Source organism: Euprymna scolopes, chromosome 26 (genome assembly GCF_053919585.1).
Source record: "Euprymna scolopes isolate OS-2025 chromosome 26, ASM5391958v1, whole genome shotgun sequence".
In the NCBI taxonomy this organism is placed as follows: domain Eukaryota; kingdom Metazoa; phylum Mollusca; class Cephalopoda; order Sepiida; family Sepiolidae; genus Euprymna; species Euprymna scolopes.
The window spans coordinates 4,746,667-4,818,755 of NC_136507.1; the positions used below are offsets into that span (position 1 = coordinate 4,746,667).

Consider the following 72,089-nt stretch of genomic DNA (forward strand, 5'->3'; position numbering starts at 1 on the left):
TGGCTTGGATTCTCTACTCACACAGATGCAGCGGGCAGCACAACACATAGTTTTGCTATATCTCACTCCCTATCACAAATGGTTACGTTTCCAACCCGTTTCCCTGACTAGCAAGAACAACAAGCATCATTTCTAGATCTGTTTCTGACTACAGTTCCCGAGGATTGTACAACAAATGCTGACAGCCCACTCGGGAATGCTGACCATGCATCGCCCTAAATTCTAGACCCAAAACTGAAGAGCCAGTGCTCAAAACAACCAGATATTATAAAAAGGCTGACTACAAAGCCATCAGAGATCTTATCAGAGATGCCCCATGGGGAAATATTTTTTCTCTTCCTGCTGAACAGTGTGCAAATGAGACCACTGAATGGTTCAAAACAGCAATGGAAGCACATGTTCCCATGCGGAAATTTTATAGCAAGCCCCACTCTCCCCAATGGTTTACTTCGACTTGCGAAACTGCCATTGCTCAAAGGCAGCATGCATACCACAGATTTAACCGACATAAGTCCAGTTCAAACAAACAGAAGTATATAGAAGCTAGAAGTAATGTTAAGAAAGAAATAGCGACAGCTAAGAGAGAATTTACTGAAACCACTAAAAAACGCATCGAAGCACAAAAATTAGGAAATCGTGACTTCTGGAAAATCTACAACAGTGTAGTAAATAATGGGCAATCAACAATTCCCCCGCTAACCAACAATCACGAGGTTGTTTGCTCAGCAACCGACAAGGCTAATATGCTTGCCAGCCGGTTTGCCTCAAACTCACACTGGACCCTGCTAACAACCCCCTCCCTGACTTTCCTTTGCGGACAGACGCCACGCTAGACGATCTAAAAATTACCCCTGCCCAGGTACACGCTATCATAAAAAAACCTTGACACTTCAAAGGTATGTGGACCTGATCTCATCCCAGCTGTGCTATTAAAAAAGTGCTCAGCCGAAGTAGCTCCAGTTCTCTCCAAACTCTACAACAAATGCCTTAATGAATCATGCTTTCCGGGCTGTTGGAAAACTGCTTCTGTGGTACCAATATTCAAGAATTCTGGCGAAAGAACTGACCCATCAAATTATCGCCCCATAAGCCTCCTCCCACTTTTTGCCAAAATATTTGAGACCATAATTAATCATGCTCTAGTCCGGCACCTTACAGATGCTAAACTTCTGACTGACAAACAATATAGATTTAGACAAGCCCGTTCCACAGCTGACATCCTCACTGTAATCTCTGAACGTATATACCATTCACTGGAAAAAGCGGGGGAGGGTAGAGCGGTAGCTCTTGATATATCTAAGGCTTTTGACAGGGTATGGCACAAGGGTCTCCTCAGGAAAATTAAATCATACGGTATCACTGGTAGAATACTTAACATAATTAAATCCTTCTTAGATAAGAGAAAAATCCAGGTTGTCCTCGACTGTCGTACATCTAAACAGTGTGATATAGATGTGGGAGTGCCTCAGGGGTCTACCTTTGGACCTCTATTGTTCCTAATATTTATTAATGACCTCCCCGACAAAACTGCCTCTGAGATGGGTATATATGCTGATGACACTACACTCTATAACAGGCATGATAGGAAAACAAATGAACACATATCTAAAGAAATGGCAAAAACACTAGAAAGAGGTAGGCTCTATCTACCGTGCTAGAAAACTACTAACACCTGAAAGTATCCTGTACCTCTATAAGGCCACCATTCGCCCATGTATGGAGTATTGTTGTCACATTTGAGCTGGTGCATCTGCTACTAGTTTCTCGCTCCTAGACAAGGTTCAAAAGAGAGTCGCCAATCTGATAGGCCCTGAACTGGTATCTAAGCTTCAGCCTCTGTCCCATCGACGAAACGTTGCATCCCTCTGTCTGTTCTGCAAGTATTTTAATGGTGAATGCTCTGACGAACTGCAGACACTTGTGCCACCACGACGTAGACACCCTCGACAAACTCGACAGGCAGCTAAATCCCACCTCCACACAGTAGAGATCCCTAGATGTAAAAGATCTTTCTACTCCAGTAGTTTCTTCCCAGAACCACTAGACTCTGGAATTCCATTCCAGGTTCCTGCCTCCCTAACTGTACTGACATGCAGAAGTTCAAGTGTAACGTGAACCGACATCTTGCTGCCCAAATCCCAACATAGTGCCCCAGTAGTTGCTGCCCCTGATAGTAGCCCCCTACACCAAAGTGGCAATGTGCCTTGTTTGGGGTGAAAATGTAAAAAAAAAAGTTGCAACTTTTTGCCTATGATAATTATTAGGTTGGTGTAAAAACAATATCGTTTTCTCACATGTTACTTTTATATACAATTTCTGAATTCATTGATATATACGGACATATCATATATCATTTTGCAGCGTGTTTTTCGCTCTATCTAATCATATTATTCATTATCATTCTCAATCTCTTCATTCACTTTTTACAGACCGATTAGGATAATTAAAGAAAATACCTCTCTCTTTTGGACTAATATATAATTCATTTATTTGAAAAAAAAAAAAATCATTTTTTTTCCTATTATATATATGAATTTATGATTCAATTTGGTTATAATAAAATAAACAGAACAAATGCACTGTATATATTTAAGAAGTTGTTAAATAAATTTAATTGCACCTAAAATCTTATAGCAATGATCTATAAAAAAGAAAAAATTTCATTCCAAACTAATTTTTATGACCAGTGTTGTACATTTTAACAAACTTTTTATTTCCTTTTCATTTGTGCTATTATTAACGAAATTAAATTTAAAAAAATCTTCCATAAAGCATGAGAAACTGAAACAACAGTTGAAAAAAAAAAATTTACTTTGGAAATTAAAAAAAAGGAAACATTTAAATGAAACTGAAAATTAAAAGGAGAGAAAAAAATCGAGTCATCTAACAGGTATAGATTTACTTAGTACATTTAAAAAGAAAAATATAAACAGTATATTTTTACGATGAAGTCTTTATGATTGGTTGTGCAAGAATAGAAAACTGTTGGGGAAGAGGAAAGTCTACCATTTGCAGAAATTATTAAGTTGTAAAAAAGATTTTGTGAAAGACAATTTGCTTTCATTTCGTGATAACTAGTGGGGCTGCCCAAGTGTTTGGAGGTGTTGAGCACCAAGAAGAAAAAAAAGTGGTAGTAGACATGTAGGTTCGAACCTGTGATGTGAAGGCAGAAAAGAAAGTGAAAGAAAACCTGACATCTTACTGCTATGCCATGACGCACCCGGAAATTTAATGTAGTCAATCCAAAATTTAATGTAGTCAATCCAAAACAAAAGATGACTTGCAAAAATGGCGTTGCTTTTAAACCTCTCACGAAAGCAAATTAGACAGAAGGTCGTTTTAAATGTGGGGGGAAAATCAGCTCCCTCAAGAGGGCACTCTGGCAGTATCCAAATAAATAGTAATTGTCTCAGTATGAAGGGTTTCCCCTACACTGACCAAGGACGAATTACAGAACAGATACTACAATGACCAGGCGTTTGCATTCGATTAGTTTCGTTTTATTTATATGAAAAAAGACAAACAGCCGACATGACAGGATGGCGGGAATTTTTTAAAACTCGATCAAAAAAATTTTTTTAAAATGTGGCCATTTGCAAATCTGAGATCTTATGATCTAGGAAGTATGAGAAAACTCCTCCCAGAATCTAACCAATGCAAGAACCCCGACGAAAAAAGCCTTTCACGGACACACACAAACACGCTCACTCATTTTGCCTTTTATGGGATGAAGGTTACTGATTGATCTGGTTCCATAATTTATATTGACTTTTAATATATAAAGTTATTTAGTAAACTGCAAATCATTAGCACAAGATGAACGAACAACTAATTCAAGTGTGACAAAAAACATGATATTTATTTTAAGATTAGTTATTTTTAGGTGAGAAATTTTTTTACTACACCTGAATTCTTACCCCAAGGTTAATACCCAAAAATTCAAATATTTTAAGAAATAGAATGTTGGTTTATATTCTGTAAAATATTCTTAAAAAAGAAAAAAAATGTAAGAACTTGCTTGATCTAATTTTATCATCATGTTCAGTTTATTGTCCGTTTTACGTGCTGGCATGCATTGTATGACTAAGAAATTTGTTTTTGCTCTTTTTACTCTTTTTCACTTCAAACAAGGCATATTGCTACTTGGATGCAAGGGCTACTACTTGAGATTATGTCTACAGGGGACTATGTGGGGAGTTGAGTACCAAGATGTCTGTTCGCATTACATTTAAATTTCTGCATGTTAGTTCAGCCAGAGAGGTAGGAAACAGAGGGAATTCCAAGGTCTAGCAGTCCAAGGGAAGAAATTATTAGAGTAGAAAGCTTTCTGGCATCTAAGGACCTCAACAGTGAAAGGGTGGGATTTTGCTGTTTGTTGGATTAGTCGGGTGTACGTACATTGAGGGGGGGGGGAAAGTGCTATAAGTTCATCAGAATCCATTTCATTAAACTAGCAAAACAAGCACATGTGACATTGCAACAATGAAACAAAGGTTGAACTTCAAAACTAACCTATCTCTGACCAAGTCTTTATTTACACTTCTTTCCTTTTGGATGTATTTTATCTCTTCTTCCCATGTTTTCCTTGGACTTGCTACCTCAACTTTTCTACATCAACTAACCCAACAACTCTCATCCATTCTTTTAATGAGTTCATACCATCAAAGATTTTCTCCTGCACATATCTTCCTATACTGTCCAAATTTAATCTTTCTCTGAAGTTATCAGATCTAAACTTGTTTTTCAGACTCCCATTATACATTTAATGCATTATTTTTATTTCATTTCTCGCCATGCATGCTTTCCTTGGTCGACTAGTGAATGATAATGGCAGAAGTTTCCTGAATTACTCACCAACATCCATATCTACAATGGACAAAGAGTTAATCAGCTCAACATAAAATTGACGAAAATATAAAAACTTCAAATTAATAATCAACATTCTCACTTGTTATACTTTGTCTCTATCAATTTTTTTCATCTGTTTCATGTATGGTTAACATTAATTTTAAGAGATTCTAAAAATGCTACTCCACACTATTTTAAAACAAGTTATTGCATAATGACAATAGTAAATCAAAGTTCAATTGTAGACACAAAATGTGGGTGAGGGGAGTCATCGTTTTAGAAAAGTTAACATGAACGACATAACAAATTCAGAAAAGTGAAAAGGGAGATAACTGTCTATAAAAAAGTACAAAATAGAAAACCTTCCACCTTAACTTGAGATGTTTTTAATTTTTTTTACAAAATAATACAAAATTAAAAAAAAAAATTCATATTTTATTTTTTATTACCTACATTATTACCTATTATCATAAACAGAGTTATATCCCATGATTTTTTAAAGCTATATTTTCAGTATTTTGCATCCCTGGTTCAACAAAACCATCAAATAAAATGGTTCTAAGCAAATTGTTGCAAAATGAGGAAAACATATTTTTTTTTTGTGTTATTTTTCAAAAGTTATTATTAATATGAGACAAAACTTGATGAAAATAAGAATTAAATAAATCAATACATCCATTAAAAATTCAAACAAGAAATTATAACAGAAAATACTTATCTATTGATTTTCAAGTATAGATATTTTCATCAGAAGATAAACATTAATAAAAGTGTATCAGTGATTAGCATGTTTTTTGTTTATTTATTGCTCTAGCTAATATATTAGGCACCGCCAAAACTAGGGAGGGGCAGGTCAGTACTTTTTGACGGACCGTCTTTTTAAAAATCTACCAAAAATCAGGTAATTATCCGATCAATACGAAATTTTCAGCGATTATTAGGAGAAGAATGAACTTTATAACAGTGTACTTATTTTTCATAAACGATATTTATATATATATTTTTTTTGCTTACAAAACCCCCCCTTGTTTTGAAATGGGAACAAATATGCTTAAAATAATCATCTGAAACCGAACAAAACATATTGTGTTGTCGTAAGGGACAGAATTATAGATTAAAAAAAAAAAAAAAAAAAATTGTTTGCATACCTTATTTTGACGTCTGAATATCAGAACTTCGATTGTGTTTAATTATCCCACTTTTGAGTTTTGAAGTGTGAAATTCGGTGAATATGTTAAGTAAAATAATTAATTTAAGTTAAGCAAAACAAAAAAAAATTTTTTTTAATATTTATACGAAAAAAGCCATTTTAAAATTTTTGATAAATAAATTAACAATTTTTTTTAGCGAGCCGAATAATGCATGACCATTATTAAACAGGGCATGCTTTGAAGAATCGATACAAAAAAAAAAATTCGATAAATATTGTGCCCTTTGTGTTAAAAATAGCATCATTTTTTTCGATCCCGTTTGAAAACGTTTGCCGTCTTTCGACTACGGTGGACCAAACGCGCTGAAATAATTTTTTTTTTATTCTGCTTTAAATTGCCCCCTCCCATTTTGGGGAGCCTGGCCACCACACACATACACATTAAAAACAAAACTCATACAAATGGTCACCCATCTAGTACTGGCCAGCCTCAGCTTAATAATACATTGAAATTTTCGTCACTGAAAAATAAGTTTTTTTGGCCTGTTTGGTCTTCCATAGTTTTCTTCTTATCAAATGCAAACGTAAACAGTGTCGATCTAGACTCTAGATCGACGCCAAATAACTGGTTACATATATGAATAAGTGGAATTATTTGAAATTCAGGTACTTATATTATAATATTTTTGCATATTCTCTTAGAAAACATCCTAAATCTTAGTTAGACAATAAATAAATAAATTAATTCAAAAACCTTTTTTTTAAAACATTTATGTACGTTTTTTGTGCAAGACAAAAAATGTCAATTGTTAACTTTTTGGGAAAATTTAACATTTAAAATTTAATTAAAAATAGTAGAAAAAGTTTTACATTATTCTGTTTTCTATATGATAAAATTCAGGGTTTTATCTTTCTGGAAAAAAAAAGTTACTCAGAAATAATGGATTTTAATAAATGTAATTTCGTTTTAAAAAACAACAACAACTTGATTTTGCGGCCATTTTTGGCGGTGCCTATAATATATTAATAGGTTCTAATATAAATATTGTTTCTGTAATTTTAATATATATATATATATATATATATATGTAGTTTTGAGTTGGAAACAAAGTGCTTTTCATGGTAAATTCAGTTTGGAACCTCAGTGTAGTTACAGAGAAATATCAGCAGTTACGTGGAAAAACTGAAATCAGCATTAAATTCACTCAGAAAAAAAGTATATAAGTTCACACGTGAAAAAAACTTCCTGTACAAGGGAGAAAACTCTAGCAAAGTTTTATGCACAGGGTGTGGACATTTTTTGCATTCTTTGTTTTTACTTTTCTGAGTACTTAACATAAAAGCATATTTATTAATATATATATATATATATATATATATATATATATATATATACACACACACACAAACAAGCTTTGAGGCACAATAGAAACTGAGGCTTCACAAACAAACTTAATCCAACTTAAAATATTTGTGCAAAAATGTCCCAACTGATGACAATAAATTTAACAAAGAAACGCAAAAGAAAAAGAAAAAAAAAAACAGAACTCTTCTGTAATGGAGAGATAATCAAAAGCCTAGTTTTTGCTTTCAGCAAATGCTGCCTCTTTCTTTGTTTTCAGCTACGATCAGGTAGAACATCTTATTCCATAAGGGAGAATTTATTAATCTCTATCTCTTTCTAATAAAATAGAAACGATTTTTCCTGTATAGTTTATAAAACTATAGAAAAACAACGATGCAATTTCTGTGCAAATCCTTCTGTGGCACTATATCTTAGTTGTGGTGGTTGTTAACCCCCCCCCCTCCCTAGCATAGTCAGGAGGTGATTTGGCCGTAAGCGGAGGAATACAAAGAAATAAGCAACCAGAATGCAATCCAACAATTCGCTTCCTTTTGTCTGGACAGCCATGAGGTGAGCACATACTTTTTTCTCTCCATAAATGAGAGGAGGGGCGCGCCCCTTCCTCAGCATTAGTTAAGGTTAATTAGTTTTAATTGTGAACATTAATTATCACTTGTAAATTGTTTTTGTAAAAATATTTTCTTGTAAAAAAATAAATAGTTAATTATATTTTTCATCTATTATGATTGTATCATGCGTCGTTTTTTTGTGTCTGCTTTAAATGTCTACATTAATAAATGAAGCGGACCTGGAGAAGAAGAGTCCAACCATGTTGAACCCTCAAGGAACAAGACGTCATTCTGAGAGAAGAACGAGACAGCCATATCCAACATTCGAGGTATGCCTTTAATCTTATCTAGACAGAACTTCCTATGTGAACCATTCCCAAGACATTTAGTATAACACGTGGGTCGGTCACACGCCAATGACCGGCCTATAGGTTTACACTTCACACTCACCTCTTCCAGCTACTAATGCAGCTTGTTTTCACACAAGTCTACCTGCGCTTTGTTACTGTTTAATAAATATTATAAATTATTCTCTTTGAATCGTTCTTTCAAATATGTAATCCCATATAAGTAGTAGCAAACATTTCACCCTCTTTAAATTTACTCCCTATAACACCCGAAATCACTGGGTCTTTTTCTCATTGCCATACCAGTTTCACATGCCACCAAAGAATTGTCTTCTTAAAAGCAATCACTTTTATACATATTACATGCTTGAATAACCAAAAACCCCCTTTTCATTCTTAGTTTAACAGAATGATGGGTATTTCTGAACACGGCGAAAAAACATTCGTAGTATTGACTTTGCTTACATTTAACCAAACAAAAACAATATTAAACTTTTCCTCCTCATTTACTTTTTTTTTTTATATAAAACCATAGTTTACATAAATCATTGAGCTTAACTATCAGAAACAAATGTACACAATGATAAACGCAAGATATTTCCACACTCCTTATGGTTTCTGCCGTTCAGGAGCATGGAGGCCCTGAATAGCAGAAACTTCCGTTTAATTAGAGCTAATGTTAAAACAAGATTCCTTATTGCTTTTGGATCTCCATCCTACATCGATTACTAATCTTACAACTATCATTATCATTATTATTTACTATTAATACTTCAAACTATAACAGTTTTATTTAATTCAGACATATTCAAATGCACATTTTTGTATGTAAACATTATAGTATCGTTCGCATTTTTATTATTATTATATATATATACTAGTAAAAGTACCTGTCATTGACTGTGTTCAAAAACAGCCGACAGAAAATGGACTCTGATTTATGAAAGTATGATAGGTTATGAAAAGGAAGGGTTGAAAAGAGATAGCTTCGAATTTGGGGGTATCAAAACCAAAGCAAAATATGATGAAAGTAAAAATAAAATAGATAAACCTCATAATTTATTATACCATACCTGTTCACACTGAAACATTTATCACAATATTTTGTGGATCTATATTAAAAAACCTTGTTAAACTTTGTGACATATTTCCATTCTATGGAGGTCAGGCGCAAACGAACACCCCATAATTTTATTATACCATATTTCTTCAAACTGAAACATAATTATCAAAGTATACTTACGCAGATAGATATGAAAAGTCTTTATTAAAGTTTGTGCCTATTTCCATTCTATCGAGACCAGGTGCAAATGCAGACCCCACAATTTTATTATACCATCCCTATTTAAGTTAAAACATACTTATCAAACTATTCTCATGTACATATATATCAAAAACACTTGTAAACGTTTATTTTTTAAATTTTTTATTTCCCTACTTTGTGGACCAGGCGCGAACGCAGACCCCACAATTTTAATGAACCACCGTTCTGCCAGATCAAACATACCCATTCCTGTGTTTCGATACATCTTCTATCATTATACGCAATCAGTTTTTTTAAAATAGTCAACCATATAGGAGCCTATTCATAACCAGACACACACACACATACATTCAGCTTTATATTATAGATATGTATATGCATATATGTGTGTATATATATATATAAAATTGTAGTCATTCAATAAATTAAAAAATTTATGACGTGAAATGGTTGAATTTTAAATCAAAAGATTTTTTATTATTATTCTATGTAAGACAAAGAATACATTTAAAATATTATAAGACACGCACACAGACGTTCAGCTTTATATTACGTATATTTTTTTATTAAAAATTAACAACATACCACATACTTCAGCAGAATAGTTAGTATTGCTATGGATAGGGTTTCTGTACCTTCATCTAAAAATTTAATAAAAAGATACTATAGGATGTTTCATTGGGGGGATTTATACACATTTAGTTATATTTATTTTAAAGGTATTTATTTTCACATAACAATTAAATAATACAAAAAATAACAACCATAATAGGTCCTATTAGTAATACTATTACTAATAATTACTACTAATAAACAAAGAAAAACAATTATTCAAACGCCTTTTTACAAAAAAAAAAAGAAAACATTAAATTAAACTTGGAAATCATGTCTGCATATAACATGGTTCGCATTTTATATATATATATATATATATATATATATATAAAATATATTTGCAGTCATCGACATACAGTCCTGTTTCGTTGTATCACAACTCATCAGTGCCGCTAGACTAGCACCTATCCGAAGCTGAGGATCGAACCTAGAATCGTCGTGATGACAGTCGGCAGTTCTACCCCTTCACCACGGAAGCGGTGCCCACAACTAATCTGTTTGAATGCCTATTTAAATAAACATCCGTCCGCTACTTGTAAAGTGCTCAAACGATTGTTTGTAAACAAACCACGAGCTTCACATTTTTCATATATATATATATATATATATATATATATATATATATATTAGGGATGGAACAGTTCCAATCCCATGCTAAATTTTTTTTTTTTTTTTTTTTTTTACATTTTCACCCCAAACAAGGCACATTGCCACTTTAATGTAGGGGGCTACTATCAGGGGAAACATCTACTGGGGTACTATGTAGGGATTAGGGCAGCGAGATGTTGGTTCACGTTGCACTTGAACTTATGCATGTCAGTACAGTTGGGGAAGCAGTGACCTGGAATGGAATTCCGAAGTCTAGCAGTTCTGGGGAAGAAACTACTGGAGTAGAAAGATCTTTTACATCTAGGGATCTCTACAGTGTGGGGGTGGGATTTTGTAGCTTGTCGGGTCTGTCGAGGGTGTTCACGTCGTGGGGGCACAAGTGCTTGCAGTTCTTCAGAGCATTCACCATTATAATACTTGTAGAACAGGCAGAGGGATGCAACGTTTCGACGATGGGACAGAGGCTGAAGTTTTGATGCCAGTTTAGGGCCTATCAGATTTGTGACTCTCTTTTGAACCCTGTCAAGGAGCGAGAGACTAGTAGCCGATGCACCGGCCCAAATGTGACAGCAATACTCCATACATGGGCGACTCCAAATTCTAATACAATTACTGATTCTTTATAAATTTCTAAATAACATAATAAATGTGCACTTTTTTTTCAAATGTAAAAACATACTTGTGGGATCATGTACATGTATATTTGTTACTGGAAGTTTAAAATCAATAAATATTTATTTTACTATCAGCAGTGAAAGATTATATTTTAAAATTTAGATAATTAAAGAAATCGTTTTGACATTGGAAAACATGCAAAGTTTTTCTTGATTCCAATATCCCAAAATGTTCTGATTTTTCTGATGCCCGATTCCAATTAATCTCCCTAACACTAATATATACATACATCTATATCGTGTATATGTTAAATAATACTTCTCTTTCTATATATATAAATTATATAAAATAGGGATTGTGTGTGTGTGTGTATATATATATATATATATATATATATATATACACACACACACTATAGATTAATAACATTAACAGGTACTTCTGCAGATTACAAACCAGGTGTTATTGTTAGTTTTGTTGATGGGGTTAAGAGCGATTTTAGTATTGTCGATATTGCTACAGACAGGGCTTCTGTAGTATTACTTAACAATCTAATGAAAAGATACCAGATACTTTGGCAGACTTTAATAAAAACTTACCATAAACAACAAGATTATTAGTGTGGTGACAGTCGATGCTGACACTATAATTTTATTATTGCCTTTTTTTTGGGGGGGGACTTTAGTATTGTTATTATTTTTATTAATAGTACTATTTTAATTTTCTACATTCTTCGTATTTTCTGTTTCGCTGGAATCTGAGTGGCTGCCTCTGCAAGTTCCAGTTCCATTCACACGTCTGGTTAGTGCTTCTTCTACTTCATCCTCCTGAACCCTTGTTGATTATTTAGTGTGGTGTCAATCGAGTGAAAATATAACTTTATTATTATTATTGTTGTTGTTGAATTTAGTATTGTTATTATTGCTAATATTTTCAATAATAGTACTATTTTGCTTTTCTAGATTTTTAATATTTTTATTATTTTGATCTATTCTTCTTAATATTATTAGTTTTTTGTTCTAATATCGCTATTCGGATTATTTCTACTATTGGCTGTATCACTGTTACAATAACTATTATGCTTATTGTCTTGTTATTGATATTAGTATTAATATTATTGTTTCATTTCTATTTTCATTTCCTTAGTTAATGTTATTACTAAGACTTACCATTTATAGTTCTATTCTCAGTATTACTATTATCACTATTATCCATTAGTACCTTAAGTAGTAACAGTATTACCATTTTTGTTATTATTGATCTTCATATTAATATTGCTAACATCACTATCATGTATTGTTATTAATCATTAATTCTAGTTTGGACTTAGGCATTGAATTTTTGTTACTTACTATGAATTCCCGGGCAATGCTGGGACGCAGGTAAGCTAGTTGTAAAATGAAAAAAAAAATTGGAAATTATAGAAACCGCACAAGTAGATTTATTAAAAATGGATTAAATCTAATAAGAAAATAAAATTACTAAAAAAGATGAGTCAATCCAATATGGCTAAAATAACTTGCTTTCAAAACCGCACAGTTATGTCCCTTACTATGTCCATCACAAAAAAACTTTTTAATCTAAAACCAAGTGCAAAACCTTAAAAGGCAAACCAGTCAAAAGGAGATCTGAATGGATATTACTTTGGAATTGAGAGTACACACACACACATATGTATATATAAGACAGAGGCAGTTTGAATTACTTTCTAGACACAACCCTTGAATGTCTTCGGTCTCTGTACAAGAGTTCATTAGGACAACCTGACATTCACATTACAAGTAAACAATGATCAAATATTCTTCGGTAACAGAGTATTCAAAGGCCAAATTAGATTCCCTCATTATGGTTATACACTAGTTTATATAAGGAATGGTGCACATTCTAATAATGTTATTTCAAGTAACGGCAAGTAGCTGGATACTCCACCAGACCTGATGAATTCTTGTCTTGGAATCCAGCAAAATTCAAAAAAAGGCCACAATAAAAATGAACTGGACATTTTCAACTTTGTACAATGTTCATTTCAAATATCTTTAGGCAACGCCTTTTTGTCTTTATACATTGGCTTTGCATGAAATTGTACACTTGAATAAAAAACAAAAAAGTTTTCTTTTTAATGGTTGAGTATGCTGTCCATATTGATGTTCAGTTAAACTTCTTTTAATTCACAAATATTTTTTGTCAAACTTTTTTGTAGTCTGTAAAAAAATTAAAAACCTCAAAGTTCAAATTTTATTTGAATGCCTTTAGTTTTGAAAGCCATGGATAGTAATTTGGTGTCTATTAAAATTAGCATTACAGCGTATGCTGTATTTTCGTGGACATCGGCAATGTTACATATCTAATGTGCTTCAACAAGTCATATCTTTTTTATTTGTTGGTCAATTTTTAAAAGAATTACATTGATGGAAAGAGAATAGAATAAGCATTCCAATGATGATAATTTATTTTTCTTTTCTGCTCGAAGTTAAAAATGAAAATACAGTAAAAAAAAAAAAAAAAAATGACAACAACAAAAAGGGAACTTTTTTTCAATGTTTACATTTTATACGTTTCTCTCTTTTTTTTTCATTTTTCTTAAACTTTTTCTTCTAGGGGATGGGACATCCAACCAGATGTCTGACATTTACCCCTATTTTAGTGAGTCCAACCACGTTATATGTTATGTTTGGATACACATGTGCGGGATTAAATTTGATTGGATATGGCTGAAATTTTACAGGCTATATAAACAAAGAAGTTCATCTCTACTGGTCTTTGATTTTCATGACAACAGGAAGCAAAGTTACGACCGAGCAAAGTTGACAAAGAATATTTCAAAATTGATAAGATAAATCGGCATATATCATTCATTTTCATATATAGATAATAGTTTCAGAATTATTTTCATATATAATATGTAAATATTTGATAATTATTGTGCAGAAATTTCTTTAAAATGTTATCTTTTATAGAAATTCAAATCTGCTTACAGAAAAACGGCTCGCTAAGCACTAATGCGCCGAGCTGACTAAAGTATTCTCTTAAAAATAGAAAACTGTTTTTCTGCTTTCGTCTTACTAGATTAGTCATTTTTTTTATTCTGAGTTTATCAATTTAAAAAAATTATTTTCAAGTTTTTCAAATTGGATTTCCAATGCTATTTTGTTGTTTTTAACGCTTTTAGTACACATGCACTAAAAGCGTTAAAAAACAACAAAATGTACTAAGTGCTTGCGTTTAACTTCTTACTTGTACTTGACGTAGAATGGTGTTTTTTTAGTGGTAAAAAAAAATAAAAGGTATTTGTACACTTATGCTACCATGCTGAAATAATAACGTTATTGGTTAGAAACTCATTCTTAACATGGGGGAGGAAGGATGTTTTTTGTTAACTATTCTGTACTTTCACCTAACAATTAAAAAAGATATTGTGAAATTTCAATCTATTTTTAACTCATTGTCAAGACGATTTTTTCGAATCTGTAAAACAAACCCGTTTTTTCTTAACTGAGGATATCTAAATAATAATGATTAGGCGGTTCGATAAAAAATTTCATTGTGACGCATTTTGTAAATTTTTACCTTGTTTCCAACTTAACATTTTTCTTTAAAATGACTACCTTTTATGGTTTTCGGGTATACTGAAAACGAATATTGCATTTAACTTTTCTGCAAATAAGTAGCTTTCCGGATATCAAGCAATGTCATTTCTTATGTTATTGCTGGTGACCATCTATGTATGTGCGTTTGTGCATAGTTTCTCGAGGTTGCATTTGTTTTCAACATAACCTAAAACCTATAGAAGTAATCATTTTAAATGTTAAGGTGGAAACAAGGTAAAAAATGACCGTTTTATTTCTTTGTTTACATAATTGAATTTTCAGTAAAACAATAGAAATGACAAAAACTACCATCAACTGTTGAATATATAGTTGTTGCTTATCAGGTCCCTGGTACTGTGAAAGTTACATCGAGGATTCATGTAGAGTACAATTTATGGTTGCATCTCAGAAAATAGGGGTATATTTTGGGCCAGATAGAGAGAATTTACAAAATTGAAAATGGGACTGGTTCCAAAATGCATAAGTTCTGGTCGCCTATGGGAATTTCCATCTTTTACAGGAATACAAAATCTATATGAAAAATTTTCTTTGATTTATTTCTGAGATTAATTTATATCTTCTACTCAATTTTGTTTTTCTTTGAGGGGTGTAGTAAATACCGTTCTTGAATATTCTTTAGGCATTCAATGGCTACACCTAAGATTAAGCTCTCCTTTGGTGAGGAGGCAGGAAAATGCCTATTCTCAATAAAGTTATATTTAAATACCACTATAATACTTAGCTTTGTTCATAAATCGACACCCACTGTATGATACCATGCGCCAGTTTAAAAAAAATTGAAATTTGTACATCTGAATTTATAATTCATGGCTTATGGTAGAGAGATACATCAGATTTGACTGCATAATCAGAAAAAACACACAATTTTATATACGAGTGCCAAGTTTCATGAGAATAGCTAAAAAATAAATAAATGGTGGTGAAATTACCGAATTCTTAAAATTTAGCCTACTTTTTCTAAAGAAAAATGTCCACGGAAAAGCATAAATTTTGGCACTTAAAATTCTCATAACTTTTGAACTACTGATGATATTTGCATAATTCAAACGGTTTTAAGCATCTTTTACATAGCTCTTTACATGCAAGTTGATAAAATAACAATTATCTAAAAAGAAAAAAAATCAACTATTAAAATGCATTTCATATTATTTAGTGTTTAGTGTGTTTGGTTGAAATGTTTGGTACTGATAGCATTTTAGGAGTCCTGCTTTAAATGCATCCTTCAAAAGTAAAGTTTCAATAATAATAAAAAAATGGTTTAAAATAATGAAATTCGATTAGATGGTAAACAATTTTTTTTTTTTTTTTTGCAATTTTATGAATATTTATACTTTTGATCAGTTTTTTCTTTCACCATGGATTCCAAGGAAAATCAAAATATAATTACCATCTTTATTAAGATGGTAATTATATTTTGATTCCTTTTTTGATTATGAAAATAGTTTTCCTTGGAATCCACGGTGAAAAGATAAGAACAAAGGGAATAAAAAGATCGAGAATTTAACTGAGGTGACATTGGAGAGAAAATCACATGATCAACAATTTCACATTATAATAGCATGAGGGTTACTGGCTGAACACAATGACTACATTTGTGTTCTGAACATGATAGTGACACCTTGGAACATCCCAGCTGGTAGGCCATACGTGGCCACAAGACTCAGCACCCTGCCAGGCTAGGCTTCACCTGATATCTGCCCCCCAGCTTGGTTCACCGCAACTGCCTCGACTTCTTCGTGTTAAAACTGTAACAAGAGCAAGTCAAAGGCCAGAATTATCAGCGTCTTTGAGGATCAAAGTCAGGAAACAGTAATGAAGGCCTGTGGCTGCCATAAGACTATCAAAGGCAAAAGGTGAGTGAAATCAACACGAGTCATGAAGATAAATGGACTCAAGTTTGATGAATAAATTACAAAACATGAAACTATTAGTTTTCCTAGGCAGTAAACTTGCAAACATTGCCAATGCAGTGTAATTAGGGATGCTTTTTAGCAACTCTTCTGTGCCTTTTATTCAGATAAATGAATAATTGTAAAGCATGTTTAATAGATCGCATGTTTGCACTGCATGTGATTGAAAAATATCTAAGAAAAGAGATATAACAAAAAAAATCTCCGATTTTAGAATTTGCCATCCAGAATTTGATTTCTTCTAAATTGTTTCTTCAAATACAATATCTTGGTGTGATTACAATTCACTCAGGATCTTCTAAAATTAACGACTATAGGTACAGTAGTTTTATTATTTAAAAAAAAAAAAAAATGCTTACTCTTTTTCAAGTGGATGCTGGTTAGCCATGATTTCAAGTAGTTTAAGAATAAGATAAGGAGGGGAAGTCAGTTTGATTTTCTAGAATTTGATAGTTAAGGTTTGTGTATCTGTCTAAAAAGTATGGGCTCTTCAGCTCTTAGCGAATGGATTGTTTTTCTTGGACTTGTTTTTAGTTGAGCTTTCTCATTTGTTGTTCAGTAGAAGAAAACAAACATCATTTTAACATCCCAAAGAATTTGGGAAGAGAATTCTTGTTATAATATTGACTGAGACCATCTCATTGACACTTGGACCGATGTTGGAATCGAACATGGTGGACAGTGATTTTCTCCATGAAATTCAATCATTAATGTTAATATCAATGCTTGAGGTCATCTTTGGAGTCATTCCAGCTCTTCCTTGTTTTTTTTTTGTCTACTACCGAGGCACCATTTATCAAGGCTGAAAAGCATCTCAAGGATAAACGTCAATGAGTTTGTCATAAATAAAATTTTCTACTCCATTTATGTTTTTTGCACATTGATCATGGCAGTACAAATCAATTTTCTCTCTGAAACTTTATAATTAAAACTCGTTTTGATGTGCCATTGATTGGAGGTCATCTCGGAGTCATTCCAAGTTTTTGCCTTTCCTTTGCTTACCTTCCACCGAGTTGTGTACATCTATTCATCTAACCAGAGCTTTGTTGAAGATATCCATACACAATAAGCAGCTGCAGCACACAGTTGATTCCACTCTGGGCAATTTCAGTAGGGAAGAAGTCAAAACTGCCATGAAAATGCATGCTACAAATCCACTGAACCCTAGCATGTTATTCCTCTATATTCTTAGAAGAAACAAATTAGTGAGAGTCCAACATTCACTTGCATATAACATGACAATATGGACATTTATTATATAAAAACTGTTATCAAAGATGATGAATAATATAACAAAACAATATATTTCTTACTTTCTATGGTTTTGGTAAAAAGAAATCCGTTACTCATCAAAGTATTCAAGTTAGAAAATGTTTGGATATTGCAAACTGAATAGCAAAAAATCTGGTATTGCCATAAAACTGTTCTACCAATGTTAATGAAATATGGGTTAAAAAGGGTAATGAAAGTATTTTGATGCATCAATGGGTTAAAGAGCTTGTGGGTATTTTACAGTTGTCTAATCTAAACATGATAGAAGACCCCAATTCTCAAACACCTTGGTGAAGAGGCCATTTTACAAAGATGAAAATATAAAATCATGGTTTGATAAACTTCTGCTTATTTATTGGAATTTACATCATACAGTTTATATTATCAGTATCCAGGTGCAACAGATTTTCCAGGATCCTTGTTGGATTAATCATTTTGCCATTCCATCCAATTTTACCATAATTCATTAATACATAATTCACTAATTATACATGTAGCATATCTCTATACAACCAGAGACTGTTATGGTCTCTGTACCTAACAATGATCTAATTTCAAAATATCAAGAACAACAAGTGAATTCCTCTACACTGTCATCTATTTGATCAATCTTTTTCCAGTCACGTCTACAATGAAAAATTGACAATATTTTTTCTAGAATGAATCAGTTACTAAAGTTAGCTTTACAAAATCTATTGCTTTCATATTAAATGGATATGGACAGGGGTTGATATGCCATGAAACAGTTAATCAAACAATGACCAGATAAAAAAAACTATAAATTAAAGAAACTCATCTTGAGTATTATGCTCTTAACATTTCAGGTGCATCTTGCCAAACTTGGGAACCTGTACTGAATTTCAAACTTTAATCCACAGCTATAGTTTGTTCTCATTGTGCTTAGAGTACCCTGCATTGAGGATTGAATCTTCATCCTCTAGAAGATTGATATGTAGCATTTTATTTGTTGTGTCATGAGTCTACAATTTCTACGGATTAAATTCAGTTTGAAATTCTGTACAACTTTGAGAATTTGACATGTTGCACCTTAAGATCAGAAGTTACATCAGCTGAAATGTTATGAGAATAACATTGAAAATGTGAATTGTATTACAAATAATCAGAAAAAAATTCTAAAGCATAAACTAGTATTTAGCAAATATGCCACCAGATCATCTGTTGTTTGATTTAGAGTGCAGCAACGCTATTGCACTGTCTGCTTTAAATATTTAAAACTGAAAGACAACTGTGTACCAGCTTTTATTCATGGTTTTTCATTTCAATCTTGATTAGTCATTGCAGATTTCAGAGGCATTACTGATCCCGGCTTTATACAGAAGAACCATTTTTATTTAAATTGAGACAGATTAATGAGTTTAAGTGAGGAAAATAGCAAACCTGAATTATAAAATTGTTAAAAAAGACATTTTAAGAGAAATTAATTGAAACTTTAAGCCGAAAAATGTGTAAATAAATTGAATATTTTATCCTGTGTATCTTTATGCTTTAAAATGACGAATGAAATGTAAGATGCTAATAAGAGGTTGTTTAGATAAAAGGACACACAGATGCATCCATTTAAGAAAATTGCATCGAACTAAATGAAACATCTATTATTAAAAAATTAATAAAATAATAGTTGCTTACTTGAGAAACACTTTTTTTGTGTGTTGGACAGGGGAGGAGGGTTGTAGATGGACAAATGAATCAAAAATCTTGACTTTGGCCTGGAGATTTTAATTCTAGCCAGAAATGACTAACTGCCAATTTAAAGGTTTCAAAATCACGAAAAAATTTCCACAGCTATTTCAACCATTTAAAAATAAAAATCTCACAAATTCGATGTAAACTTTGGCATTCACAAGTGATCTTGAAGCCTGGCATATTGAAAGTAATAATTCTGGCCAAAATTAAAGTGTACAGACCAAAATTTAGTATGATGGTGTTACTAGACAAAAACTTTTGAGAGAATTACTAATGTAAAGAAGATCGAAAAATGTTGTTGATAATGTGGTTGGAATAAATATGAATTAATATATTTTAAAATTTTAAATCTTAACATAAAAGCTTATAAAAATAAATGTGCTATGTATTTTTCAATAGTAGATTAACTATAAATAAGGGGGTATTTCTGTCCGTAAATGAAATCACAAAAAATCCATATACAAAAATAAAAAACCATTCATAAGTACAATATTATAAAGAATACGAGCATAGCAACTTTTAGTTTTTAGGTTTGTTTTACAAACCTGTAGATTTCTGAGTTTGTGCCAAACATAGCAAAGCATTTTACTTTATTTTCAAAATTAAAAGATAACATTTACATACAGTCTACAGAGGTCCTTACTTGCCTCTCTACAACGACAGTGCTAAATACCAAATCAGGTTTTAATGTGAGGAAAATTCAGCTCCTCAAAAATTGCCATTTTGAGTAGAATAACAATTGCCTCAGTCTAGAGGGATTTATCCTTTGTTAATAGAAAAGATGAAGTATATCATCAGAAGAGATTATACTACTAGCCAAAAAGACAAGGTAGTTTTTGTATAATGAGATTATATATATACTATACTAAGTTAATGTTTGCTTTCCAATATACATCATACAAAATATATAGTAAACTATTCCTCAGTTTTAGGATGGAATTATGATTACAATCCATATAAATGTAATTAATCATAAGTTGCAATTAATTCACCAATCTCTTACTAAGCTTGTTTCTGTTTATTCAGTGGAAGGTAGTAAAAAAGGAGAGACTAAAAAAACTGGAATATATTGTTATAAAAAGTTAATATCACAAGTAATGTTTCTATTCAAGCCAAAGGTGTAGAGAGAGAAATATACACATCAAGCTGAAAGAAACTAATTTGCGATTTTGTCTTTTTTTTAAAATATTTAACTGGCTTTTCAAGACCCTTTTTTACTCGAACAATCTGAGCCCAATGGATGACCCTATTGAAGCATTTGTTTTAGATATTAATTTTAAGTTTTCTACTACTAAACAAAAGAAAAAATATGAGAAAGTTATGAACAAGTCTTGAATAAAAATGTTTATTCATCTGTCAGGTTTATATTAAAATAAAATCCACACATATGCAAAGTGCACATATGATGTAATAATGATTTATACAAACTGCTCGTCTATGTAGAAGACTCTTCTGTTTGAAAATATTTCTACTAAAAATATATGATGGTAAACAGTGATTAAATACAGACCAACAAAGTTTCTCTCGAAGAACCAAGGCAGACGGTGATGTGTACTGTTAACTCATGTTTAAATATTCACAAAGTCCTGTCGTTAAAAGCAAGAAAATATGAAAGGATTTTTTTGAATATCGGCGTTATGGGATAACAATTTATCCACACACTAACAGTGATTGAAAATACATGCGGAGACAGGAAGCTGTAAAAGGATACTTTGACAACAAATGTTTATAGACAAAAATGGATACTATTTTCATATTTACAAGCACCATTCACAAATGATGAGTAAAGAATGGGAGGGTGAGGGGGGACACAGATTGGTTAAAAAAAGTTTGAGAAATCCTCTTCAAATTAAATAGATTTGATTTCAAAAGAAAACATCTAATATTTATAATTATTATTTCATAGTTTCTCTTTCTGCTTTATAAAATTTAAACTAATTACTATTTATTATTATTTGAATTTGTCAGACTACGATTCTTACGTTTTGCTCAAAGTAAGCTTCAACCTTATATTTGCATATTTTTAAAAATCTTTATTTCAAACCATACAGGTGTTACAGTTAAAGAAAAAGATGTTTAAATTCCAAAGCATTACCAACCGAGATGAAAACATTTGTCTAAATCATACAAATTATCCTCGTTTTTATTTAATTTAAAAAAGTAACATTTTCTTTTTTCAATTAATTTTGCCTTCAAACTTGTTAGAAATTACAAAAACAAAAAAATGTTAATGGTAGATTTTTCAAAATGTTACTCAAAATTACCTTTCACTTCTTACTTTCTTATGCCTTCTAGTAGAACGGGGGGGGGCATTTTGGGTAACAGTTCTTTCTAAAATATGATAAGAGGGATCAATTCATGCCAAATTTATAAAGCAAATTGAACTAAAAGATGTTTTGTTTTTTTAAGCAATTTCCAAAGTGTTTAAAGGTAAAATTAGTTCAAATCACTAAACTAAAAATAAAATTATATGAAATAGAGATGAGTGAAAAAGAAAAACAAAATTGCTTGACGATTAATCAGTGACGTAACACTTCTCTTCACAAAAAATACTGAAAACAGAGTAAAAAGAAAAATAGATAAAAATAAATAAAAATAATATATTTACTTTTTAGTCAAAGATACAATCCAAACCCTCAACTACAAATAAAAGAAAAGAATGGTAGCTATTTTTGGAACAAATAAAAATGATTAAAAAATTTAAATATTCAAAAAAGATAAAAAAATGTTTTTCTTAATGATCTGGATGGAATAAATACAGATAAATGAAAAGTTATAGGGAAAAGTGTTGGTATTCTAAATTTTAACAGACTTATTAACTCGTATTATTTTTGTTAAATTTTGAAACACTTTATCTAATAGGTTTCAACTTTAATGAGGAGGAGGGGGGGGGTAACGAGTAAAAGTCATGACAAGGAAATAATTTGATTGGCTGATAATTGAATCAACCAATCAATCTTTCACTTTGAATAATGCATTGAAGTGTTTTGATAAAGGAGAAAACACAAGAAAAGCCAGAGAAAAATTTATTTATATAACTTGCTTCTGTTCAAAATTAGATCTGTATACTTACAACAATATGTGAATGTATTCTGTACTCTTCTGAGTGTTTATATATATATATCAGTATTGTAATATAAAGACGTAGCATTTAGCTCTTCTAAGTCATTGGTAGTCATTTCAAGACAATAGCAAAGAAAATGAAGGGGACCAACAAATAAACTAGTGTTTTCTTACCCAGCATTTTTTTTTTTTTTTTTTTTTTTTTTTACATTTTATCAGCCATAATCTGAAATGAAACCAAATCATATACTTGGGGAAACGGACATTAGAAACAACTTTTCTTTTCCTGCATGATTAAGAATTCTGTTGAATAGAATTTATATTTCTTCCTTACATTTAAAATGGCTTTTTTTTCATTTTCAGTTTTTGTTCGTTCTCAAAGTGATATTAAAAAGAAAGAAAAACTTTTCTTTTTTAATAATATAAAAAAAAATGTACACTGATAAAAATTTTATATTTCTATTTAAACTTCTTGCTTCATTAGGTTCGTTTTGTTTTGTTCAACCAGTCAACAATCAAGATGGTCACACACGTTTTCAGATGAAATGATTCATATGTAAATAAGAGAGAGAGTGTGTGTGGGGGGGGGAGTATGTGACAGAGTAAAGTTTGGTGGTGAATGGGGATAGAAAAGAAAATAAGTAGGTGAGAAAAAGAACAGGTTATTAGCAGGTGCACCAGTCTCTTGACCCACCACCTCCTCTCACCACTGAATTTCTATATTTCATTTTTCACCAGTAGAAAACAAAAACGGAGCTGATGATGATGATGAGGATGATGATGATGAGGATGAGGATGATGATGAGGATGATGATGATGAGGCAACCATAGAAGAAGTTTGCTGAGGCGTCACTGTGTGTGTGGTCTTGGGTACAACTGGAGGTCGGGTTACTCGGCGTGATGCTGACGGGAATGATAAATTGGATGTAGATACGAGGCCGCGATTGGGTAAACGCCGGAGAGTAGTTTTATGCTGATGGTCCCAGTAAGTTTTTGGCTTGTTCATCAACTTTGAGGGTGGGACTATAGAAGATCCAAACAGTGACGTTGAGGTGGAGGTGGACGTGGAGGAGTAGGAAGGTGAAGGATGAGGAACACTTAAAAAGTCTTTGGTAGAAATGTGGGAATGCTGTGGGGCTTTGCTCGGAGAAACAGAATCAATTTTGCCAGTGTCATCTTCAGGTGCTAACACAAAAAGTTCATTATTCTCATTAAGCATAAACGTCATTACAGAGTCTGATAATGTGGAGATGTCGGATGCAGAAATTCGGGGCATTTGGAGATCTTCCTTCTCCTTACCACTAATGCTTTTCTTCGCAAGTGGCATCTCCATTTCTAGAATTGGTGGTTCAGAGAAAATTTCAGGCACCGGTTGATCAGCAGAGATGTGCAATTTGTTTTCCGTTTGAGATATTAATCTTGAACTCGGACCCGGTTCTTTTGGTTTCTCATTTTTCATAGAAGTGCTCAGTATATTAGAGGCAGATGAAGTTGGGGCGGTAGACGAGGTAGTTGTGGAAGTAACACTATCATTGCTACTAGGAATCATACTGCTTTTATTTTCCATTCTTCCCTCAGCATCCACTTCTTCATCATCATCCCATGTGAAGGGTTGTGCATCAGGATCCTTAAGAGGTTTACGAACCCACGATATGTGTTCCTTGTCAGGGTCGACAGCAGGTTCAAATGACTCATTTGTAGGAGTTGGGTCACTAAGTGTGGGTGAAGAAAGATTCTTGATCGTCATAGTTGATTCCCTCTTGTCAATCTTCAAGCCAGGTGAAAACACAGACTTTTGAAGGTCAGGTAAGGCCTTTAAGATGGCCGGAGCCTGGCTTGCATCAGCAGAAATCCGAAGTCTCTTTAGAGATGGTGACCCTTGCTGTTGATTTACCATTTTGGCAATCTGATTGGGATCACTAACTACTTTTAACATACCATCTTGTTCAGTCAATACTAGTGTTTTGACACCTCCAGCGCCACCACCACTACTAGGGCCACCAGTGGTAACTAATGAAGATGATTCAGCAACTCGTTTCGGGACAGTTCGTTGTTGAGGCCCGAATTCAGTGGTCAGCGGATTTTCAGAAGCACTTACATTGATAATATAATATTCAGGATGTTTACTGTGGACGTCCTTATGAGTGGTCAGGTGATACTTTGTGTCTGACCAATAGTAGCTCGAATAATTGCAAAGTTTGCATTTGAAGCGATCAAGGCCAAGATGTTTTGCTGCGTGGCGCTTCAGATGCTGCACATATGAAAATGATTGGCCGCATTCCAAGCATCGAAGGGATTCAAAATCAGAAATCTCCTCAATCTTACGATTGTGGTTGCACAACTGGACATGCCGCTCAAAATGCTGCCGGAACGAGTAATACCGATTACAAGAGTAACACTGAAAATTACCAATTTTTGATACGTCAGATGATTTAAACATTTTGCTTGGGACTGTACAAAACTTCTCCAAGTTGGTGACAGTAGACTTGATACATTCTGATGGCTTACCCGGCGTTTTTGATACCCAAAACGTCTCAAGCTTGATAGGCTGGACCGTACTAGAGGGAAAGTAATTCGGATCGGCATTTTTGTTTGAGGCACTGGGTGTTCCACTTGGCATAAGAGCCGTGTTTATTTGGGTTGACTGATCACCTTCTGATGTAGTAAATTTCGATGGGCTCGCCATCTGCTCCTTACATACATCACCACCTGCAAGAGTTGATGTAGCAACAGAGTTATCACTGATAGATTGTTTTTTACCAACAGTTTTGAAAGCAACAATTTTAGTGAATGTCTTAGGTCGTCCTCTCGGTTTCTTTCTGCTTTTATTTTTAACTGTGGTTTCTGTTCGTTTCCGACATGACTTGACATGAAGTTTGATCGCACTTTTTTTAGTGAATGTCTTGAAACAGAATGAGCACTTAAACAGCATGCATTTCTTTTTGAACCTTTTGTGTTTCACTTCAATAACCGAAGTTTTGCGCAGTTTCGCCTGCATCCTTTGCAACTGGCATCGTTTCAAGCCATGTTCCGATCGCAAGTGTCCAATTAAACCAGAAAAGTAACGGAGTATTTTAGGTTTTTTCTTACAGTAGGGACACTTATAATTCTTTTCTGGCATCTCATTGTCTTTGCTTCGTTCAGAACATTTGACCGCTTCTATTACAGGGAACGTAGCCGACATATCTTTTTCATCAACCCAGCAGTTCTTCATCAGATTTCGCCACATAGGGAGCAACTGTTTATCTTTCAGGAAATGAGGATCTCTCAAGTGTAGAATGAGTTCAGAAAATGTTTCCAGGCGAGTTTCTTTTTGACAAATTGGACAGACAAAGTGTCCTTTCGAGTTGGCCAAGTGCGTCGACATGTGTTGAGCCAGCTTGCTCATGTTGTTCAGCTCTAGACTACAATCGGGACAACGGAGACGATTTCTCAGCTCATACCTTTCTGGATCATCCAAATCTTTATTATCTAGATCAACATCATTTATGCTTTTGTCCTTATTATCCTGTTCAACAGAAACGTTTTCCACCTGATGACTTTTAAGTTCAGTGGTTTCCCCTGCTGTCACTTCTGATAGTTGCGGCAATCCTAAATCACTTGCTGCAGAGGCCTCTGCACTAGAAACAGGCATGGAATTTTCTGCAGTTGTTTTGGTTTCATCAGAGGTTTGCTTCGGAACATCGTCATGACTTTTACCTTTGTACCGCTGATAAGCATCAAGAACACCTGCTATTAAAGGATTTAATGTATCAGAAGCATCGCTTTTCCTATTCTGAACCGTAATGCCTTCAGACGGACTAAGTTTTTCTGGTGTAAGCACAGGTGGTTCATCAGCTTTATTCTCAGCAGATACAGATTCCGTTTTTATAAGCATTGGTTCTGTACCATGATCAGCCTGGAGTTCTTTTATGGCTGTTGATGTAGTAGTAGCAGCAGTGGTAGTAAGAGACGTACATTCAGAAGTGGTGGAAACAATAACATCGAGAGAAGCAGAAGTTGTGGCATCAACAATGGAACGAGCAGTAGATGTATCGGTGGGTGCAAGTGTTGAAACAGGAGTAAGAGCAGGAGGTGCAAGAGCAGATCGAACTGGAGCAGTAGATGCAATGGGAAGAGCCAGAGAAGTGGGGGCAGAAACGGTAATAGTAGACAGACTAGGAGTAACGGTAGTGGTAGTAGTGTCAGGTGAAGCGGGAGTTAGTTTTTCTACCTTTGTTTCTATAGCAGACCTATTACTATTAGTGTGATCAATTTTTTGTTTCTTGAAGGGTGGTGGAGCAGTAGCTTTCCCATCACTGTCCACTTTCTTGGTACGAGAAGTAGTCTCTTGAGAGATAATGCTATCGACTTTCTTTGGAATAGATGAACTATCTAGTTTTTTAGAAGCTACAAAACTTTCTTCTTTTTGCTGATTGGAACTGTCGTCTTTTTTTACTTTGTCTCCCTTTTTAAACGGGACTGAACTGTCTTTCTTTTGATTACTGCTTGCTTTGTTTCCTTTTTTGAAAGGAATAGAACTGTCTTCTTTCTTGGGAAGATCTGAACTGTCGCCTTTCTTTGAAAGATTAGCACTGTCTCTTTTCCTGGAAAGTTCAGAATTGTCTCTTTTCCTGGAAAGTTCAGAATTGTCTCTTTTCCTGGAAAGTTCAGAATTGTCTCTTTTCCTGGAAAGTTCAGAATTGTCTCTTTTCCTGGCGAGATCAGCACCGTCTCCTTTCTTGGCGAGATCAGCACCGTCTCCTTTCTTGGCGAGATCAGCACCGTCTCCTTTCTTGGCGAGATCACCTCCGTCTCCTTTCTTGGCGAGATCAGCTCTGTCTCCTTTCTTGGCGAGATCAGCTCCGTCTCCTTTCTTGGCGAGATCAGCTCCGTCTCCTTTCTTGGCGAGATCAGCTCCGTCTCCTTTCTTGGCGAGATCAGCTGCGTCTCCTTTCTTGGCGAGATCAGCTCCGTCTCCTTTCTTGGCGAGATCAGCTCCGTCTCCTTTCTTGGCGAGATCAGCTCCGTCTCCTTTCTTGGCGAGATCAGCTCCGTCTCCTTTCTTGGCGAGATCAGCTCCGTCTCCTTTCTTGGCGAGATCAGCTGTGTCTCCTTTCTTGGCGAGATCAGCACCGTCTCCTTTCTTGGCGAGATCAGCACCGTCTCCTTTCTTGGCGAGATCAGCACCGTCTCCTTTCTTATTTTTAGCTCCAATTCTAAAAGGAATAGAACTTTCTTTCTTCTGATTTTCTTTCTTTATACTTTCATCTTTTTTATGATCAGAACTATCGTTTTTCTTCAAAGAGGAATCACCTTTCCTATCACGTTTGGAACTAACAGGGCTTTCATCTTTTCTCAGACTTTTACTTGAAGGTTCCTCCTGTGTCATACAAGAAGCATCCTTCTTGGGAGACGAAACGGCGCCGACCTTCTTGGGAGCCGTGGAGGCGTCGGACTTCTTGGGAGCCGTGGAGGCGTCGGACTTCTTGGGAGCCGTGGCGGCGTCGGACTTCTTGGGAGCCGTGGAGGCGTCGGACTTCTTGGGAGCCGTGGAGGCGTCGGACTTCTTGGGAGTCGTGGAGGCGTCGGACTTCTTGGGAGCCGTGGAGGCGTCGGACTTCTTGGGAGCCGTGGAGGCGTTGGACTTCTTGGGAGCCGTGGAGGCGTCGGTCTTCTTGGGAGTCGTGGAGGCGTCGGCCTTCTTGGGAGTCGTGGAGGCATCGGCCTTCTTGGGAGTCGTGGAGGCGTCGGCCTTCTTGGGAGTCGTGGAGGCGTCGGCCTTCTTGGGAGTCGTGGAGGTGTTGGCTTTCTTGGGAGTCGTGGAGGTGTTGGCTTTCTTGGGAGTCGTGGAGGTGTCGGCTTTCTTGGGAGCCGTGGAGGTGTCGGCCTTCTTGGGAGCCGAGGAGGCGTCGGCCTTTTTGGGAGTCGTGGAGGCGTCGGCCTTTTTGGGAGTCGTGGAGGCGTCGACCTTTTTGGGAGTTGTGGAGGTGTCAGCCATCTTGGGAGTTGTGGAGGCGTCAACCTTCTTGGGAGTTGTGGAGGCGTCAGCCTTCTTGGGAGTCGTGGAGGCGTCGACCTTCTTGGGAGTCGTGGAGGTGTCGGCCTTGGGAATTGTGGAGGCGTCGACCTTCTTGGAAGTCGTGGAGGTGTTGGACTTTTTGGGAGCAGTGGAGCCGTCGGGCTTCTTCGGCGTCGTGGAGATATCAGCCTTCTTTGGCGTTGTGGAAACATCAGCCTTCTTCGAAGTCACAGAAACATTCTTCTTGGGAGTCAAAGATGCTTCATTCTTCTTCTGAGTTGAAGTATCAACTTTTTTCTGACTGGTACCATCCTTTTGAGATGATAAACTTTCTCCAGTCTTTTGTTCTGAGTTTTCTTCTTTCTTTGATTGATTACTGCATTTATTTTGAACAAGGATCTCTCCTTTTTTAGATGTACTTATATCTTTTTTCATTATCTGAGGTTCCTCTTTTATAGAAATGGAACTCTCTGTTTTACGCAGACTGCGTAACTTCATAGCATCAGTATTTCCATCAGATGTTGAGGGAGTCATTCTAACAGTTGTGGCAGGTGTTTTACTTTGGTTAATATCCAACAAACTTTCGGTTTCTTCAGATTTGATAGCTGACAATTGCTTTGTCGTATCGACATTTTGAGAAATGGCCTCAGCAGTAGGAAGTTCTGGCTTTTCTGTGCTTGTTGCATAATCATTTCTATCAGTTCTATCCTCGCTGCTATTATTGACCGCTAAAGGAAGTGTAAAGCTGACGACATACTGAAGGCAGTGCAACTTTTTGTGATTGAGGAAACTTGTCATGACACGGAACAGATTTCGGCAAATTTTGCATTCCAAGATGATATCACACTCATGGTGTAAGCGGTGTTTGTCTTCTGGCTCTCCTGACTCAAGCGCAGAAAGCATATTATCCAGTTCTGTAGGAGGGGGTGACGACTTTGTCACCCCACCAGGTACTACCTGGCTTGCGTCACTCATCGTTAATACCTGAAAAAAATAAAAATAATATTTGTATTGACTTTTAAATGAATTTCATTTTTAAAAAACAAACTTACAAACTTTTCTGTATCTTGAGTGAATTGCACTCGGAATGGAAGCGGGCTTGAATTGACGTGCCTAGTCAACCAGCGTGAACTTGTTGGAAAGAGTTGGCCCGACTGACTCGGGATGAACGCTACAACCATAATCACAACCAATAGAGCAAATAAAAAGAATTCAAAAATTGTAATTTTAATAAGAGATGTTAAATTATAGATTCAAGCAAGTCATGTGATGTGTAACATCCTCTTAAAATGTCACTCTCAAAATAAACAATAAAATTCACAATACTTTCTGAAATACAAACATATTTGGTGCAATTCCTGACATGTCATTAATAGTTTCAGTCATTAATGTCCAACAGTATTTATTTGAATGGTGTTCAATAAGTACGTCAGGTTACAATGCATAGCCTTTATTGGCACTGCCTTGATTTGAGCTGTGATGATCAATCAGGAATTATTTAGGGATTGTTTTGATAGACGCTATCCTTGAGATAACTGCACAAATAAAAAAACAAACTTTTAAATCAAGGGTGGGTGTGGAGGTGGGATGAATGAAGCATATCATTCAATAGTGATTAAACAAAGACTGTTGGACATACATGATTGAAAAGTTGGTGGACAAGTCAGGAGTAAACTGAAGTTTGTTTTAATGTAGACATAACAGACAGCCAAAAATACTAATTTCACAAATAAATGTAACAGACCAAATGAAATGCTATTTCAAAACTAAATATGACAGATCCCCAAGAATATGTATTTTAAACCACAGAATGGCAGAACAAATAAAATGCTATTTTAAACTTCAATGTGATAAGCCTCCAAAAATACAAATTTCAAAATCCAAGCATAACAAGGCAAAGAAAATCATACATTTTAAAAAATAACTTTAAACTCCTGAAGTCAATCCAACACAAATGTTATGGAAATATTTGCAATAAAAAAAAAAAAAATCATAAGACATTCTTCATTCAAGTGGTGTCCTACCTGGTACCGGCATTTACTGCTATGGTTCTTTATCTATTTCTCTCCCTCGAGGCATTTATAAATTCATTGTTGCTTATCATTTTTGATGTTGCCCAGGTGTTCAGACTTTAAGTGTATGTTTCTCGTTGTCCTCTGCTTCTTCTACCCACAATCTTTTCCATCAAACTAATCTGTTCTATTCCGCCTTTTCTGTAGACATGGCCAGATGAACCTCATTTGTCTTTTTCATGCTGTTCTTATTAGAGACCTTTCTGTGTTTGCCACTTCTAATACCTCTTGATTTGTTTTCTTTTCTGTCACACACTTCAAAAATAGTTTCAGTAGAATTATAATATTCAGAATAAAGTATTCTCTAACAAAAGGAAAACATGGTCGACAATATCAAGAAATGAATATGATAATTGAAAGGTTCTTATCATATGTCTCCAAATGTTGCTGCTAAGGAGGTTACTGATTGGTTTCTTATTGGAATTGACACGTTCATTCCTCATCGTAAGTTTCAATCCAAACCTCATTCTCCTCCCTGGTTGTGCTTCTGCCATTGCCCATCGTAATCATTAATCCATATCATTGGGATGATTCTGAGGCTTCTAGACAATCCTACAGAAAAGTTAGCAATGTCTGCTGCAAGTGAGAAATCTCTGAGGTTAAGCCTAGCTATTCTCAAAGGATTTGTGACTTTATCTAATCTGAAAAGGTTAGCTCTCGTGATTATTGGAGATTCTATAATAGTGTTATTGATAGTGACAAATCTGCTATTCCTCCTTTATAAAGGTCTTTGGGTTATTTACGGTGCAACTGGGTCAGAAAGATAGTCTGAGCTGGTAACACTGGTAGTAGCTAGTTATTTTGCAAACAATATTAGAATTTTTGGTTATGAGACTAAGAACAATATCTTTATTTAGAACAATATCTTTATTTATGACAATATCTTTATTTATGACAATATCTTTATTTAGAACAATATCTTTATTTAGAATCATATCTTTATTTAGAACAATATCTTTATTGTGAACAATATCTTTATTTAGAACAATATCTTTATGATTAATAAAAAATAATACTGATCAGAATTAAAAAAAAAAAGATAACTATTATAGATTTCGTGCTAAGAACAAAAAGAAAAAAATTAATTTTTATTCATCAAAGATATTTCAATATGTCTCAGTGGACAAGAAAAAGACAAGACCTACTGATACGCAAAACTCAACTACAATATGTTCATTGGACAAGAAGAAGACAAGAATCTAATTATCTACAAGAAAAAAAAAAAAATGGAAAATCTGAAAAGAACATTTAGCCAAATCAGTATATCATATGAACTTTGTTATCTTCAAATTCCTATGTGATGTGCTATGAAAAAAGTACATCTTTGATTTTTTTTTTTTTTTTTTGCATTTCATATCCAGAACCCTTTCGCTTCAGTTAAATCCGGTTTTCTTTTTCTTTTGTTTACATATGTTTGTCTTAAAAATTAATGCACTTATAAATTATTCCGTATTGTCCGTTTTTTTTGTTGATTCTCTTATGCTTCCAATCTTTTTGAGGGAATTCTGAAAGAGGATTCAGCTTAGCCTTTTTATTTTCTAAATCTGTGGTTTGCTTATATGTCGCAAGTTTCTAACAAACTTCATAGAAATAGTTTAAATAGAATTATAATATTCTCTAAAAGCATGCCCAACAATATCATGAAATGAATGAGATAAAATTGAAAGGTATACAAAGAAAAACTAAACTATTAAAAAGAGGAATTTCAATTATAAGAACAAGGTGAAATCCTTAGATTCAAGTATTTTACCAGAGCTATTTTAGAAATAGTTTAGACATATGTTTTCAAATTTTTCATAAATTGAAAATTGATTTAATTTCAAAGCATTAGGTTTAAAGGAATTTCAAACCAAAACAAAAATAATAATAAAATACAACATTAAAGATTTCAGAGGATATATATGCAGTAACCGGATGCCGGGCAGAGTTAGGGCAATGCCAAAAAAAAAAAAAGAAAGCATTTTAATATTCAACTACGAACTCTGGGAGGCATCACAGACATTTAGTAAATAGATGTGAAAACAAATTTGAACATTTCAAAAGATTTGATAAGAGAATAGACCTAAGTGGACTCTAAAATATTTACTTTGGTTTTTAACATAATTACAAAAAATAAATAAAATAAATTACACTCAAAGTTAATGCTAAATCTGGGAATGGGATTCCAAGCTGGTAGTATTGTATGTCTAATAAATAGTTTATTTCATTTTATTGTCAACAAAAAAAATTTAAAAGAATGATTTTTTGAAATAAAGCTACAATTTTTGATTCGATACACCAAAACGTTATGATTTTTTCGATAAATCATTCCAACACTGAGACTTAGAAAATAATGAAATTTCTAAATTCAGAATAGTTTTTTTTTTGTTTTTTTTTTATTAAATTCACTAAGAAAGATTATAAAACAAAATCTATCACAAAATTAGATTTTTTATTTCTAATAGAGTAATACACTTTTGGGAACAAATAGATTCAGATTAAAAATCATTCAAATGTAAATCATTTTCAACAAAAATTAGAATTCAGAAAATAAATCTACAAGATTTTTGTGCTCTGTAATTTTTAGGGTTATCTGACGAAATATTATATATTTGGTGACATTGTTTTCTTTGAAAATTAACACACGATTATTGATCAAAACAAAAGATAATCTCTTCCAAACAAATGGCTAAATAATAAATTACATACTGGATACCTGTGGTACACCCCTGAATGTGCTATAGCTATTGCACATAGAAATCACTATTTTAATTGCTTTAAGTGAAACAGATGTTCAGAAACTAAAGCCGTTTATAGGACTGCTAGCAACCCCTACAAAAAGGTTATAGAAAACGTGAGGGAAACTTTTGTGTTAATGTAAAGTTTAAAATAACTTCCCATGAGTTTTGGTGCATAACAAACAGGGTTCTAAAAGGATATGTAACTTCTATCTCAACCATCATCAACAGACATGAGGTGATTACATCAGCATCTGATAAAGTCAAACTTTTCGCATCTGTGTGATAAAGGTCACCTACTTCCTTCTCATGACTGAACAACATCCATATATCTGAGATGTTTCCAGACTTGTCAAGAACCTTGATTCCAGCAAAGCAACTGGCCTTGACGACAATCATTGTGTTCAAAAAGCTGCAAATGGAACTAGCTCCTATACTAACAATAAGTTGTTTAAATATTGCCTTAAAAACAGATGCTTCTCAACACCTTGGAAAACCTTGACAGTCTGCTCAGCATTTAAAAATACTGAGGATCAGTCCTTTGCATCTCAGTACAGAGCAATCAGCCTCCTGTGCTCCATGAGTAAGTTGCTTGAGTTGTTGATAAAGAAGTTGTCAACCATCTAAGCAAAAACAACCTAGTCAGCAACATGCAATAGGCTCATTCCATGGAAAGTGGTCCAAAAATCAGAGAATTTTAAATCCAATATTTTCTAGCATTGTTATGTTTTCTGAAAGACAACACCCTAAACTACAAAAAAAAAAAAAATTAAAAATTTCAATTCTGATCTTTTCTGTGTTGTCTGTGCTGAGGCTATAAACATAGGCTATTTATTGAAGTCAGAAAATGAAAGAATTGCCTATTTTTCAGGCGTTCATTTTTACTAATAAATAACATAGAATTATGTTTAATTATATTTTTCATAATTGAGACGTATACAGATTTCAAATTGAGGCCCGGAGTTTCTGTTGTTAACCATTTTTATATTAAATTTTCATAAAGTTAGCTCTATGTCCATGTAATACACGTGACACTTAATCGACTTTTTTTTTTCGTTCAATAAAACCCCTGAGGAAAAAATCCTTTCTGGTTATAAGCTAGTATATTACTACAAACAAAATAATAGCAAAACAAACAAATCTAGCTATTTTTTTTCTTCTTGAAAGAACACTTTGAATTTGTGTAACACACGTGACGTCAAGTGTGTTACATGCAAAAATATCAGTTCAAAATCTTCAATAATCAATGGATTTAAAGATAATAAATAACATACTCATACAATGCTATAAAATATTTATTTATTGAGAAATTTTAGGTTGAAAATAAAGCACATCCTGATTTCTTCCAATATCTATCATTGGTGGACTTGGTTTTCCGATCACATTTTCAGGCCGATATACAATTATATCAGCTTTTTTTGGCCAGTAACATTGGCCTTTTCTGGAATACTTCATTACTGATACTTCTATATCAATATCTATAATTGATAAAATTCACTAGGAAATAAACTTTCTATTCAATTTTTTGTTCCAAGTGAACATAAAAATTTTTTTTTTTCCACGCTAAAATAGGACATTACTGAACACACACACATGCATATATACATACACGCCATATACATTTTCTAAATTTAATATATATATACCATGAAATTTGAAAAAAAAACATGACTTTTCATTCAAATGTTAGAACATCATAAAGTTGAGGTTTTCTAGTACAAAAATAAATCAAGATAGAAACTTCCTTCAAAAGGTATACAATACACATTTTCTTTTTATAATTACACACTTGTCATGTTTTCTAAATAATTAAAAATAAAAATAAAAAATGTGTAATTCATTGCTGTAAATCATTTTGTAAACAGTCATCTGTTATGAATTTACATTACGGTTGCTGCCAGGGACACTTGCATGAAAAGTACTTAATTCATTTCAAATTTTATAACAAAAGTAATACATTGTTTCATTTGCCGATAATTTCAAACAGCAACATTTGGTAATCAGTACTTTTCAGCTTTGTTGATGGAAATGTTTTTAAATAGGTCCTTGTCTAAATGTTAAAAATAAAATTATCGAAGAAAAAATAAATAATTAAAATATTTAATTTTTTTTTTCCTCACAAGTTAAAATATTCAAAGGTTGAGAAAATAAATTTTTTATCAACCGTATGGAAAACTAAGTTGGCCTTGTCGATTTTTTACACTAAGTCACCAACGTGATTATTGGTGCTTGCTGCTGGAAAAATGAACGATGTCCGAAAGATTTCTACTCACAAATTCTTTATATATATATATATATATATATATATATATATATATATATATATATATATATATATATATATATATATATGCGTTCAAACAGTTTTCAAAAAAACTACTTGATATATTTTTATGATGCATACTTGAAAAGTTTTTTACACTAACCCATGCATGTTTGAAATTTTTTCAATAAAAATTGTTCATGCTATAAAGCCTGAACTTTAAGGGACGGTACGGTCCAAACCAAATGACCAATTCGCTTAGGACAAAAACTAAGATTAAGAAAATACTTTATTCTAATTGGTTGCCAAATTTGAGTATTTTCCCCACTTCACAGAACTTTGGAAATCAACGAGATTTTACAAGAGTAACGCACATGACACTAAGGTGTAACACACGTGGCAACAAAGACCTTAATTCCCAGGGGTTCAATGAATAAAAATTTACTAAAAGACTATTATAATAATTAGAAGACGCGATAAAAATTTAGAAAAATACATATTTATAAAAAAAATAAAGGCACAATTCAGAGTTTATACATTGTTTAACAATGTTTAAAATATTTTTCCCATCTGAATGTAATGCATGTGACGCTAGAAACAAGACTATTATAAAAAATGGTCATAGGTATGGGTTTTTTTTATGTACTACATGAAAGAATAATGCCTTAAGACTAAACAAGCCAAAAAGAAAAGAGAGTAAAGTATTATAAGGGCGATTTTAAATAAATATTATCGTTGAAAACCCTTCCGAACTGTAACACATGTGACATGGCCCAATATGGTTTCTGTTCTGAGATATGAACAGTTGATGTGCTAATGGTAATATCGCTCAGGATCAGTGAATCTCTTTAAATATTTAAGGCATTTGACATAAAGGTCTACTTCATAGGAGTTCCAGCTACAGAATAGCTGGAAACATCTACTCAATCATAAAATCCTTTCTCTAAAAGGTTTATTAAAGTAGTTGTCGATGGGCAGAAATCCGAAGCTCACAGTGGTGTGCCTCAGCAATCTATCCTGGGCCTAACTCTTTTACTAATCTTCATAAACAATCTCCCAAACCACATTCTTTGCTTATTCACAGACATGCAGGCGATACTACCATTTATAACACTTAGACTGTCAAAGATCAGGATCATTCTGATACTTTCTCTTCCGACCTGGTGCAATGGTGTAAGAAATGGCTAGTTACCTTTAATGCATCCAAACCAACATTTCTATCTTTTTACCACCAACACTTGGTGGTAAAAATACTTATATCCCCACTCGGCACTAGTTAAAATGAATGATGCCTGTCTTGAAGAAAAACTGCTTCAACAAACTTCTGAGACTGACCTTTAGCCTCGACTTAAACTGGAAGATCCATTGGCAAAATCACTGGAAAAATGGTGGCATCATTTTCCGCTCCAGAAAGTATCTCACTCTTGATGAAATCCTCTACCTGTACTCTGTTGCCACATCTGGAGTGGAGCTCCTGAGTACCCTTTCCCACCTTGACAGGGTACAAAACCGTTTTCAGAATTTAGTGGGCAAGGATCATTTCACCTCCCTACTTGCTCTTTCTCACAGAAGAGCTAATGTAAGTCTGTATCTGCTTCATCATTACTTTTATGATAGGTGCTCAGCTGAGCTCCAATCCATGGCCCTTCCAGTAAAATGTTCGCAACAAATACTCACCTAGCTACAACAACCATCAACAACTTCTCTTACACCTTATCAGTGCCTAACCCTAAACAAAAATTCCATGAGCAGAGTTTCTTTCCCAGAACTGTCTATCTGTGGAACGTAATATTTGCTTCCTAGCTGACTATTAGGGTTATCCTCTAATCTAATATAAATAAATTTCTCTTGAACTGTCCTCTTAAATAATGTATGCTCTATCCAAGTTCCATCATAAATGATCATGTTATCTCAACACTTAACCTTTATCCTAGAGTGGCATCCAGGCCTTGATAAGTGATGACCTTCTAAGTGCAAAATATATATATATATATATATATATATATATATATATATATATATATATCCATGTCATCCTAAAATAAGGTAATTTTCTGGAATAAAATTAGATTTTTAGTGAATTCATTTTTTTCTTTAAGTACGTATGACCTCTATGATCGCACCTAGAATTTATCAGACACTTACATGGATTAGTCAGTGTGGTTGTTGTCTTTTTGAGGATCATATGGATTGATCAATCTTTATTTTTTAAAGGTCACGTGAGCTAATTGATATAAACTCAAATACTAAGTGCTGTTACTTCCTTTTCCATGTCCACTGCTACAATTGATGTTGCTTAGGAGTTAACTGCATCATAAGTGCCAGAAGGCTTCCTGTTATAACTGAGAGGAGCAAATAACTAATTTTATATATTCATGCTGTCTCTCATCCTTATTATTTGTCCAAGTAAAATCGTTAAATTAATATGCACAGTTGTTCTCTTTCTTCAAAAACAGTCACTCAAATTCAACTTTCTGAACTTATCTTTGAGTATGATATCCTATTTTTCCTTGTGTAAAACCTAAGTATGGGTCTACAAAAAGTGTAATGGTTTTATAAAGAGGCTGATACTTCACCTGGATTATGTTTGCTGCAGATGTTACCTGCCCAATCAATGGTTGAAACAGTGGAACACATGGATTTAGTTGGACACTGCACTTGATGTTAAAACTACCTTCTGCTACCAGGATAACATGTATGCTGGTGGTTGTTGTTAATGTCCTCTCACTGCTCACTGTTATGTTGCTTGGAGAAAGTTCAGGAAGCTACTTGCTGCCAATCCTTACATGTAGGCAAATTTCTTTTAGGATTCTGAACAAAGTGTTTACTCTACCAACTTCCAATGCCAGGAGATATGCCTAAAACACTTCTGAGTTTCACCAACTTTGGTGTAATGACCGTGCCATGATTACGTATATGTGTAGCAACTAAAGGAAAGAACCCTATTAAACCATGCTTGATTAGAAACGGAATGTTGGTGGAATTTTGGATGCCTTATGCACTCGATATTTCAAAGTGGACTACCACTTGCATCAACTCCATTTGCCTGAAAAAAGATCAGGCTTGAGTATGTGATACATGCAAACTCTTTAAATCAGACTACACAAGACATTGTCAGGTGTTATCCACCTTAGAGTCTGAGACACTTGTAACACCTTAACTACCAAAGCATAACGTGGATGATGAGCTTTTATTACATCCATTGCACCACTAGCAATGGCTTTTACTGATTTATTGTCAATTTGGCAATATTAAGTGCTGCTAGAAAACATTCAATACAGGTATATAAATTAGTACCAATCAAGCTAACAAACTAGTATCCTGTTACGGAAGCCATCCATTCTGCTTAAGATTAAGACCACTTATACTTAAAAATGAATTTTTAGATTACTTTTATAATTATAATCGGATATCTTTTAATATATAAAATAAAGGCAGTTTCTTCTCAGTTTTGTTGAAATGCATAATGAAAACAATGTTTCGATATCAACAATATGTTCTTAAAAAACATTTCCAATCGTTTTTATTGATTACATATTTAATCTCACAGATATTATATTTTTGACTAGCAGGGCCCGTGTACCGGCATTATCCAATGGAAATATGCACCCCCTCCATGTAAAAAAGAAAAAACAAAACAAACATTTGTCAGTGGGAGCCACTGCCCACCCACTAAATTAGTGGGTACTAGCGCCCGTGGTCAAAATGAATGTACCATGCTGAAGTAACAATAAACCCATTCTTAACATGGAGATTTGATTATGTGATGGGCGTAGCCTATGCTTTCATCTAATGTGTCAAATTAGATAGCAGATGCTAGTCTGTAATCTACAATGAAAATAAAAGAATGAACTAAAAATTAATTATAACCCAGTGCATTTAAAAAAACACTGCAGCAGACCTGAACAATGATTTCCGTAGACTTAAAATTTTTCCTTTACACTTTGTCGTAATATTTTCTGGTGATTATCAGAGTACAGGCTTGATTTTCAGATTAAAAAAGAAATTTAAGGTAGTATATTGTCATAGTTGAGGATCAATTTCTAATGATAATAGAACACACCTTTTTTTGCCACATCAGTTGTTAATGCTGCCCCTAGTTGTTAAATGTTTCCCTTTACTGTTGGTAAGATGTATACAATTTTTTCCAAGGTATTTTGGTAATGTGAAAACTAAGTGTGTATATATATATATATATATATATATATAAGGCAAAATGTGTATGCACATTTTATGTATGTCCAGCAAAGGCTTTTTTGAGGGGGTTCTCAGGGTAGGGGGGAGTTATTATGTCTTAGAACTGTTTATATACCGTCTAGATCATAATATGTATGATTTGCGAATGTATGTCGCGTCTAGATTTATTTACATCGACTTTTACATAATTCTTGCTATTTCGGCTGGCCTCGTGTGAGTTGGGCTTTTTCGTATAAAAGTGAAACTAATCTGAAGTGGAGGCAGTTGTTCCTGGTCCTCGTGTCGGGAACGTTCAGAGAGCAATCAGCTTTTGATCAATGTGGGCCCCTCATATCAGACAATTACTATTCAGTTGGACACTCCCCTTTTTTTATAGGAATCGGGGTTTCCCCCCAACATCTTGGGGAAACAAAACCCAAAAAACTGCCTTGCAGTGAAGCTTAACTACGGTATTTCTATTGGACTTCATTAAATTTAAATTCATGCACTTGTCAATTTGTGTAAACAAACACAGAAAAGCTACCTCGCAGCAAAAGTTAACTGCAGTACTTCTATTTGACCTCATTTTTTAATGCTTAAATAAATTCAAACGTTTTTCTGTTATTCTCATTTGATGGCCGAGTGGGTAAACATATCATTTTTTTTTCACTTTATTTTTTCCACCTTCGCCTCAAGGCTCCTGGTTTGATCCTACCTGCCTACCAAATTTTTTTTTTAATTACCCCTCCCTCAGCACACATGCCTACAAACACCCAGGCAATGCCGGGTAGCCCCACTAGTCTATAAATATAAAAGGCAAAATGTGTTTGTGTGGTAAAGTTATGCCTGTAATTGATGATAATCACCAGAAAATAAAGTACAAAAAACTGAAAAGGTAAAATCTAAATGTTAGGGTCAGCATTGTTCAGGTCCGTCAAACTATGTTCGGGTGTATCTGAACAATTGGACCCCCCTCCCCATTATCAAAGTTCACCATGTCTTTTTTCAACTATTTGTGCATAGTATTAACGGTTAGATGCTCGACTACCAGGAAAGGCTGTACATTTAAAGATTCGGAAAGGAGGTTTCCGTTTCACATGCAACGTCATAGTAAATATGAAAAAAAGCTATATATTTAAAGATTTGGAAGGGGAAATTTTTTGTATAAATGTTCTTTTATAATATGGTAGCTTAAGTGTCCAAGTGATAATAATCTGCAGAATTAGTTGAAAAAGATGAAAAGGTAAAAATATGTAAGGTTTGGTTGTTTTTGTTTTACGGCATATCAACCCTTTTCAGGTTATTTGATGCCGAATCCAAAGATTTTGAAGAACAATTTTTTTAATAGAATATATTTGTTGTTTTCAAGTCAGTTTCTATTTAACCCATAGTTGGGACCCTAACAGGTACTACCACTCCGGGTCAGAGTGGACCTGGGAGCAATTAAAGAGTGGCTCCACATTCCCCAAAGCCCGCCAGCTGGGGCCTCACCACTGGATATAGTTTATGGTCATATCCAGGACCAATATATAAGGAAGATCAATTGTTAGGGTGCACTCACAGAATGTGTTGTAGAAAAAACAAAAACAGATGGGGTGTCTAGTGTGAAATGTTTTCAATGGGATAAAAACGCTAGTGACAGGTTTAAATCAAGGGAAGCTCTTTTGTTGTGGTTTTTGACGATGACAAAGGAGAGTGTTGTAGTGGATAGTGTGCTTTAAAGGTTCTAAAAGACAGCATAATATTAAAATTTGCGAAAGACAGTATGTAAACTGGAGTAAAAAAAAATAAAGGGAATGGAATTCCAGTCTGTATTACGAAGTGTGTTCAATTGTAAAAATACTCAATTGCAAGGGCTGTGTAATTTTTTGTTGTTTTGATGACGAAGGAGATTCTTATAGTGGATAACATGTTTTAAACTTTGTAAAAGAAAGCAAGTAAACTGGTTATTGAACGTTCGTTTAATGATTTTCTCTCTTGTATTTTTTGATCTTACATGACTGAAATGACATGCATGAAATGAACTTGACATCAGAGCAAAATAATGTCTCTTAGTGACGCCATATTTTAATGTTAGTAACCATTAGCTTAAAAAGTGAAGAACTGGATTCCAGAATATGAGAATTATCAGAGCTCAACCAATAAGAATGGACAGACTTTGGCAAGGGAGGCTTTATTATTTATGAATCGGCAATTGGAAAGATTACGTTAGATGTATGTATGTATGTATGTATGAGCCAGTTATGGTCGGTGTAATCACAGAATCTGTGAAACGCGTAGAATTCCTCCTGGTGACTACTGGTAGCAGTGGTAGGACTAAATATTTAGGGACTCCTTTCTCTAACAATGTCGCAATTGTGATGGTGTTTCTCATAGGATGTAATGTATTTTATTACCACGACTGAATGTGTCTGAAATGATGTTCGAAAGCTATATAAGATAGTGGCTATTAGACTAGCTGTATTGAATTTGTATGTGACCTCTCTTGTTGCAAACCTACGATACTTTTGTCCAGAGGGGAATTCCTGTGGCTACTTTATTAATATAGAGATTAGTGATATTTAGAGCGAAATCATTTCTTTTGAATAAAATGTACTAATACCTCACACATGAACTGGAAACAAATTTAGTAACAGATGATTTTTTGCAATGCACCAATATAAAATTATATTTCAAACATTCGTTCCAAAAATGTGATGCACGAGGTGCCTTCAATAAGTTTTCAGACTCTTTTTGTGCAGGCTGTCATAGACTTTTGCAAATTTAGTATGTTATTGCTATACCTCTAATGAAATGACTGATCAATTTTCATGACTTTAGGTTCAAATGGGCAGTTACAGCAGGAATTGGAATACACCCTACTAAAGCCCAATTGTAAACAGCTGGTGAATTTCAAAAATGTAATCTGAAAGTGATGATACTTTAGAAATACAAAATGCAATAAAATTCTGTTTTAAATTTGGAAAAAATGCCACAGAAATGTATGGAATGCTTTTAGACCATCTTGCATGAATTGAGCATCATATTTTGAGTGGCATAAGAGATTCAAGGAAGGCAGGGAGTCTGAGGGTTGATGAGAACTGTACACACAATTACTCATGAGGTATTGAAGATGCGGAAGATTTGCAGAAAGTTTGTCCCAAGGTGCAGTTCACCACTCCATCCTTGTCACAGACTATTTGATCAAGACACCAAGACAGTTCTTGCTCCTTGTGACTTTTGCTTATTTCCTAAGCTCAAGGAAAACCTTAGAGGCTGCCATTATTAGACAATTGTTGAGATGAATATTATATGAGAGTCATTGACACGCTCACACAAGAAGACTACCATGGGGCCTTCCAGTTGTTGCAATAGTACAAGTACATTGCAGCCAGACAAGATTTCTTTGAGGGGGATTATAGTAGTACACATTAGAGTTTCATGTACTATCAATAAAAGTGCCTATACGAAAAAAAGTCTGGAAACATATTCAAGGCACTTCGTAATTAGCAAATACACCCACATTAGATGCACAGTAGGAACGGCCAAAACAGGAGGGAGTAAGTATTTTTTGATGGAGTCTCTCTTTAAAAATCTACCAAAAATCCACTAATTATCCAATCAATACGAAATTTTCACCAAGTGAGGAATGAACTTTATTATGGTGAACTTTTTTTTTTTATAATTGATATAAGTTATAAAATATATATGGCGATTAAGCTACACAGAATATTCTGCGTTTCATCCACGCTAGGATTCCTCAGGCTTATACGAGAATTTTGTGGTTGTCTCGCGTTTTTATATACACGCCTTCTATTGAGTTTTTAGTTAGCCAATCGGCTTTCTAGTTTCCACGTTACCCTTCCTAATCAGCCAATGAGCAGGCACTTACACTTGACCCGTTCCTTTGTGTGTGCTGTTTTAGCAAGGAACGTCGATATCTAGTGAACTGACCTATTTTAAATCTAGAAAGCCGATTGGCTAACTAAAAACTCAATAGAAGGTGTGTATATAAAAATGCGAGACAACCACAAAATTCTCGCATAAGCCTGAGGAATCCCAGCGTGGATGAAACGTGGAATATTCTGTGTAGCTTAATCGCCATATATATTTTATAACTTACTACCTAGCTCTACATACGTATTGAGCACTGCTAAAGTAAATACTTAAAGTTTATGCATAAATTTATACTTTCTACTACTATATTAATTTATGTGAGTAAACGAAGTAATTACATATATATATATATATATATATTTTTTTTTTACTTACAAAACCCCTCTTCTTTATTTGTGGTTGCAAATATGCTTAAAATAATAAGCCAAAACTGAGCAAAATATATTGTATTGTGAGAAGGGTGAGGATTGTAGATAAAACAAAAACAACACCTGTGCACGTATCAGATGTTAAGGTTGAAAATCCAAATTTTGAATGTGTTGAATTTTTCATCTTTTGTGTTTTGAACATGTGTGAAATTTGTTGAATATGTTAATTATTATTCAGATTAACAAAAATAAAAAACAATTATATATTTTCATTATTTTTATTAACACTACTTTTAAATATTTGAAAAATAAATTAATAATTTTTCTTTTAGTGAGCCCAATATTGTTAATATACCATTAAATAGGAAATGCTTTGAAGAATCGATACCAAAACGAAAAAAAAATTGATAAATAACTGCGCATTTTGCTAAAAATATGATAATTAGTTGCAGCAATTTGTTGTTACGTGATATTACCTCACCTATAGTTGACCATAAAGGCCTACACACAGTTATTTGTAATTACAGTTATCTCCCCCCTTTTCCTTTTTGCTGTGACTGGCGCTTGACTTAGTTTAAAGTGTGGCGACATGCATCTACCACACTCGTCTAGAAACACTTGGTTCTTGTGGAAGACAGGGTCAAGACAACCAAGTGGGATACTGGATGCAGGAGTTGTCTCCAACACATACAACGCCTAACATTCCCAAAATGGTCATCCATCTGGTGCTAAATAACCTCATCATTGCTTAACTTTAGAGTTTATGTAGGCAACACACACGCACATATATATATATATATATATATATATATATATATATATATATATATATGCATAGATCATCGTATAACGATTAGATCACTGTGTGAATGACGTAAAGAACATTTTAAAAATTAAAAATGTTTAAATTCAACGTTATTTCATGTGGTTAATGGTAACCGATTGGATACGGCCTTTACTAATCAAGCCAGAGATGGCTCGTGTTGCAGAGTTTGAATCTGTCGACTTGTGTTAATCGTGACACCTTGCACTGAAGATTCCCGAAAGAATGAAACACTAGTGTCTGTAGGTATTTAATTATTATAGTAAAAAAATAATTATATATATCTCGCTTATGATGGAAATTTACAGGACTAAATGAACTTATTTTATCTTGTAAAGGTTACGATAGTTTCTTTCTATTAAATTTTGTTTGTTTTTTTAATTTTGCCACGCGAAATCTATACAGTGAGATAAAAGATGGAATCATTTGAAATTCAGATACTTATGTTATAATATTTTTGCATATTCTTACTGCAAATCATCGTAAATCTTATTTAGACAAAAAAAAAATTAATTGGTTCAAAAACCTTTTTAAAAATATTCAAATGTTTTTTATCCATCAAGACAAAAATTGCTGTGAATGGTGTTTTTTTTTAAATTTAAAACCTAAATACTATTAAAAATAGTAGAAAAAGTTTTATATTATTCTGCTTTTCATATGATAAAATTTAGACTTTTATCTTTCTGGAAAAGAAGTTGCTCAAGAATAATGGATTTTAATAGATTTTAATTTGTTAAAAAAAAAAAAAAAAAACTTAGTTTTTCTTCCAGTTTTTAGCCGTGCCTAATTGCACAGAAATGTTGTTTTATGAAAATCAAAAATAATGATCCAAGTAATGATCCCTGGGTCACAGCCATATTGATTTGATGTTTGGAGAACGATCTGGATCTTTCATTTTAGCTAAAAGAGAATCGATATTAAATATTTATCCAGTAACATCATACAAGGTAATTTTCTCAATATCTTCATGAACAACCTAGAGATATTAAAGTACCATTGCCCTAGTTTCACTTAACTTATCCAGTGTGCAGTATATTAGTTCAGAGATGACCTTAGTAGAAGGATTGACAAAACCACAAATTTAAAGAATTTAAATATTTAAGCTTTGATTAGATTTAAAGGATCCAGGTACTATGCAGGGACATTCCAGCAAAATTCAAAAAGAATGTGACCTGAAGTTTCTCTTTGGATCTACCATTTCAGCCTAACTGATTGATCCAAACAGATTTTACAGGAATTTGAAAGAATGGACAACTTAAAAATTTTCAAGGATTTTGAATCAAGTACTTTTATGCTCTTGGGAATGTTTCTAATCTCACAGTCCACCCTCTGATTTTTCGGATGAATTTGACCTTTTCACTTTTTTTTTTTTCTCCAGAGAATTTTGTTGGATAGTCAGAATGCCTACTATGATCCTTCCTGCTCAAGAATATAAAATAAAACCACATTTATCTCAAACAGCCTCTAAGTATATTTATGTTACCTAAAATATAACAAACTTATTCCAGATGAAAAATCAATGTCGGATAACTAAAAAATCTTTCACACTTAAATTGTTAAGTCATCTAAAAACATCAGCTTGAAAATTCTTCAGTGCGCCAGGTTAGAGATTGAAACAAAAAAGTGCAGAAATCATTATTGAGTGAATCATTAAGTTCTAAAAACCACATTGAGATTTTCATATTATAGTGGGATTTATTTTTTCATGCATAAAAAAAAGAAAAAAGAAGTCACTGCACTGTAGTTTTTTTCTGAGGTAATATCTGAAAAAATCATTGCATTATAGTCACACATTTAAAAAACTAAAATAGTATTAATTGATATTGCTAGTGTTATTTAATGTTTTTTTTAATTTTATTTTTCATCTCTATATATAAAACATGTTTGTGTGTTCTCTATAGAAAGAAAAATTAGAGAATCTACATAAAATCTTAAAGTGTATTTTTATGCAAAATTTACTAGGGAAAGACAATAGAAGTGTCCCCGAATCCTTAAATGCATTCTTGAGGAGGCTATGAGAGCATGATTTCGAATATGTCCTATTTTTATGAAATTTAAATCATATGTATAAAGTTTTCTGAGAAGACAATGGAAGTGGTCTTGAATCTTTAAATGTCCTCCTCAGCTAAGAGAGCTATCGGGTCCGAACCTTCTTTAAAACTTCAAATATATCATATTTTGATAAAATTTATGTCATATATATATATATATATATATTATAAACTGGAAGTGGTCCTGAATCTCTGTTACTCTCCATGTGCCTAATATCTATGTGTTCCACCTCTAATTATCCTACGAGGACAGAACCCCCCCCCCCATAAAACTTCAAATATGTATATGCGATTTTAATGAAAAATACACCTTAAGCATAAGAAACAACTATTATTATTTATTTTTTTTTTTATAAAGGAGGCCACTCAAGGATAAGGATAAGTGTAGTCAATAGGATAATATTATAGCAATCGTTAGTAGTGGAAATTTGACAAATTGGGTTACTTAAAGGGAAAACTCATCAAGAACTTATTTATGTTGGACTTGAAAAATGACCATATTGTAGTCAGCCAGAAAGCAGGGAAACAGAACAGAGTTCCACAGGTGTGCAGTTACAAAAAAGAAGCTTTGTTCATGGAATCTACGTTTAGGTTTAGGCACAGATAAAGATTGGGGGAATTATTGATAATGGTTTCAACTAGATGAGTGTTTTTTGTGAAAGTTTGGCAAGTGGGGAGAACATAGATTGGAGCTTAGACGAGCACTTGCCATGAAAATAACGATAGAGCAGAGACAGGCTAGCAACATCTCTTTTGTGGGAAGGCAGTTGTAGGGAAGAGAAAAGAGCATTCTCTATTAAACTATGAAGTCAATTTTGAACTCTATCAAGGCAAGATAAGCTGCTTCTAGCAGCTCCTGCCCAGATATGGCAACAGTACTTCATCCTAGGATGTACTTGACTCCATCATAGGACGTACAGGTAGAGAATTGCATCGGCAGTGACATATCTAATTCACAATGATTGTAAAGATTTCAAGGCTGAAACATGCAGGATTATCAGAATTGCTAGACATGAGTGATTACTGTATTGCTCTTCAGATGTTAGAGACAAAAAAAGTGTACATGACAAATAGATTACTACATTCTTATTTATGATCAAGATTTCAAGTTGTGTGTTTAACACAATGAACTGTAAAGCCACTCAACGAAGTAATGATCATCACGTCTACAGTAAAATATCTGTTAATAAACTACAGCACTCACAACAGCTGACAGTATCATACAATTGTTGCATTTGCTCATACTGTTAAAGTAGAGAAAGTAAAACAACCAAATGTGTGCCACCATTCTAGCGAGAGCTGGGTTTAAGATTGCCCCCAACATGTAGAATCAAAAACTAATGGACACTCTAACACACCCATCTGACTATTGAGCATCAACTCTCCTTCAAAATAACACACCAGAACTGGACATCATGACATGGCTGACGTCAATTGACAGATGCTTGATCTTTGAAATACCATCAAACCAAATTGAAAGGATCTCACTTGCCAACTCAATTATGGGGTCTTTTTCACTATGTGTGCTGGATATACCGAGAAGATCAAGCCAGAGTAGTAGAACTATAAAATAATAGTTTGAACTTTACATGGCATTTGATTGCTTGTTCTGATCTATAAATGATTTTTAATGTCCATAGTTAATTGTCTATCAGTTTGTATCTACTGAGACATTAGTTGTTCAGACATTTGTCTTATAGATGTATCAGGTTTCATGTTTCATGGGCATTTTACTGTTTCAGCGTTTATGCATTTTCAATATCAAACTTGTAGTACTGTGCCCAAAGATGAGAAGGAAGAAGAGGATGTTTATGTTTATTTCAGGTATTTATCATTGTCAATGGAAAGTTAAAGATTAGATTACAATCTTAAAGCACAATGACATACTTCTTCATCGCATGAGAAAAAATGCTTGCAATGGTGTTGGTGGAACAATTAAGTGCTTGTAGCATAGGTAAATTTACAAAGTGTCATGTTTGAAACGATTCTAAGACCAAAACAGTTATGTCTGTATTGGGAGGGATTGAAAGGGTTGAATGTCTTTTTTTTATCAATACAAAGTCAATCAACAAATTGTTTTCTAAAACTTCAGTCTTCAAAATCTATAATATTGAAATGCACAAGTAACACAAAAACACTATAAAAAAAAAAAACGCTTGTAAACATGACAATTATTAAGAATTTTGTGTTGTAAACTTTGTCTCGATTGAAAATGCTCATTTGTTCAACTTCAAAGGACCAGCAAGTCTATTAGTGATGATACTTGTTGGATTCAAATAAGACATCACTAAAAGAGTTGGCTCCGCTAACTTGAAAAGCACTGGGAATTTTTATTGTTTTTCTCTAATGACAGAAGATATAAAATGCAGATTTTAACATAATTTACAGCTTGGGGATTATGGATTTCTTCGTCATTATTTTACAAATCCAAATTATTTCAGTTTTTTAAATGTTTTAGGTAGAAACGATGTCAATTAACACTGAGTATAAGTTGTTTTGTTTTTGTTCCAATTTTTCAACCCATAAAACCATGGCTAAATGAAGTCAAAAGTTTATTCAATTCACTGATGTTTTTTGCTGATTAAGATTGTTTTAAAAGAATTTATAACTTTGAAATATTTGTAAATTGTCAACATTGATATTTTGGGGGCTTTGAAGAATTTTTGATTTTGAACCATTTTCAGAAAACATAAACTACTTATATACAGATTTGAATAGTTTCTGGTTTAATAGTAAGGCAGAAACGATTCAAATCTGTACATAAGTATATTTATGTTTTCACACCTGTTTGCGTACTTTTATAACATGTATAGTTTTAGATAGTTCAAAGTTATTAACAGTTATGGAGGATTGAAAAAAATTTAATTTTACAATTATTTTTTCCTCCCTGCTTTTTTTTTCATGTGTTACTTCAAACAACTAAATTGACCTTTGCTTGGTCAGAAATATGAATACATGCGACACATTACTATTAAGTAACAGATATCCAAAATGAGCGAGGTTTCTAATTTTGCTTTTCAAACTTTTTTAGTAAATGTAATAATTTTAATATTTCATGATGGTAGACTATAAAATTAAAACTATTCTGAAACTATATATGTGATTAAAAAAAAAAAAAAAATCAAGAAAATTCTAAATTTCTTTAAATTCTTTTAAAATTTGTTTAGAGAAACCAATTCAGATGAAATACTTAAGGAATGGGTTAGAAGCAAGGCAAATCCTTATTGCCCTGATCTAAAGAATTGTTGAAAATTTGAAAACGAACAGAGAATCTTCCAGAAAAATCCTTGTAGCAATAGCGTTTATCCTGGTCAGATTAAGCCAGCTTCTACACTGACTGTACCACATCTCAAACCATGGAGATGCATGCATGGTGGTACTGAGCAAGGTCATACAAAATGGCTAACCAATTATGATCCCACCGTCAAAAGTCGACCTCCTGTTGACATGTTTTCAAGATCCTCAACTTTCCACACATATGCTAGCATCACTCAGAGACATAGAGGTAGTGAGGATTAGATTGTAAATTAACCCTCCCTCTAGATGATGAGCGACATGCTTGAACTATCAAAGATGTCACTGCAACAAGACAAGACTTGAGGTTGAAATGTTGGTTGGGTAGAGCAGTTGGAATACGGTCAACCTACAAAAATGTAGTGGAGACAGTCATTGTCAAAGATTTCCAACTTCCATTGACCATGATTTACAGCAAAAGAAGGATCATTTGGACAACAGTTTAGTAGACACAAGTCTTGAGATATCCTGACATCTTTCGTCAGCTGCATCGGACCGGGTTGAAACGGATACCATCTGAAAGAGCGATGTCTCAGATGCATAATATGTGAAAATAAGAAAAAAGATTAATTGTGGTGGTCAACTGGGCAATTTCTTGCAAGGAGGGTCACTTTTCGCATGCACGCGTATCAAACTGAAAAATTGTTTTGAATATTCGTGAGGTCAGAAGTCGTCATGGTCTGATAGGCAAAAGTGTAACATTTCCCGTTTCAGGTTCGAGCCTGCCTACCGCGGTTATTTGGTTTTTTTTTTGTTTTTTTTGCGGTTGCATGGGCAGTTGCTGCTATTTTGATTGAAACAATAGTTGTTTTGATTCATTTGGGGGCGGGGGGGGGGGTCCAAGTTGTCATCTACTTCTTCCATTCGTTTCTAAGGGTGGCTCAATATTCTGTCCAAACAGAACTTCACCCGAGCAATGCCAGATATCCATGCTAGTATTTAAATAATTTTATAAAAAATGTCAAAATTCAATTTTAACAATCTAAAACCAGAAAAATTAAATGTTTGCACATCTTTTTAAATCCTGTGATAAATCATTTAATTTCTTTTTAAAAAAGTAAAAGTTTCAAATTATTAGACAGTAGTAATTTCAGTTTTTTTTTAATTTCTTTTTTAATTGCATAAAAAATGTGTGATGTACAAAGACCACAAAAAATATATAAACTTGTATGAATAAAATTTGAACCAATATCAGAGCTGAACCATTTTTTTTATTTAACCTATGTGAAACTTGAGAAAAAACTATTTTTTAATGAGTATGTTACAAAATATATTTTTAATTAGCTTTCCACACATAATTTAGTTTTTCACTGCAAGCAATGAATTAAAAACATTTCAATTTTTTTTTTATTGTGATGGTGAGCAAGAAAGAAAAAAAAATTATTTAAAGTGATTTACCTTAAAGACGTTTCTCACTTTTTTTTATGATAAATAAATCAGACTTAAAGAAAAGGGGCACAAAAAATAATTATGAAAGGAAATAGACGAAAGGCATTGCCACTAATGGTGTGAGTATTGCATGTATTAAAAATTATTTTTTTTTTTTTTTATAAAATCTAACTTTATTTCAAACACTTTTATTCAATTTTCAAACCGTGTCGCTTATTCCACTTCCTCATTTCAAAATTTTTAGGGAATTATAAATTTTAAGGAATATGGTTCAATTTTTGATAGATTTTATTTTTTAGATTTTCAAATTCTTTTTAATTTTCCAAAGAAAGATAACTCGTGATACTACTAAATCACGACTCACGAGTTATCTCATCTTGCTCTTGATTGGCCAACACTAACCCTAAGTTTGAGATAGACATCCTAAATTCGGTTCGCTTCATATAAAAAGTCAATTTTTTCTACCTTTTAATGAACTTTTTTCCGAATCCTGAAAAATTTTGTATTTTTTTTTTAAATTTTTATTAGAACAATAACAAATCTGCATAACACCAAATTAGAATCGTATTGTTCGAGAATTATGATTTTTATGTGACTGATAAATTCATAAGTTACAGTGAACTGTCAATTGGGAGGTTATTTTGGTAAAACAAAAGCTTGTCAAGCAGTCAAGCACTAAGATCCATTTCTGCTCGAAAATTTTTATTATTATTATTTTTCTTTTTTGTATCGATGAAGTGGAAATGTTTACAAAGCACATTTTTGTAATCTTTTCACGTAAATTAGTGCACATTACATTTCTCGAGAAAATTGAGGAAAGCAAAAAAAATCACAACCGCAAGTAAATTGACGGGAAAGACTTTTTTCAGCAACAAATAAAAATGCTAAACATCATATACTTAATGTAGAAAATTATCGCATAAAAAATTAAAACCGGAAAATATCAGACCTGAAGAATTCACAAACACATAAACAACAAAAATTCAGCATATTATTTTTGTTGATTTTAACAATATACAAAATTAATAAATTCACTTTTGCTGAATAAAATACGGTGCTCTCCAGTGGCGCGTGATAATAATAATAATAAAAAAAAACCTTTGGCCGCAAATAAAGCAGTATACTTTTCATGTACCGTTAAACTTTAATTCAAGTAAAAAATTACGGTGCTTGTTAAAATAATAGACAAATGGATTTTCTTTTTTTTTTTTTTTTCAGAAAATTAGGGGAAATGATATTTCCCTTAGATGTGAGCACCTTGAAGATTGCGAATACAGGAGTCATATTTATCTCTCTTTTCGCTACTTCAATGGCGACGTTTTGTTTTAACCGATAGCGATAGACTTTTTTCTTTTTTTAACTAAAAACACAATACTCCATGAATTTTCGTAATTTGTGGATTATTTTCGACATGACAAGTAGTGTTGTTTTGGTTTAAAGTTACATATTTAAAAAATCGATCTGTCGACTCTTTCTTAACACCAATATTTATTAATTTCTTTATATTTATTAGAAAAATAGAATGCAATGTTTTTGTCTTTTTTAATTAGGTTACAATGTTTTTCAATGATTTGAATCTGTTTTAGTATTATAAAAATATTTTTAGCGATTATTGTTATTCCGATTATGTATTGAAACATTTTTTAAGCAATACTACTTTTGGTGTAATTAAAAAGAAAGTTAGCAAAATTCAACTAAAACAAGTCCGGTTTGGTAAGAGAACCATACTTTACATCAGTAAGCGATTTTCAACGGACACCTGTTATGGTCGCCTATGCTTCCATTACGTCAAAACCTTACACATAAGTAATCCGACATTAATTTTTTTAATAGAAATAAACGAATTGGAATACTTAACTTAAATTTTAATTCTAGTTCCAAATTTAAATCCCTTGATTGTACCATTGTTACTTAATAAAATTATAATGTGAAAAGGCTCAAGAAATGTGAAAATGAAAACAAACATGTTTCACACGATATTTACTGACGCCGTATAAGATTTGAATTTGATTTAGGCTGTCAATTCTAGAATAATGTCTCACTAGAATTAAAGTGTATAGTTAGTTATCAGTGCCCCTAAAAAAAATTAAAAAAAAAAAATTGAAGTAACACATGCTACAAAATCCTAATACGTGTTAACATGGATTGCTTCAACCGTTATTTGGATTCAACAAGGGGATCGTTTTATGAAATAAATACTTATGTCTATTTACTTGCCCCCACACACGGAGATAACGAGATATCAATGCCTAATGCCTCGCTAATGTAAACAAACTGGATTCTTAAGATCTCCATCGTTCCAGTCATTATAGGAGCAACCGGACTCTTGAGCTACCAAATTGAATGACATTTGCTGGCTGTTCCCTCTGGAGGATATGATTTGCTTGGATTCTGCTGTCTACTCGCCAGAATGTGACAGTTGCATCTGTTGCCTAAAGACGATTTCATGGCTCTTCTTGCCTCACCGTAATGCTTAAATATCGTCCTGTGTTGTTGCGGTTGAACAAACCAAACGTATGACGATTATACATTCACATTAGACCCACTGCATAATTAAACCGGTGCTTGCTCAGAGATGTACAAGAAATCTCCTTTTGTTCTGCAATCCTGGACGTGCTACCTTAAAACTGTATAAATAAACATCACTATCACATTTTCGGAGATCTGTATTGTCTAACTATCGTGAGGTTCCTAAGCTTTATGCATCCCCTAATTATTTAGGTAAAGGTAATCTCTGTCTATTGCTAGCTGGTTTTATGACTATGACTTATGAAAAAATTTTAAAAAATACTTAGCGAATATACTCGATGAACCAAGTGCAAACAGGTGTACGCAAAGGAACGGTTAGAATCTTAAGATCTCTCGGTTAGAGTGATTGGAATGGTCGGTGAATGTCTAATATCTGGTAGAATGGCCCATCCCCAGATAAAACAAAATAAGAAAATTAAAACAAAGTCGATTTCTAATGTGAGGAACATCCAATTCTCTAGAAAGGGCATTTTCTGAATTTGGATAAAATTAAAATTACTTCAATCTAGAACGAATTCTTGTTCAGCACTAACCGAGGAGAGAAAAGATACTGCACTTTACTACTAGCAAAAAGACAGTTTTAAATCATGTTCCGAGAGTTAAACAGATATTACACTTTTACACTTTGATCTGATTGAAATTTGCCCCCCTCCTACAATCAAATTTAAAATATACATGGCAAATTAAATGGGAGTGCAAAAACATTTGTATATTCTACAATAGACAAAGGAACGAAAAAGTAATTTAAAAAAATGTTACGAAGAGCAAGACTCTTATAAGCGTATAATCAAACTCAAGTAAAATCGCCAACTTTTTACAAAATTATTAAATTGTGTGTAAATTTGACGGATGGTCAAAACGCTAAAGTGAATAATGGAAGTAACGTTGCTTTGCTATTGTTTATTAATTACAGGCCTAAATTATTTTAATTATAGAATTTTTATTCGTAGTAGGTGCAACTTCATTTTAGCACCTACTTTCCAAATAATGTAGAGAGCCTGGTTTTATGACTATGACTTATGAAAAATTTTTAAAAAATACTTAGCTACCAGATATTAGACATTCACCGACCATTCCAATCACTCTAACCGAGAGATTTTAAGATTATAACCGTTCCTTTGCGTACACCTGTTTGCACTTGGTTCATCGAGTATATTCGCTAAGTATTTTTTAAAATTTTTTCATAAGTCATAGTCATAAAACCAGGCTCTCTACATTATTTGGAAAGTAGGTGCTAAAATGAAGTTGCACCTACTACGAATAAAAATTCTATAATTAAAATAATTTTAGGTTGTGATTGAATTTGTTACTTTAAAAATTGCTAATAGTCATTTTTATATTAAAATATTTTTTTGTTTAAGCTTTATTCAAATTATGTTTAAAACTTCACATCGCTAAATACTGTAATTTAAGCCGTTTAAATCTTTTTTTTAAATTATTTTTGTAGATTTTTTTTAATTTTTGCTTTTTTTTTTAATTCAATTAATATATTAACGAGAAAAAAACTTTTTTGGCAGACCTGTACGAGAGTGCCCCCCACCAAATGTATTTTTCCCGTTTTATTTTAACGTAATAGTATTGATTTTATATGGCTGTTTATATATAAAAAAAATAAATATTTTTCAATCGTTTAAATTATTCAGTTTTATAAAATGTTAGAATTTTGCTCAACTCTGATTTATTTTGTTTAGTTTTCGTAACATGAAATGGGGGAGGGATATCTACAAAAAAAAAATAATTCCCCTCATATATTTAACGAAAACTGCTTTTAAAATATAAATTAATTTAAAAATAAGTATAAAAAATTTAATGAAAATCTGACCCTTAATTTATTTTTGCAAGATTTATTAAACGCATGTTTGTTTACTCTTTCGAAATGATATTACGTTGTTTTAAGACATCGATAATGTAAACACGATTTTAGTTTGGCAATTTTTTATTTTCGTACGCTGAAATTTTTAAAAAATTATTACTAGTTTATTTTAAGCTTTTGCTTTTAAATGGTACAAAACTTATAGTAATATTAACTTACATCGTTTTACATAGAGGGAGGAGGAGGGATCTGTGGCGCGCTTTGGCGTTCTGCCTTCACTAGATAAGTTGGTAATGCACTTATTGATCCGTGCTGAAACATTATTTAAAAAGCCAATCTTAACATGGGGAGGGGAGGGTGTTTTGTTCACTATTCTTTACTTTAACCTTACAATTGAATAAAAAAAAATATAAAACTGTAATTAAACATGGAAATACGACTTAAAAAAATAGCGCGGATCAGTAAGTGCATTAGCACAGATAAGTTTTTGGTGTTTTAACTTATTTTAAAGCGTTTATTAAATTTGAAACGCAAATATCACTGTGAAACTAATTGGATGGATTTCTACATCTGCGTTTTATTTTCGAGTTTTGGGCGATTCTCGGGACTTCAGGCTCTTGTCGTCATCTTTGTTTTCGCTATAATTTAGCAACTCAGCCAGCACTATTTACGTTTCAAACTTGATAAACGCTTTAAAATAAGTTAAAACATCAACAACTTATTCAGGTAAATAGAAGTAAGAATAACTTATATTGCCGTTGGTAACATTTGTTTGTTTTTTACCACCTTTTCGTTCAGCTGGCTTTTGTAAAACATACTCAAAACACTATACAATCCTTTCGTTGCATATTAAAAAAAAACAAAAAAACAGTAAAATAAAGCAATAACAAAACATCCTTTTCATTTTTTTTTTTAGATGGTGATTGATAATTTTTAGTATCAGGACTTATATTCTTACTTTGCTCATTATTTTTATGGTGTAACCTCTAACATTCTTCTCCTGGTACATCTCGTCGAATTTAGAAACATATAGAATTTAGAACTGTGCCTTTTATTTTAATTACGATAATAGATTGTTCTCGTTCGGTTATCCATAATCGGGTAGAAATTGTCATTCTTACCTATTACCGCCTAGTAAGATATTAACAGGGAACCGATAATAACCAACACCTTTATCCGTTGTTCCACGGATTCATAATTAACACTTCCACCTGATCATAGGTCGCGGAAAGAGGGAAATCTATCCCCGTGAATTAAATAAAAAAGATTCAGTTTGAAATTCCGTATAGATTTCCGAATTCGACATATAAATACATTTGAGGAAGTGGTTACATCGGCCGATACGTTGTGAAACTTTAGTAATTATCTTTAGTAAAGGTCTAATATGATGAGAATAGTAGTCCGAATAATCAAACAAATGATCTATTATATTAAAGATTAAAGAAATATACATCAATGATCAAAATAAATTTAATTATGACAAAAACATTTCAAATAAGCACAAGGATAATTCTGTTTTAGTTTTAACGACCAGGTCCAAATAAAACCATCTTTTCTTTTTTTTTCGTAGACTGTCAATATAAATTTTATTTGAATGATTGCTTTCTCAAATACATTCTATTTATTTATTTTATTATAAACTAAATCTAGAGTGATTATTGAGCAAAATTAAATTGATCAAAACAGCCGGTCTATCAAAAAAAAAGAAAAAAAAAAAAAATCCGGAAAGGCCCCTTAAAGTAAAAACTGTAAAACCCGCCAAGTTTTTATAAAATATTTTAAATAACAGGATATATTTAGAAAAGATTGTAACAATTTCCTTTGTTTAAAAATATAAATCAGAACATAAAACTAACAATGGAGAAAACAAGGTGAAATAACAACAATAATGATATAAAAAATGTATATTCTTTTCAAAATCATGAAGAGAATTAGTTTTTAACGGTTTCTTAAGCAAGATTTTTAAGGTTTATTTCAATTTTAAAAAGGGCTGTGTCGATTAACTTACAGCAGATCAGGGCATAAAACAGGTATCCATAAATATTTGCGTAAAATATGATATTTAGAAATTACTTTTCGTATTTTTCTTTGAGGTGAATATATTTATTTGTTGTTCGCGGAGAGTTTACGCCACGCAGGGAGGCGCCATTAGACGCGCACTGCATCATGGGAAGAAGAAATATTTAATGCGACTGAAATCTGCAAAATCTGCGCCATTGCCTTTTTTTAGTATTTTTTTATTTGAAATGCTTAGCTTTTTAGACAAATTTACCAGCATGAAAAAATTAGTAAATTATGTCTTTTGGCTTTGTTTACTGTAAAATAATAAAAATAAAATGGATAAAAATGCGCGCAGAGCATGCCGGGACAGGTAAACGTTGGAACACTTAGTCAGGTAGGTAGGAGTAGTAGAACTTAGACCGATTAAACACAATTTCTTACGAACATCATGCAAAAACTAGTTTATTTTAGATTATCAAAGAAATATAACCAGAATCAGGAGATGCTTAAAAATCAAATTAAAAATATGAGAAGTTTCTCACGTACCTCAATTCGCCGCTTTTTGTGATTGTTGCTATTGGGGTAAGCAGCCGTGTAATATTTAGTTATGGCTCCTTACAAGATGTCGATAAAATACAAGCAAGAGTTATCTACCCCTGATTTCACTCTTTCTCTTGTTGTTGATGATGATGCTAATAGCTCGTTTTTTTCTTCTTCTTCCAGCAGTAGCAGCATCAACACTATTTTACATCCTAGCTTCACAATTTGGCAATTTAATTTTTTTTATTTTATTTCAAAATGAACAAAAGTAAATGAATAGCTTCTCCGTTCCATATTGTTTATTGTAATATTTATAAAGTAATAATAAATGAGATTATATTTTTAATTTTAAAAAATTATAATTTTTCTTTTTTTCTTGAATGTTATAAAACATAAACTTAATTTACTATTTTGTAAGATATGCATTTAAATTAGTTGAACAAAATATGACAAACTTAATTCAAAGTCATACTTTTGAACAAGTAAATACAATAATTTGCAGAGCAGTTTTATATGAATAATAGAATTATTTTTTATCAAGATTTTATTTAATATTTTGTTTAAAAATAAAACATTTAAAATAATAATTAGGACATTTTAACAATATCGCCCAAAACAAAATGATAGAATTTGTCATTTTTTGTTCTAAGAAAACCACGAAAACCAAGCCAAACAAAAATATATCATATAGTTAGCATGATACAGTGAAAATCTCATCCGTATCGCACAAGTTTTGAAACTAAACTTTGTGAATTATCATGCGAGTGATTCAACATATGATTTGAAATGGGACGCGTTTGTTGATTCGCACGGTATGCAAGGGAGATAAGCATTAAAACCCTGTCCACCATTGCATATGTCAAGATTAGAAAAACTCGAAACGGATTTTTCATTTGATTATATTATTCACTTAAACAAACGCAAAAATATGTTTAGTTTTTATTGTAGAGAAAATATGGTACAGGTTACTATTATTTTAATGGGAATACTATTAGAAACAAATTCTTTGGACTTGCCTAATCATATATGATATTTGCGTTAATCCTTTTTATATATTTAATGTAAGCTATAAGTATTTTAAATTACTATAAATATTGGTTGTGAGTAAAGTAATAAGAATTCGGTATTCAAGTACTTGAATGAATTACCTGATTTGATTGTTTCACGCTCTTAGCGATCGTCAGATGGTCTAAAAACACGATATAAGTAACGATTCTATGATTGTTCGGTTTAGTTTCAGACACACACACACACACACACACACACACACACACACACACACACACCGATGTATGTGTTCTTTTTATTGGTGTCACAACTTATCAAGGCAAAAAGCAACTCGAATGATTATTAAGAGGAGAATAATTGCAAATCGAAATGTACTATAACATTGATCAATGTGATTGGGGAAGTCCACGAATTTAGTGATATTGCACTTGAAGATGGCCGACTTGTAATACATAAGGGAAAAGTCCTGCAGTAATGTATTTTACAGGTGGGAAGCCCTTGGAAAGAACCTCTATCCATGGAAATTCCGCTTTACATTAAGCACAGCGAGGGAGAAAAGTTTCTTTTATATTGTAGTAAGAAGATGAGTTCTTGCTGTGAATATCTTACAAGGAAGACACAAGAACTGGAGCTAAGTCGAACACTGATAGAAATAGTGAGACTAGCAACGTCACTTCTTTGAGAAAGGAGTTGTAAGGAAAAGAAGAGATCACCCCCCCCCACACACACACACACTAGATTTCAAAGTTGATTTAGAGAGCTTTTCCTCAATGTGGTAGCAGTATTCCATCTTTGGATCGATCTGACTCCTACGAGTCAGATATAAGTAGATAATTTTCATCTGGAGTCAGGTAATTTCTGGAGCAATAGAATGATCCAATGATCTTTGTAGCGATCTTACCACCATACTTGATATATATCTTCTATTTTAGATACTAAGAACTTATCTAAACCAGGGGCTTCTTCAAGAAAAAAGTAATTCGTTATAATTGGATCAATATATGCATTAGTAATAAAAGAAGAGAAGCTTGGTTTTAGAATAGGTTCTAGAAGATTACCAACATTGATTCTATGTCCTTAAAATTTCTGCACATCAACCTTTATAAACTTTTCTGAGAGAAAAGATTCAATAGTTGTAAAAATATTACCATATATTCCATAGCTGACAATTTTGTGAAGCAACTCTTTGTGCCAGATCCTATTGAAGCCCTTTGATATATCAAATGCTCTTGCTCTAGAAACAAAGCCCTGTGAAGAGAGTCACTGATCCTATGTGATATTACAGCAGTCAACCTTGCAGGACGAAATCCATATTGTTTGTCATTAAGTAGATTGGTTTGTATGTACAATAATAATAAAAAATTTCTTGTTATAAAGCTCTGGGTGGGCATTGATCACTGTGTTTGCTATTTTGATCCAGCTTGGTTCCGATTTTGAGAAATTTATTTTCATGTTACATATATAGCGTGACTTTTCCAAAATGCCACCAATGAAATTGTGAATAAAATTCACAATTCTTTCTGCAATCTTGGTACAAATATTTGGTACCAATAAACTTCAGTCATGGCCAAGTTTTCCACCGTTTCAGTCAGGAATGTTTAATAGTCTTTGTTTTATCGCCATTTAACTATATTTAGGGACACTTTGGTTATCCTCTTATTGGTAAACTAATCTTGAATGGGTTTCACACTGACCGGATGTTAATCCCCGCAGATTTTTATCTGTAAGGTTATCTCTAAGATAATGTATATCAAAACAATCCCCTAGCTATTTTTTTTATTGAAAAGTGCAATAGCAGCACCAAATCAGTGTAGCACCAAAAATGTTAGAGTTATTGGTAATTTTGTACTACATCATATCCATGCTTATCACTGAACAGCAATAAAGCAAGAACTTTTGGACATTACTGCTGAACCTTGATGGACAAGTCAAACATAGACTAAAGTTTATTTGTGCCAAATATGGTCAGATTTCCGTTTCTTTAAAAAGAAAATTACTTTTTTTATTTGTTTATTTTATTTTTTTCAGCAATAATGTCAATATTCAAGGTTAAACATCAACTATAAAATTGAATTAAGACAATAAAAGTAAGAAATATTTTTTCTATTAAATATTTTCTCTTTAAAAAAATGATTCAGTTAAAAAAGAAATTCATGCAAAATACTTGTACCTTTACTTAAATGTAGATGTTAAAAATTTCCTGATTTATGGCATTTTTCCTCCCTCCAAATATGACAATTGCAATCAATGTTTTAGAAATGGTGTTGATATTTAGAATATATTTAGTAATAATTCGAAATGTTTAAAAATAGAAAGAAACTGAAGATAAAATATAACAATTTAATATTTATAATTAGTTGGGAGTGAAAAATCAGGGGCAGTAACTCTGATTGCACCTGTTTGAAAATAATGGGAATATGGACATTTTTATATTTATTTATTTATTTTTTTATTATTGTTCTTTTCACATTAATCCTCGGAGAATCAGAATATTATAAATATATAATACAATGGTAGCTATGAATATCGGCTCTGAAACTGGCTCAAAATTTCGAATTTTCACTATATACAGTGTTCAATACCTTTTCAGACAGAGCGTTATCTATATTGAATAAATTGCATGTTTTTACGTGCGTAATTCATTAAGTATCGAGGTAGATCGGATTTTATTTAAACGGCTGACACCCGTAATGCATTTTTTTTTTTTTTTTTAGTCATCGAGTTTTCATTAAATTATTTTATTCAATAAGATTAATAATTTGCTTTAAAATGCTACTCCTTTTATATAATATATTTTGTTCTTAAGTACGAATGATCAAATGAATAAATGTTAAGTTAGCTGATTCGTGCCCAAGTTGGGCTGGGCAGTGGGCACTGCCCAACATATCAAAACAATTCTTATAAAGTATCGTCGAATAAACGCCATATGTGGCAAAGCTTTTTTTGTTTTGTTTTGTTTTGACCTTTCAGTTTGAAATGTTTTTTTTTTTTTAAGTCAATAAATTAACAACTGCGATCAGCATTAATGACGACAAAGAAAGATAAATTTATTATTTAACAAAATTAATTTAACTTAAAAATTCTTGTTAGCACTGTAAGTTCGTAGTGGTTTATTTCCCCTTCTTAGCCTCCATGATTAAAATAAAAACAAACAAAAGAAACTCCCCATTTTGACGTATTTGTTTCTTTTAGTTGCATTATAATAATAATTAAAAAAAAAAAAAGAGCAGGAAAATATAGATAAAGCTTCAAATCACGTTTAATGTCTTCCAAATTGAATGATAGCTCTGCAAAGTATTTGAAAAATGCTAATTTCGAGAATGCTAACAAGTATCAAAGAAGAAACTAAAGAAGCCATATAAATTCTATGTGTTACCTCCCTTGGATATTTTATTTTAAAGAGGTGCGCCACGATCGTACTTGAATGCGACGCATTCGGTTGACATAGCGGTCAGAATGCGATAAATGTTATACATTTACATGTGTGTATAAGTATATACGCACATACATACACACAATTTATAAATGTTTAAAGTTTCTGATGCTTTCACCGATGTCTAGCATACGGAACCGTACGAAGCAACAAAAGTTTGAAATATTTTGCACAAATTGGCATTTTTTTTTCATATATATCATTTAAGCTTTAAAATTTTCAGAGTTTTAATGGAGCCATACAGTTAGTTTGGAAGTGGACTTCATCAATGCAAACTTAGGGATTCCACTTTCCACTGTTAACTGAGTCGTTGTTAAATTCATCAGTGAGGAAAATAACAAATAACTCATCAGGACTATCTGACAGCAGTCTTTATTATTAATGATAAGGAAGGTGTCTATTTACATCTTTGATGTTATATATATATAAATTTGCTGATGAGGAGACCTTGCTTACCAAAAAACTATATATAATTATTCTACATAACTTGATGTATACCACAATAAAAAGCATTGTTTTCCGAAACGATCGTACAGATAATTGATTTTGTTGTTGTTCCTTCTTATGAAACTGATTTTTAATTTAATTAAAATTTGATTTTTAAATTTTAAATTATAAATCACATTACTTAACATATATATATATATATATATATATATATATATATATATATATATATATATATATGGGAATATATAAAAATATATACTTTTTTAAAAGTATATATTCCTTCTGAAATAATCAAAATTATTATGGACTAGCAGTTCCGCCCGGCTTTACTCGGGCCCTATGTACTGTTCATAACTTTATGTGCATATGTATATATATCAAAAAGTGTGAATATGTACGGTAATGCCTTTCTATAATAATAGGCTTTCTTAACTTCCAAAGAGAAAATTTGGTAGAGACCGCAGACGTCAAATTCTTTTAAAATTTGACCCCAATTTTGACCCCTTAATATTTATTGTTTTGGGCTCAAAATAAATTAAAATGTTTGGCCCATGTCCAAGTAACCTACATCTAAAATTTCAAGTGTTCAGACCCCAAATTGACGGAGGAGTTTGTCAGAGTCTGCAAAGGTCAACTCCATAAACTTTGACCTCTTGCCAGCCAATTTTCGTCCAAAAACTGATTAAAAAGCTTGTTGCATGTCTGAATATCCTTTATGTAAAATTTCATATGTTTAGACTCAAAATTGGCTTAATAGTTTGCTAGAAACCGCAAAGGTGAAATCTTTTGAACTTTGACCCCTTGGAAGCCAAATTTTCAGCAAAAAAACGATTAAAAAGCTTGCCCTATGTCTGAATAAACTTTATGTAAAATTTCAAATGTTTAGACAAAAAATTGACTGAGTAATTTGGTAAAGACCGCGGAGGTCAATTTTTAAAAAACTTTGACCCCAATTATGATCCCTTAACATTTATTATTTCGGGCTTAAATCAAATTATAAAGTTAGATCCATGTCCAAGTAACCTATATCTAAAATTTCAAATGTTTAGACCCAAAATTGTCGGAGGAGTTTGGTAGAGTTCTCAAAGGTCAAAATCGTTGACAGCCAAATTTCTGGCTGAAAAACGATAACATAGATTTTCCCAAATCTCAGTACCCTGCATATCTAATTTCGAGTCTGTAGACTAAAAATTGAAAGAGTTATTGCGTAGGGAAATGTACACAGATAGACAGACACACAGCAGACACCTAGACACGTTCACTTTTATAGATATATAGACTAGCAGTTCTGCCCGGCTTTCCTCAGACCCTATATACTGTTCATAAGTTTATGTGCATATGTATATATTAAAAAGTAATGACTATGTAAAGTAATGCCTTTCTGTATAATAGTCTTCCTTAACTACCATAGAGAAAAAAGAGATAGACATTTTCACTTTTATAGATATACTAGTATTTCAGCTCAGCGTAGTCCGGGTGTTTGGATGTGTATGTTGAGCAAAAAAAAAAAAGTGTTAGTACGATGGCAGGCTCGAACCCGTAACGCAAAGGAGGAAAAGAACGGGGAAAATAACTGACATCTTTGCTGTTACAACCACAAACAAACCGGTAGTTACTTATGTTTAAATTAAGGCTAGACAATCAAAAAGAGGGGATGACTTTAAAAAATATCGGCAAAAAATGCAACCCCACCCCCGTATAAAAGTGCCCTGCTGAAGGTGAAAATATTAATGTTTTTAGCCAATTTTTCGATATTTGTCATCTGAAAGGTCGACCTTCAAAACAATACTGATCTTGCTAAAATCCGTCGCCTCTGTCGAAAGTTTTAGGCAGACATGCAAACATACATACATACATACATACACACATACATGCATACATATATTGGTAACTAAAAATTTTCGACCCAAACCGATTAAAAAGCTTTCCCTATCTCTGAATACCCTTTATGTAAAATTTCAAATTTTTAGCCCAGAAATTGACTGAGTAATTTGGTAGAGACTGCAGAGGTCAAAAACCTTTTAACTTTGACCCCTATTATGACCCCTTAACATTTATTGTTTTGGGCTTAAATCAATTTATTGTTAGATCCATGTCCAAGGAATCTATATCTAAAATTTCAAGTGTTTAGACCCAAAATTGTCGGAGGAGTGGGGTAGAGTTCTCAAAGGTCAAATCGTTGAACTTTGATCCAATAACAACCAAATTTCTGGCCGAAAACCGATCACATAGATTTTCCCAAATCTTAATACCCTGTATATCAAATTTCGAGTCTGTAGACTGAAAATTGATAGAATTATTACGCAGGGAAATGTACACAGACAGACAGACAGATACAAAGACACACAGACAGACACACAGATACACAGACACGTTCGCTTTTATAGATATACTAGCATTTCGGCCCGACGTTGCCCGGGTATTTGGAGGTGTATGCTGAGCAACAAAAACAAAAAAAAAACAGTCAATTTTTTTAACTTTGACTCCTATTATGACCCCTTAACATTTATTGTTTTGGGCTCAAATATAGTTATTAAGTTAGATCCATGTTCAAGGAATCTATATCTAAAATTTCAAGTGTTTGGACCCAAAATTGTCGGAAGAGTTTGGGTAGAGTTCTCAAAGGTCAAATCGTTAAACTTTGACCCCTTAACAGCCAAATTTCTGACCGAAAAACGATCACATCGATTTTCCCAAATCTCAGCACCCTGTATATCAAATTTCGAGTTTGTACACTAAAAATTAACAGAGTTATTGCGTAGGGAAATGTACACAGACAGAGAGACAGACACCAGACACACAGACACGTTCACTTTTATAGATAGATAGATAGATAGATAGATAGATAGATAGATAGATAGATAGATAGATAGATAGATAGATTTTTTTAACAAAAATATTTACGTATACATAAATATATATGGAAACAATTTTGTGTTCACTATAAACTTTTTTCGCAAATATTATGCAAGTATAAATCATGTAGAATATCTGCATGAATATAATTACAATAGTAATAGTTAACTAAAGATGATTATCCCATTAAAAAACCGAAGCAACTAATAGAAAATTAATTAAAATGAATGTTTAAAAGAATATGCAAATTAGCTAGATCGTTTGCTAGTGAATACAATTCCACAACCCAGATATAAGAAAATTGTATTTTCTTTTTAAATATATAGAAAAGAGTGTTTTTAATATGAATATCGATACACACAAAAGAAAACCGAATTTATAGGAGTATAGAATAGATAGATAGATATATTTTAATAATGCCACAACAGATTTTAACAATATTTTGCTCTGACAAACCCAGTAGTTCATTCATATTGAAGTTGCTTTAATAGCAAATCAGCAGCAGGAGCAAATAAGCGTACGTTATTTAAAGTGCTTTATATATGCCAAAAATCTGACACTACTAAACATCCGATTCGGACTTTACTCATTGTTTCTATGTGACAAACAGCAGGAGCAGTTAGTCTACATTCATTGATCATGCATAATTTTAGTTATACATTTTTAGTAAAACCCCTTTAACAACAATGAGAATATTAATAAATAGAATAAATAATTAATCGATGCCTTCATTCAGTCTCAAAAGAGCATGGATATCCCCTGTAAGGGTAGCTGCACATGTAATTATGAGGCAAGGCTTGCGTCCCCCCCCCTACCCACACCCACCCACACCCACTCACACATCTGAATTGGCACTGCTCAGTTCAGTGGCAAGGAGAAGTTCAGGACAACTGGAAACAGTACAGAGATAAGCAGAGAGCACATACAGCACCTGGTATTCCCAAATGGTCATCCATTTTAGTACTGACCAGGCTCAACGTTGTTTAACTTTGTCCAAGTGATTAAATATTAATTAATAAAGAAAAATATAAACATTATAAATAAGAAAGAAATATACTACTATTACTACTACTACTACTACTACTAATAATAATAATAATAATAATAATAATAATACTAATAATAATAATAATAATAATGAAAATAATGATAAAAAGAAGATGAAAGAGTTGACAATTCTTAGTTGTTCACATGATGAAGGTCAAGGAAGCAGAAAAATGAAGCAAATATATGAAACTTGCCTAAGAACTTAAATGAAATATGGAGCATAAAGAAAGTAATGCCAATAATTGTAGGAGTACTAAGAACATTTTCATAAAACCTTGCAGGAGAAATTGGAATCAAAGGGAGAACTGACACCATACATTGCATAGTACTGGTGAAAACAGGTGAAAATCCTCGATTACAGAAACCAACCCACATAACCAGGTGAGTTGACAAAGAAATAAAACAAATTATATAGAAAGAGTCCAAAGAAGTTGAAACTGTCAGAAACTCAATAAGTTTATATTCATTTCCCCCCAAAAAAAGCATGCACATGTGGTAATATCGGCCAAGGCTTGTACCACACAAGATGGTCATGATGGGTCAAGAAGGATGATAAGATCAAGGAGAAAGTACACCAACCAGATCTCTACTGGAAGGATGCAAAGAGTACCGAAGACATTGGATGGCTAATGGTTATTGCCAGTAAGATATCAATAGTAAACAGCTGTTGACTTAATACAAAGTGATTTGCAATGGTTATTGAAAGAAGCAGGGAGTGATGGAAGTCTGACAAAAGAATTACTCATAATGACTTGTTTGAAAAATCCTTCTTCTAACAATCATATCCTATACCTCTATAAGGCCAACATTCGCCCATGTATGGAGTACTGTTGTTACATCTGGGCTGGTGCATCTACTGCTTGTCTCTCGCTCCTGGACAGGGTTCAAAAGAGAGTCGCCAACCTGATAGGTCCTGAACTGTCATCTAGGCTTCAGCTTCTGCCCCATCGATGAGATGTTGCATCCCTCTGCCTGTTCTACAAATACTTTAATGGTGAATGCTCTGACGAACTGCAAACACTTGTACCTCCCCGATGTAACTACCCCCGACAAACCCGACAAGCTACTAAGTTTCATCCCTTTACAGTGGAGATCCCTAGGTGCAAGAAAGCCTTTTACTCCAATAGTTTCTTCCCCAGAACTGCGGGTCTTTGGAACTCCCTTCCGAGATTCTGCTTTCCCAACTGCACTGATATGCAGAAGTTCAAGTGTAATGTAAACAAACATCTTTCTACTCATCTCTCTTTATAATGACCCCGCTAATTAAGTCCCTGATAGTAGCCCCCTGCTTCAAAGTGGCACTGTGCCTTGTTTGGGGTGAAAATTGAATAAAAAAAAAAAATTTTTTTTTTAAAATCATAATAATCATAATAATAAAAATCATAATCATAATAATAATTCTGATTTCGTTTATAAACATCTCTCTGGAAAGGGATGGGATTCATTTCCAGAGGATTTCCCTTAATCCCGGCTTCAAACCAGGAGCTTCAAAGATCAAGGGTTTTCCTAAGGATGCTGGTGGTACCTATAATTGCAGAGGTTTGAAGGCCACCTAAAACATCGGGGAATTGTAGTTTTTCCAATTGTCCTTCTAGACGACTTGATATTACTCCTAGTGTATCAACTACGACCGGGATTATTTGTGTTTTAACCCCATGTATACGCCTTATCTCCAAGGCCAATGGAGCATAATTGCTCCACTTCTCATTCTCCTTCTCTCTCACATTCCTGTCCCAGGGTACTGAGAAGTCTACAATCTGCCAGTTTTTTGAAACCTTGTCAATGACGACCAAATTCAGACGATTATGTTCCAATTGCTTGGTCGTTATGACACTTTTGTCCCACCATACCTCTACCTTGCCATCCTCACTTGCTCTCATTAGGCACCTCCTCAAACCATTTTCCAGCACACTTCACCCTAACCCTCTTACACACCTCTCAATATATCCGGAGTCCCATGCGATTGTGTCTTTTGCGGTACTCTCTCTGGGCCAGTCCACTACACCCTGCTGCGAGGTGCGCAATTGACTCTGAGGTCTTACCACAAATCTGGCGTTCTGCAGCAATTTCCTCTCCTAGAACCACGTTTTTGAACAGTCGTGTTTCTAATGCCTGCTCTTGTGCTGCACAAACAAAAGCTTCAGTACTCTTAGCCAGATACCCAGCTCTAAGCCATTGTCATGATCTTTCATCAGACACTTCTGCTAGATCCTGGAAGAACTGTCCATGCATTTTCTTCCTAGCCAGTTCCTCTGCCCTTTCTCTATCCATATGTTTCACATAATCAGCCTTGGTTTCACATACCTCCACTTCATTGGCCACAACCTTAAGCATCCACTCCCCACTTCTAACCACATGCTCTTTCAACGACATCTCCTCGGTTCTAACACAATCTTTTACACTTTTCAATCCTCTCCCACCATCTTTCCTCTTTTGATACAGCCTTGCTACGCTACTTGTGAAATATACCAAACATTGCTAAAACTTTTCTTGTTTTTATATCCATGGCATGCAACTCCTTGTCAGACCATTCTAAAATTCCCGCACAGTATCTCAAAACACTGACTGCCCATGCATTTACTGCTTTCATTAGATTTCCTCCATACAGTTTCGACTTTGCAATTAGTTTCACTCTTCTAAGATACTCCTTCCTGACTTTTTCTTTCATTTCTCTGTTCATGATGCCTACACCCTCCAGCACTCCTAAATACTTATATCCTGTATCTTCTATTTCTTTCATGATTTCTCCATTTGGTAGCACTATTCCATTCGAATGAATCTTTACTCCTCTTTTCATCACCAGCACCGCACATTTACTAATCCCAAACTCCATCCCAATGTTTCCTGAGTATGTCCCCACGTTCTACCAGTCTCTCCATTTCCTTTTCATTTCTACCGAATATTTTCAAATCCATAAACAGTAGATGGTTGAGGTATCTGTCATCAGATCCAAAGTTATACCCCAGTTTTTCTCTCTTCAAGAGGATGCTCAGTGGCATCATTATCATTACAAAAAGAAGTGGCGATAACAAATCTCCTTGAAATATCCCACGTTTAATGCCAACCTGCCCCATCTCCTCTCTGTTTGCTGTCAGCGCCGTTTTCCATTGAGCCATACTTGTCTCCAAAAGCCCTACCACATTCTCAGCAACCTTCATCATCAATAGTATTTCACGTATCCATGAATGAGGAACCATGTCATAAGCCTTTCTGTAATCGATCCATGCTATGCTCAGATTTCTCTTCTTCTTCTTCTTCGCATCCTGCATTATTGCTTTATCAATTAGTAGTTGCTCTTTAGTACCTCTCAAGCCTTTCCGGCACCCCTTTTGTTCATCAGAAAAAACACCATTACTCTCTAGATGTTCATAAATTTTCTCCGCAAATATTCCAGTCAACAGTTTCCACATCAATGGCAGACATGTAATTGATCTATAATTATTGGCATTTGTTCCTTTTGCAGGATCTTTCCTAATCAGTGTTGTTCTTCCCTTCACAAGCCAATCAGGGACATCTCCTGACTCTACAACCCTTTGCAGAGCAGCAGCTATTGGTGGATAAAGGCATGGGAACTGTTTAAACCGGAAGCCCATCACTTCATCTGGACCAGGTGCCTTCCAGTTTGTCATCCTTCGTAGGCCAGCTAACGTCATCGATGGTTATCTCAACGTTCTTCATCTGCTGCATTTCTGATAGCCTTTCTCTGACCTCTCCCAACCAGCTAGCCTTCTCATTTTATCGCCCTTCGACAGACCAAATCCCACTCCAGAACTTCCTTGCATCTTTTGCATTTGGAGTGTTGTTATTTCCCACCTGTTTACTACCATTTAATTTTTTATACAACTGAGACTGATTGTTCCAGAAAAGGTTGTTCTGCCGAAATGCAACACTTTTTCCAACAAAGTTCCTAAGTTTTATACCACCAGTGTGGACCTTCTCTTTCAACTTTGTTAGAAAGTTCATCATTCCCTTTTCCAGCAATCTATACCTCCTTTCAAGCTCATCCTTAGCTTTCTGTCCTAGTTTAACTCCTTTTCTTATTTCTTTGATTCTATCAATGTCTTTCCACCACCGTTTAATACTTTCTCCAAGCTGCCTCTGCCAGTGTGGCCTTCTATCTTTCATTTTTCCCTTTTTCTTCTGTAATAAGCCAAGAAAATTCGCAATAACATATGACGCTGCATATAGAAGCCTGTTAAGTTCCGTAATCGATATGTTCTTTCTTATGATGTTGTGAATTACTCCTTGAATTATTTTTACCTCGTTTTTCACCTTCTGCCTATCACTACTCTTCATACTTGGAATCTCTATGATATCGTCTCTAAGAAGAACCTCTCTTAACTTCTGGAGTACTTCTTTTTCTACAGAAGTCAAAGTTCAAACTTCATCACCACTTACCCATACATCTGCTCCTTTCACTGGCTCCATTGTTTTAGAGTCAATGATCTCATCTGCCTTAGATC

At 33.4% G+C, this 72,089-nt stretch overlaps 1 protein-coding gene across 2 annotated transcripts; it reads right to left on the bottom strand.

Annotated features, from left to right (window-relative positions):
- Nucleotides 1-22,867: 22,867 nt before the first annotated feature.
- On the bottom strand, nucleotides 22,868-58,969 carry LOC145247898 (uncharacterized). 2 transcript variants are annotated; one of them, XM_080109520.1, is made up of 2 exons: nucleotides 58,839-58,969; nucleotides 22,868-29,904 (listed from the first exon to the last, which is right to left on the bottom strand). In XM_080109520.1, exon 2 carries the CDS (start codon nucleotides 29,893-29,895, stop codon nucleotides 23,644-23,646), a length of 6,252 nt encoding a protein of 2,083 aa, XP_079965646.1. In that variant the 5' UTR covers nucleotides 29,896-29,904; nucleotides 58,839-58,969; the 3' UTR covers nucleotides 22,868-23,643. The 2 variants fall into 2 exon arrangements, with proteins under 2 accessions (XP_079965646.1, XP_079965647.1); XM_080109521.1 differs by lacking the exon at nucleotides 58,839-58,969 and adding an exon at nucleotides 58,300-58,459.
- Nucleotides 58,970-72,089: the final 13,120 nt, after the last annotated feature.

Coding starts and splice junctions, on each gene's coding strand:
- LOC145247898 (XM_080109520.1), bottom strand. CDS start 29,895: ATGAGTGACGCAAGCCAGGTAGTACCTGGTGGGGTGACAAAGTCGTCA.